Source organism: Schistocerca cancellata, chromosome 1, assembly GCF_023864275.1.
Source record: "Schistocerca cancellata isolate TAMUIC-IGC-003103 chromosome 1, iqSchCanc2.1, whole genome shotgun sequence".
Classification (NCBI taxonomy): Eukaryota; Metazoa; Arthropoda; class Insecta; order Orthoptera; family Acrididae; genus Schistocerca; species Schistocerca cancellata.
The window spans coordinates 336,742,038-336,814,126 of record NC_064626.1 but is presented as its reverse complement, the minus strand read 5'-3'; positions in this window follow the sequence as shown (position 1 = coordinate 336,814,126).

Below are 72,089 nucleotides of genomic sequence, written 5' to 3'. Positions count from 1 at the left end.
TACGTGGCTCTCAATCGGTTTCCAGGTGATTCACCACTTCTGATTTTTAGGAGACTCTAGTAAGACACTGATCGCCTACCTAAAGAAAGAGATAAATATGAGTGATCTACCAATAAAGATGCAACACATTTGTCATGCAGGTAATGTAGGTACTAGCGTAACTGACCAAAGCTACTAGGAAATCGACCATAGACTACGCTAATGATATTGTACGGTAATCTACGGTAGATTTACAGCTCTACATTTAATACAATAAAAACGATATCGAAAGCGACTTAGTCCCAGCAATCAGATTCGGGCCCCACGCCAGAGGCAGATAAACGACAGTACAATAAACTTCTGCAATTAACAGTAGAACAACATACTAGAAGACACTCTCTGATTTAGTTAAGACAATTTACATTAGCTCTCAATTAAATACAGACCTCCGACCACTCCTATTACCACAAAGCTATCAAAACAAATCTACTATCAACTATGTACAGGACTACACATGTAAATTTGTCAGCACAGTTTTCTGTACAATATGAATACAAAATAGACCCCTTCCCAAGGGTAATATGACAAAATAATATTCAGTACACTCACAGTGTAATAATATCAGTTTCACGTTCTGTATAATAGCACATGCAAAACCAACCATGTTCACAACGTATAAATAACAATTCCTGTATAACTATCGTTTACAGAAAACATCAGCACGCCCATCGTACCACCCCACAACAACCACAACACGCCTCACGTACCTGTGAACCTTCCGTGTATAAAATTACACTCAAAGAACAATCTGTACTTCCGAGCGAGGTAGCGCAGTGGTTATCACACTGGACTCGCATTCGAAGACGACGACGGTTCAAACCTACGTCCGCCCATCCTGCCATCCTGATTTAGGTTTTCCGTGATTTCCCCAAATTGCTTCACGTAAATGCCGGGATGCTTCCTGTAAAAGGGCACGGCCGACTTCTTTCTACGTCCTTCCCTAATCCGATGGCACCGATGACCTCGCTGTTTGGTCCACTCTTCCGAAATAACCAACCAACGAAGAACCTGTACTTTTCACTGTACTTAGATCCGCATAATTTGATCAACCAAACCGTGCGGTGTGGCTGCTCGGTTTGAGGCGCCATGTCACTGACTGCACAGCCCCTCCCGCCGGAGGTTCGAATCCTCCCTCGGGCATGGGTGTGTGTGTTGTTAGCGTAAGTTAGTTTAAGTAGTGTGTAAGTCTAGGGACCGGTGACCTCAGCAGTTTGGTCCCTTAGCAATTCACACACATTTTTGACCAACCAAAACGCTAATGTCAGCCAATAAACAACCCATTTATCGGTCTTCTTCTAATATGGAAGTACCTGTCTGCGTCGCCACGGGAATCGACGGCCTCTCGACCGAGAAATGATAACAACTAGGTTCTTTGAATTCCCGCAGCGGAGAGGGCTCACGGTGACCATTAGCGAAGTCCTGAAGACAACTAGCTGGAATATCAGCGTGGAGAAAACTTCCCGTTCTCTCACCCTTACCAAGTGATGGCGCTAGTCCCCCTCTTTTTCCGCTTCGCCCCCAGCGGCACTCGAACCAATCATGTGCACAGTCTTTCTGCCGTCTCGCTGCGCACCACAACAAGCCATCAACATAATTCTGGCTGAGGGGTAAACAAATGTGCTTCTTTACATGGAAAAACTGTACATCTATTTGCATCACTCGAGCAACCAAATTACTACTGTTGGTCACTAAATTATCCAGTAACAGCTCATCTGGTAAAATGGAAAAATCCAGTCTGTGTCTACACAGGAATCACCGTCATCTCGCCGGGGACAAACACCGACCGATCAAGTGGGTAGATTGTGTCCACAGCAGCTACGTACCGCGCTCACCGACAGTGAGGACACACACAGAGAAGGACTGTCAGTTCTGGTTCCACACCCACTGATGACCCCCGTCCACAGATCCTTCCTCGTGGGCCCCAAGAGAGCCTACGTCAGCCATTTTTGCAAGGTCCTGTCCTTCTCTTGCTCCATTGCATCAAGGTGTCAAGTAAATCTCGCGCTGCGAGGGAAACAAATGTTCCACTCAAAAAGGTACAATCTCCTCCATGAAATTACTGTCTGCTCTCCGCCAGCTGACAGAAGGAGGAACCACATCTGTACTACAATAAATCAAATAAATTAATTGCGGCAATATACGTCACTGCAATACAAGAATTTACTCTATGGCAGTTTTAATTTTAGTCATTAGTTTTCTGACTGTTTCAGTGCCCGCAACAAATTCCGCCCTGCACCAAACTTTTCATCTCAGAGTGGCACTTGCACTCAATTATTTGTGGAATGTATTCAGATCTCTGTCTTCCTCTGACATTTTTCCCCGCAGCAGCTTCCTCTTGTACCATCGAAGCTATTTCCCACTGTCTTAACGGATGTCCTGTCATGCTTCCCCTCTTCTTGCCAGTGTTTTCAAATGTTCCTTTCCTCGCCGATTCTACGGAGAACCACGTCTTTCCTTAACTTATCAGCATACTTAATTTTCAACATTCTTTTGTAGCATCACATCTCAGATGCTTCGATTCTCTTTTGTAATGGTTTTCCCACAGTCCGTGTTTCGCTACCGTACAATTTTGTGCTCCAAGCGTACAGTCTCAGATATTTATTGATATAAGTTATGGTCTATGTTTGATACTAGTTAACTTTTCTTGTGCAGGAGTGCCCTCCTTGCTAGTGCTAGTCTGTTTTTTAAGTCCTCTTTGCTCCATCCATCAAGACTTGTGTCACCGCCTAGGTAGCAGAACTCCTTAACTTATTCTACATCGTGATCCTCAGTTCTGATGTAAAGTTTCTCACTATTCCCATTCCTGCCATCTGCGAATCATATCATTGATACCCTTTCGCCCTGAATCTTAACCCCCTCTCGTACCCTAATTTTATTTCCATCATTGCTTCTATGATGTAGTTATTGAACAGTAGGGGCGAAAAACTACAACCTACGTGACTAATCCGAGCACTTCGTTGGTGACCTATACTTCTCGATACCTATTGGCTCTTGTACATGTTGTATATTAGCCGTCTTTCTTTATAGCTCACCCATATTTTTTTTCAGAATTTGGAACACTTTGCTGTTTTGAACATTGTCGAACGCTTCTTCCAGGTCGACAAACCCTATGAACGTGTCTTGAGTTTTGTTTAGCCTTGCTTCCATTATCAACAGCAACGTCAGAACTACCTCTCTGGTGCCTTTACCTTACCTAAAGCCAAACTAGCCGTCGTATAGCAAATTTTTCCGTTTCCTTTTCCGTGCTCCTGTACATTATTCTTGTTAGCAACTTGCTCGCATGAGTTTTAAGTTAATTATTCCATAAATCTCGCACTTGTCAGCCCTTGCAATCCTAGTTTAATATTTTTTTTGTGGGATCTGAGATTTAAAAACCTCTCTCACACCGGCCTGATTTAGCTTCACTGATCAGGATAGTAAAAAACATGCGTATATTAAGTGAATTTTCATTCACAAAGCAGGCTATCACATTCACACAGTTCAGTAATGTTCTATCCTGATTAAATTGAGCTTAACTTAAATTCAATAAAGCAGTGAAGCAATTTCGAAGTCTCTGTCGGACGAAAATTGTCAGTCGATCTCCTTAAATCATTTGTAATAATTATTAACTCTCGGTGATCACTTGGGGAAGACCGGAGATCTGCTGGTAAGACCGTGTTAGCCCATTTATTGAAAGTAATAAACTGGATATGTTGAGCGTACAAAACGGCAGGTTCGTCCAGTATAAATCAGACGTTCCCCACTGATCCCGTGCAACACAGCGTAGTAAGCAAACACTGTCAATAATAATCAGTTAAATAATACGCGAACACACTTACTTTAGTTTAGTTCATGTATAAATTCCTTCTCATCAAGATGGCGACTAGCTCAACAATACATACATATACATCTTCGTTCTTTCACGGCTAATCGGCAAGATCTGAATCATTCTTTTCATAAGAGAAAACATAGATAGCAGAGAAGCTATTCCATGGAGTAAATGCACGCTCCAAGGAATAATAGGGATTGAAACTACTTTGCATTGATAATCATCGTATATTAAAGTTTAGGAATCGGTAAGCTAAGAAGCGATGTTTCGAGATATGTACTGAGTTATATAATTTATAAAATTTCTGAAAATATCGCGGATAGACCGCTGCAAGAGACATTACACTAGGAATTGTATGGATGATGTTTTTCCGGACGTCTGATGGTATATGGGCAGACTCATACGTTCTGCACAGAACGTGAACGACAATTTTTTGCCCCCCCCTCTCCCGCCCCACCCAATACCCTACGATTTTAGAAATTCTAATGGAGTGTTACCTATCATTTCTCCCTTATTTGACCTTAAGCCTTCCAAAACTCTTTCAAATTCTGATTCTAATACTGGATCCAGTATCTCTTGTATGTCGACTCATGTCTCTTGTTGTGACACCAGACAAGTCTTCCCCCTCACAGAGGCGTTCTGTGTACTCCTAGCATATATCCGCTATCTCCCCTGCATTTAACAGTGGAATTTCCATTGGAATCTTAATGTTATCGCCTCTGCTTTTAAATTTACTGGAAGTTCTTTTTACTTTTCAATATGCTGAGTCAGTCTTTCTGGCAGTCATTTCTTTTTTCGACTTCTTTACATTTTTCATGCAGTTGGATTGATTTGGCGCGAGGAGACCAAACTGCAACGTCATCTACATCTACATCTACATTTATACTCCGCAAGCCATCCAACGGTGTGTGGTGGAGGGCACTTTACGTGCCACTGTCATTACCTCCCTTTTCTGTTCCAGTCGCATATGGTTCGTGGGAAGAACGACTGTCTGAAAGCCTCCGTGCGCGCTCTAATCTCTCTAATTTTACATTCGTGATCTCCTCGGGAGGTATAAGTAGGGGGAAGCAATATATTCGATACCTCATCCAGAAACGCACCGTCTAGAAACCTGGCGAGCAAGCTACACCGCGATGCAGAGCGCCTCTCTTGCAGAGTCTGTCACTTGAGTTTGCTAAACATCTCCGTAACGCCATCACGGTTACCAAATAACCCTGTGACGAAACGCGCCGCTTTTCTTTGGATCTTCTCTATCTCTTTCGTCAACCCGATCTGGTACGGATCCCACACTGATGAGCAATACTCAAGTATAGGTCGAACGAGTGTTTTGTAAGCCACTTCCTTTGTTGATGGACTACATTTTCTAAGGACTCTCGCAATGAATCTCAACCTGGTACCCGACTTACCAACAATTAATTTTATATGATCATTCCGCTTCAAATCGTTCCGCACGCATACTCCCAGATATTTTACAGAAGTAACTGCTACCAGTGTTTGTTCCGCTATCATGTAATCATACAATAAAGGATCCTTATTTCTATGTATTCGCAATACATTACAATTGTCATCGGTCTCATCGGATGGTTCTGAAGAGCATTCTTGATAGTTTGAGCGAATGATTGGCCATCCTGATCGCCGACATGAATCAAATGTTCAAATGTGTGTGATTTCCTAATGGACCAAACTGCTGAGGTCATCGGTCCCTAGACTTACACACCACTTAAACTAACTTATGCTAAGAACAACGCACACACCCATGCCCGAGGGCGGACTCGAAACTCCTGCGGGAGGGGCCTCGCAGTCCGTGATATAGTGCCTCTAACCGAGCGGCCACTCCGCGCGGCTGAAAAGCGAATGATGTAGGTGTTACAATACAGGATACTTCACAGAACACTTCCTTAGTATTTCAAGTTTCTTTATTTTCTATTTAATGCCCTCAAAGACTCCTCCTCCCCATGATGAATGGTGAGACCCATAACAGGACCGGAAAATTTTACAAATATGATTCAATCCGTGCATCTTATTATTCTGATCCGGCGCATTGCCCTCAGTTTCTTCAGAATTCTCTTGAAGCACGTTAGCCAATCCGTTTTCAGTAACACTGTCAGTTCCCCTGACATGTCTAGCCTAAAACACAAAAGCCGAAATTCGCGGAGCCCACGTCAAGATGCATCCCTTGTGCCTCAGCTGTGCCACCACACATCTCAGTGATTGATTGTTTGTCTCTAACTGAAAGTTCTTATGTTCGAGACAAAACATGAATTTTTCTAGGCTGAAGACGACAGACAATGCCTCGACTTAGTAAACAAATCACGTCCTCTCCGACAGCGTTAGTCCTCTACGAGCATGTACTGGCCTTCTCTTTTCTGAGTACTCTTGATGTAATACAGCTGTAACACTATCCCTTGAGGCATCAGTTTGCGTGATGAATTCTCTATTGAAATCTGATATTCCGAAATTGGGAGCGCCTACTAAGACCTTCTTAAGGCCCTCGAACACTGCTTGTTGGCATTCTCCCAAATCGAACGCTGAATCCTTTCTGCGGAATCCATTCACTGGCTTGTCCTACTGGGCGAAATTAGGTAAAAATTTCCTTAACAATCAACCATTCCTCCAAATGTTCACATTCACTTAGCATTTCTTGGCTAATGACATTCCATAATAGAAGAGTAAGTCAATTATAATCCGCAATTTAGTTATATCTCTGTTTATTTTGGTGGTACTGTCGTTTTACCTTGATGACGCGTGCTTTGTTTATTTGCTGTTATATCTTTGCAATTTTCAAGGTGCTAGGTTAGTTTCGTTTCGCTGCCTTTCTGTTAATCATTGCTGCTCCGCTGTCTATTTGCACCCAAGAAGAGCAAATTTCAGTGATCAGATTCTTGTGGTCGGAAAGCGTATCAGAGGCCGAAATTCATCGAAGGCTTTCGGTACAGTACGGGAACAGTGTTTTCCTAGTACGGAGTATCTACGATGGATTGAAAAATTCCGAAACGCTCGCACAAGTGTTCAAGTGTTACGTTTCGTCTCTGACCATCGGTCCCACCATCCTCAGGCGCATGAACAGTTCCCTGCAGTATTTCATATGTCCATGAAATTTTTACTAAAATCACCACATCGGCCAGATAAGGGTGTAATAATTAAACTTTATCTCCGAATACAACATACCCAAGAGCTGGGATAGCACTGCTGCGACAGTGCTGAACCAAATAGGCACCCCTTTAACCTCGAAAAAGTTCCATTTGGTGGTAAATGCCGTGCTGACCTTTGACTCCTCAGCCAATAAAATTTTGTAACGTGCATACTACAGGTTCTAGGCAGTAAAGAATCACAGACCTGCCAGCAAAAACAGGTAAGAAGTCTAGCAGTCAAGTCGAAAGGAGTACGACATTCTTATGAAGTTTTCTCTAATTTACATTTGACCCGGATTTACCAAATACTTTATGCACAAGAAACATGAGTGCAGAGTAAGGTGATTAGAAACGGTCAATAACGCCATGCTTGAACATCTCATCCATTAGACCCTTAAATTCTTTCATATGTCTTGCAATAGGTGATGCGGAAGTTTACGCACCAACACAGTACCCATTAACGAAAAACGGTAGTCGCGTACGTTAGTCAGCTTTAACCTATCTGTTAGTCCATCGACAAATTTACCGTACAGGTGCTACACTTATTCCATCTGACTTGATAATAGTTGATCTACTTGTTCCAAATTACCTCGCCTCTCCCTCTGCGGTATTGGCGTTAATGGCAGTTCAAAATACAGGTTAAACGAGAATACCCTATTTCTATAACACTGGAGGGTGAAGTAATCTTGCACACAATTCAGTATTATCCCACTTGTCCTAACTGTATCAGACCCCCAGAATCAGTTCAGTAGATAGCTTCTCCGCTACCTTTCACTGTATTTTACATGTAAACTCCTGATTATCAACTTAGCAGACACCCCTCCCACCAGCAACTGGCCGTCACATACCGGGTGTCATCCAGATTCAAATTCGACCACCCGCCCAGAGCTTGGTATTGTCACTGACTACTGTCTCGATGTCCGATAGACCACATAATGATTCACTATTAAGTACTAAGCAAGTCATTGTTGTACTATGCTACTAGTACGTAATCATAGCATTAGTTCTGATAGTGCCAATGATATATCTGACACCTTTCCTTTTAAGGAAGTTTCAGCTGCTAGTTTCTAACCCTTACTTCTGCTGTGGGGATTCCTCCCAGAAATGTCCCATCGCACCTCAGATAAAACAATCATTATGTTTTTAATGCCATTCTCGCGACTCATTTTCATCTATCATCTTTACAAGTTAAGAATTAGTAATTTTAAAACCACACTAGACATCTACAGCAGAAACCTCAGTGTGTGACCTGATTCGTATAGATGTACAGGATGGCAGTTAGTCAAGGAATATTTTAAGGAATTGGTTTAAGAAATTTATTTCAAAGGCCCAGTGGAATCGTTACAAGTTTTCTCCCAGAGTAATTCACGCCGTGCCTACGTGACACAAGTCGCTTGTCTTTCAAAACCGAGACATTTCCGTCCAAGTAAAGCTGCTGACAAGAGACGCCTTGAGCCCTCTGCTGAAACTGCTAGCGAATTCACGTCATTGATTTTAGCAAACAGCGTGCGTGGGATACCGATTATGTGTGTGGACGCCGGAGCGTCCTGCGGTGCAGAGCACACTTGCTTCTCTCTCTTGTAATCCAGACCTCGAGCAGAACAGACGTCTTTCCGGAAGGCAGAGCCTCTGACTCTGCTTTTCACGACCAGCCACCAACGTAACTTAACATGAACCGCTTCCCCTTCCGTTGCCCACTTCAATTAATTGTTCAACCTCCAAGACTGGCCTAAACCTGGTAACTTCCGAACCTAGGCGCGCCCCTTGTACACCATGCATTGAAATATATCCTTGTTATTGTACCTAATTTCCTGTTTAGTCATTTAACGGCAGCCCTTGATGCCCACTCTCTAATCCTGACCGCTCGACCTAAAAAAAATGTTCAAATGTGTGTGAAATCTTATGGGACTTAACTGCTAAGGTCATCAGTCCCTAAGCTTACACACTACTGAACCTAAATTATCCTAAGGACAAACACACACACCCATGCCCGAGGGAGGACTCGAACCTTCCCCGGGACCAGCCGCACAGTCCATGACTGCAGCGCCAGAGACCGCTCGGCTAATCCCGCGCGGCTGACCGCTCGACCTCCTGCAACCTCTCGTCACGAGGCATATGTAACAATCGCGTCCCTCCTTTCGCAAAACCTGTTCACATTTACAATTGGCGTCAGAAGTGTCCGTTTACTCTACACAGATAACGTGCGGTACCCAAGTGCAACGACCAACTATTCGGGCTTGGTATAAGTCATTTATGGAAAGAGGCAGTGTTCTCCATAAAGAGGGAGCGGGTCGCCCATGTTTCAGACGCAAACGTGGACAAGAAGTCCGACAAAATTGGTGCGTACGACGGCCGGAGAGTTGGAAATGAGACGATAAACACTGCACACTGTCTTTCATAAGAGGTTACAGCTATATCCCTATAAACTACACCTGCTTCAGTCACTGAAGCCTAAGGACAAATCACAGAGCGAACAGTTTACAGAGGATATACTAGAAAAGATTGGCGCAATGACTTTTTGGAAAAGACTTGTGTCTCTGATGAAGCAACGTTTCATGTATCCAGCAAAGTAAATCGTCATAACATTCGTACGTGAGGTTCACAGCATCCTCCAAGTTACACGTGAAGTGGAAAGACACAGTTCCAAGGTCAATGTTTGGTGCGAACTTTTGCACAACTACATCATTGGTCCATTCTTTTTCATAGAGTCACGTGTCAACGGTGGTGTTTACCTGCATGTGTTACAAGAGTTCGCTGTGCCACAACTGGAACACCTGCAGGCCACTCCCGGCGGAGGTTAGAGTCCTCCCTCGGGAATGGGTGTGTGTGTTGTTGTTAGCGTAAGTTAGTTTATCTTAGTTTAAGTAGTGTGTAAGTCTAGGGACCGATGACCTATGCAGTTTGGCCCCTTAGGAATTCACACACATTTGAACATTTTGAACACCTGCAACCTGATGTCAAATTCCACCAGGATGAAGCATCACGCCACTTGTCTCTAAATGTCCATCAATGTCTAGATGAAAAGTACCCGGGTAGCTGGACTGTACGAGATGGTCTAATTCGATGACCTAAACGGTCCACTGACATCACAATACTAGGCTTCTTTCTACGGGATTTTGTAAAGGATCTGGTCTACTAAACCAAGCTTAGAGGTCTACAGGACTTGAATGCACGCATTCATAATGCACCTTGAATCATACGAGGAGAGAAATTGAATTTAGATGAGACATTATCCGTGCCTCTAAGAGTGCACAGACTAATGCGTATGCATGGGAGAACAAAACTTTATGAGTTATTTCATCATATATCGAAAACCATTTGTTAATATCTAGTATAATTTTAAAGGCATTAAATTCTTAAGTTGTAAATATGATTTGTGGACATCCTATACATGTTTTAGTTCGCCATTCCGACCTTGATCCACATAGATCCACATACTTAAACCCTTCAATCTGATATCCTAGCTCTAGATTCTTGATTTTGTGATTGCTTTGAAGCGGCCCATCACGAATTCCCTGCCAACATCTTCACCTCAGAGTAGCGCTTTCACCCAACGTCCTCAATTATTTGTTGGATATTTTCTGTCTTCCCCACATCTTTCAATTTCTACAGCTCCGCCTGATGCCAGCCATGTAAGCTACTCTCTGATGCCACAACACATGCTCCTTCTTCATGTGAGTGTTTTCCATATATTGCATTCTCCTTCAGTTTTTCGGAGAATCTCCTAATTCGTTTTCTTATCAACTATTTAATTTCCAGCATCCTTCTATAATACCACATTTCAAATGCTTAGATTCTGTTTCGGTTCTCCAACAGTTCATGAATCACTACCACATAATGTTGTATTATAGAGGCACACTCTCAGAACTTCTTCTCTAATTGAGGCCTATATTTAATGCTAGTAGATTGCTCTTAGTATGACCTGGTATTTCTAGTCTTCTCTTGGGCCCAGTGAAGGACAAGGGGGAGCCTCTGAGACCCCGGCCAGAAAACATGGGGATGATATGCGATTACAAGAAGCCAACAGGAGAGCTGTCGTAACCTGTGTCATCTCATTATCCTAACTGCCTACTTATAAGTGATGCCCCATGTTAAGCCGAACAGATAAATGGAAGATTGGGTAACCAACCCCAGTCAGAAATTGAGTCGGTTAGTGGACAAGCTTTGAGATCAAAGGAAGGCAACAGAAAACCACCACTGAAGTTTAATCATCAGAACGCAGTTGCCTAGCTATGACCTTCTAGACGATCAAGTCCCGCAAGCGGACCCTTGGGGGTTGGGGGGAGGGTTGGGGGGGTGGGGGGTCGGGATAGAACCGTAAGAAATTAATCATTAGATCTGCTACATCAGAAAAATTTGCTGTAGTAGAGAGAGAAATGAGTGCGAATGACCTGGTTTTTCTCGGGCTTAGTGAGACTCATTGGAAAGTGAGTCACCATTTCGTCATTCAAGGAAGGAACACTGTGTACTGATCATGGAGTGGTGACCAAAGAAGGAATGGTGTGGCAATAGTTATTCCTAGAAATCTAAAAGATTGTGTTTCCAGCTACAGACTCATTAATTACAGGATCATGTGTATCAAATCGAATGCTTCTCCGTGTAAACATGTTTCAGATCTGTGCCCTTACAGCTGCAGCACCAGATGAAGAGTAAGAAGAGTTTTATGAACAATTGAAACAAGCCCTTGGTAAGATCCCTGCCAAAAAACGGGTAGTAATTTAAGCAGACTTCAACGCTAATATTGACGATACTATAGCACGCACTTACAATCTGTGATCCCAGTGAGAGAAATGACCGAAGTGGGTATTTACTAGAATTTTGTGTGAGTGAATTGACTGTCTGTAAAACTATGTTCCAATATCACCCAGGACAGCTGTTCACTTAGATACCACCTGGTGATAGACACGAGACCGACTTCATCTTAGTGTGAAGACGTTGGACTACTTCAGTGTTGGACTGTAAAAATTTCGCTGGAGATGGTTGTGGACGCCACCAAAATCTATCCTTAAAAATGTGGGTTAACCTCAAAGACAACTAAGACCCACAAACAAAGAAGCTCTTCTGGATTTTGGTGAACTTGTAATAACAACGCTCGACAACATCAGCCTTGATAAGGATGTACCAGCATCACAAACATGGGACCTAGTATAGGAGGTGTTTCCTCGTCACTTCCGACATAACAAAGACCAAAAAGCGTAAAACATCCTTTGACACCACAGACACATACAGATAATTTAAGAGAGAAGCAAGCTAACGAAAACTGATATCCACACCTAACACGCTTGAGATAGATACAAAAGTTTGTGCAGAGAAATACAACAGAATTGCAGAAACGAAGGTACCTGTGATGATATAGGGCAACATCATAATCACAGTTAAGCAAGTGATATCTTCAAGAAACTTAACAGCTTTATCGGTGAATTTAACGGTCTTATGTGAGTATAGATGATAATAATGGCAGTGCGATTGCAGACTAGGAAGACGCTGTTTCGACGTGGAAAGAGTACTGTGGTAAGCTGTATCCTGGGCTCAACTTCAATATGGAAAGTTCAGCAGTGGAACAACTCACATTGGATCCTACAGTCTTAGGCAGCGAAATAGAGAACGCAATTCCTCATCTGAAGAACTATTAATCCCTTGGTCTAGACAGTGTATCTAGTGAGATAATCAAGGAAATGGGGCAGGAGGTTTTTATTGTGTTGCATTCGGTGTATATGAATATGACAACCTGAGAAGTGACCAAAAGACTGGTAAAAGTCCCTCTTCATTTCCCCTAAACAAGAAAGCACCAGTCAGAAAATGCACTAATTGCCGAACTATTACTCTCATATCTCACGGAAGCAAAATTTTGCTGTACATTCTGAACGAGCATTTGAAGCCATACATTTAACTTCAAATATACGCAGGACGAGCAAGTTTTCTAGAAGGAAAAGAAACTCGCTCATTGATTCTCAACATAGAAATATAATCAATAAATCTCTTTAGTTCTCTGTTCATGACTTCATCTGCTCGCTTGACTATAGGAGAGCCTTTTACTGTGTTGTGTGGGAAAAGATATGGCAGGGGCTTGCAAAGTTTGGTGTCCCATAGACTTGACAGCATTGGTCAGATGTATATAGAATAATCACCTCGTGGATGCGAAGACAAGTGCTGACGCGTTTGATTTCCCCAGTGCATCGAAAGGTGTAAGACAGGTGTAAGAGAGGTGTAAGAGAGGTTTGTATTCTATCCCCCCCCCCCGCCCCCCCCCCCCCAACAGTACAACATCTGTACAGAATATGTCATTAGGAATGCTCTTGATGGGTGGACTAGAGGCATCTCTATTTCTGGGTGAGCTATTACCAAACTGCAATTTGCTGATGATACCGTGCTTTTAGCCAGCACCAACATTAAAGGACATAAGTCTGTCAAACTGAGTGAACCTCAGTCTCAGCTAGTCCAGACTCACGATAATTGACAAACCAGCACAGGTTCAACTCACAGGTTGAAGTTGTGAAAATGAGGATAGAAGACGGATCACGCTAGGGCGAGCGGCTGTGAAGAAGCTCGCCAAGATCTGGCACAACAAAGCACTGGGGAACACCACAAAGGTCCAGCTAGATGAAACGTGTTTTCAGTTTCCTTGTGGTTGCCAGGCACGGACATTTAAGACGAGAGACAAGTTTCTTATTGACGCATAAGAGTTTCGATGCTGGACCAGGATGCTGCTCATAAAAAGGACTGAAAGAAGAATAAAAGTGTCTCTTAATGAGCGACTCGACATCTCCAGTCACCCTTTACATCATGTCAACAAAAAATTCTCTATTCCTTTGGCCATAATGACAGAGGAAATGAAGAAATCCTAGAGAAAATACTCATGGAGGTAAAAATCGAGAGCAAGAGAACAAGGGGAAGAGAAGCGAGCATATGTATAACTAAAATAAAGAAGATGTCTGGTGTACCTCTTCAGCAGGTTCTAAGAGAAGCTGGAAACCGTCTAGGAGGGAAACGCTTTGTTTATGGAGTCATGACGCTGAGGAATGAGCAGAACGACTTGTGATGATATTTTTCATGATCAGGAATGCGTTTTTCAGCGCTAGTCCGTTTTTTCTTCCCTCCTTTCCAACCGTCTAAGGTTATTTTGCTTTAAAGGTCGTGCTAAATAGATACAGCATAATTTTCTCCAGAAGATTTTGGGACAGGGACTGAGTGTCATTGAGTCGACTAGAAGAGTCTTCAGTGATGAGTCGCATTTCGAACTGTGCCCCGATAACCAGCCAAACCCTACCTTGGCCAGCAAGATCGCCGAATCCGTCTCCAGTTGTGAATGTTTGGAGCATTATGAGCAGGGCCCTTCAACCAGTTCGGGATTCTGGAGATTTAAAGCGCCAGCTGGACATAGATACAGCATAATTTTCTCCAGAAGATTTTGGGACAGGGACTGAGTGTCATTGAGTCGACTAGAAGAGTCTTCAGTGATGAGTCGTATTTCGAACTGTGCCCCGATAACCAGCCAAACCCTACCTTGGCCAGCATCCCTCAGGAGGACATCCAAGATCTCTACCAATCAATACTGAGCCGAATAACTGTTTTCATAAGAGCTCTGTTTGTGAAGCTCATTCTCTACAGTAAATCATTCATTTTTTCTGAAATTGTAATGATATGTTTGCCTGTACATTTACATCACGTCTATCGATTTCCGTCCCATTCGGATAATTCCTTTGTGGTGGGTCTTTTTTGTTAACTTAAAATGCATATTTTCATGTTGCTCAAACCCTGTATGCCACTTTATGAACGAGATGTACATTCTAACATGAAAATGGTGAAATTTAATAGCCAAAGAAACATTTCTGCCTATCATGGAGTGATCAAGAGTCTGTTGTGTCATTACTTGCAACACTCAGAGCCTCTCCCAGTGATCTAGTGGTAAAGGGTTCCCTTCAATCGTTGGCAGCACATGTAAGGCAGTAGAATTTTGTGTAGTCGATAACACTTCATTGTTAAACCCTCTATTCCCACGCATGTGGATATTTTTGATGAGTTTTCATAGCTAGGTATTCCATTTATGGTTGACCTACATTGTGAATACGCGGTAGCTCCTCCCTCCTGATCTCCAGACGACCCCATTACGTTCGGCTTGTGTCAGCGCCATCAGCTTTCAAGTCAACTATAAGGACGAAACATCGCCCATAACTGTGGTTTTCAGTCCTGAGACTAGTTTGATGCAGCTATCCATGCTACTCTATCCTGTGCAAGCTTCTTCATCTCCCAGTACCTACTGCAACCTACGTCCTTCTGAATCTGTTTGTATAGACCATCTATATACTCCTTCCACTTTTCTGCTTTCCCTTCTTTGCTTAGAACTGGGTCTCCATCTGAGCTCCTGATATCCATGCAAGTGGTTCTCTTTTCTCCAAAGGTCTCTTTAATTTTCCTGTAGGCTGTATCTATCTTACCCCTAGTGAGATATGCCTCTACATCAATACATTTCTTCTCTAACCATCCCTGCTTAGCCATTTTGCGTTTCCTGTCGATCTCATTTTTGAGACGTTTGTATTCTTTTTTGCCTACTTCATTTACTGCATTTTTATATTTTCTCCTTTCATCAGTCACATTAAATATTTCTTCTGTTACCCAACGTTTTCTACTAGCCCTCAAGTCTTCTTGCCTACTTGATCCTCTGCTGCCATCACTACTTCAACCCCCAAAGCTACCCATTTTTCTTCTACTGTATTTCTTTCCCCCATTTCTCGCAATTGTTCCTTTATGATCTCCGTGAAACTCTGTACAACCTCTGCTTTAGTCAGTTTATTCAGTTCGCATCTCCTTAAATTCCTACCTCTTTGCAGTTTCTTCAGTTTTAATCTACAGTTCATAACCAATAAATTGTGGTCAGCGTCCACATCTGCCCCTGGAAATGTCTTACATTTTAAAACCTGGTTCCTAAATCTCTGTCCATTATATAATCAGTCTGATACGTTCTAGTATCTCCAGGCTTCTTCCACGTATACAACCTTCTTTCATGATTCTTGAACCAAGTGTTAGCAATGATTAAGTTATGCTCTGTGCAAAATTCTACCAGGCGGCTTCCTTTTTCATTTCTTACCCCCAATCCATATTCACCTGCTGCGTTTCCTTATCTTCCTTTTCCTACTATCGAGTTCCAGTCACCCATGACTATTAAATTTTCGTCTCCCTTCACTATCTGAATAATTTCTTTTGTCTCATCATACATTTCATCAGTTTCTTCGTCATCTGCAGAGCTAGTAGGCATATAAACTTGTACTACAGTAGTAGGACTGGGTTTCGTGTCTATCTTGGCTACAATAATGCGTTCACTATGCTGTTTGTAGTATCTTACCTGCACTCCTACTTTTTTATTCATTATTAAACACACTCCTGCATTACCAAAGTTTGATTTTGTATTTATAACACTGTTTTCACCTGACGAAAAGTCCTGTTCCTCCTGCCACCGAACTTCACTAATTCCCACTATATCTAACTTTAACCTATCCATTTCCCTTTTTAAATTTTCTAACCTACCTGCTCGATTAAGGGATCTGACATTTATGCTCCGACCCGTAGAACGCCAATTTTCTTTCTCCAGATAACAACGTCCTCCTGAGTAGTCCTCACCCGGAGGTCCGAATGGGGGACTATTTTACCTCCGGAATCTTTTGTCCAAGAGGACGCCATCATCATTTACCCATACAGTACAGCTACAACCCTCGGGAAAAATTATGGCTTTAGTTTCTCCTTGCTTTCAGCCGTTCGCAGTACCGGCACAGCAAGGCCGTTTTGGTTAGTGTTACAAGGCCAGTTCAGTCAATCATCTAGACTGTTGCCCCTGCAACTACTGGAAAGTCTACTGCCCCTCTTCAGGAACCAAACGTTTATCTGCCCTCTCAACAGATACACCTCCGTTGTGGTTGCACCTATCTGTATCGCTGAGGCACGCAAGCCTCCCTAGCAACGACAAGGTCCTAGGTTTTTTTTGGGGGGGAGGGGAGGGGCTGGTGGAACTATGCGTAATTAAATACGCAATTGCTTTTGACGTGTAATTCGCGGTCTGCTGTGTCACATGCTCCTCTAATGTCTTGAAATTGGTGAGTTTTTTATGCAAAACGGCGGACGTTAACATTGCCGCCATGTTCGTAACGTAGCCACACCCATTTCACTCTCCCCTGTCTCATACAACTTGACTAAATTATTGTTGAGCAAGCTGTTTTTGTTTTGCAAGGGTGGCTGCGCACTTGTGGGCCACTCTGTACCTCTTCTGTCATATTAGTTATACTGTCTTTGAAGGCGGGAATCGTCCAATCTCGGTATATTATCATATGTAACCTCTGTTACATAATATTTCAAAATATTATTAGATAACATCCATTCTTGCGTGCTCCTCTCTTCTTCGCTCCAATGAAATCACCAGCCTGCAAACTTCCAAATGCTCACCGGTAGCGGCTGATGTGCAATAGCGTGGAAAGATGACTGGGATTCCACTCGTGCTTACTGCCACCTAATTTACTTCTTTTTATATTTCCGTGCATTTGTCACGTCATACTGTTGGTACATCTTTTCATTCAGTTTTTAGGCCAACACCCTTCTTAGCTGACTTCATAATCTGTGGGCGGACGGCCCAGCCTGTTTCCTTTCAAATTCCGGTATCTGAGCTGGAATATTGCTGAGGTGACATGAAAGAAGACATGAGACCTGACCACTGACGCGCGGCTACCTCATGCTGCTCCATCTCGGCCCCTCTACGTGCCCAAAAGCGGCTCCTTGTCCTTTACTCGGATTAAAATTACTTTTAGATAGACAGACTTCAGTGGTGGGAGGCATCCTTGCCCATATGCTATCACCCATACTGCGCAAGTCGTTGTATTACCTACAACTGAGGCAACTCAGCGAGCACGTGGCACTCTAGGAAAAACTGCGTTTGAATGGCGGCAGGACCCTACGATTCGCCTCGCTGAAACGTAGAGTACAATAGAAGCGGGGTGAGCAAATATAAACACGAGGTGCTTCGGTCTACTCGGGTTTGTTGTCGAATTCTGGCTACGCCAGCCGTTGTCAAGATGTGAGTCACCTAACCTTGTGTTTAATTAGCTGCCGTCGCCGCCAGGTGTTGGTTTTATTTAATTACACGTTACGTTCCGCTGGACTAAATTGAGGAGCAAATCTCCAAGGTCAGGGAACGTGCCAGTACATGAAATTACAACATAAAAGTGATAACAGATAAAAATAAATCGTTTATGAACGCAAAAAAGTCAATCTATAAGTTTTAGTAAACGCAGTCAACAATATAAATAAGAATCAACTTAATTTTTCAAGTAACTCCTCAACAGAGTAGAAGGAATGACCAATGAGGAAACTCTTCAGTTCCGATTTGAAAGCGCTTGAATTACTGGTAAGATTTTTGAATTCTTGTGGTATGTTAATGAAAATGGATGCAGCAGTATACTGGACCCCTTTCTGCACAAGAGGTAAGGAAGTCCAACCCAATTGCAGGTTGGTATTTTGTCGAACATTAACTGAGTGAGAGCGCTTATTCTTGGTAATAAGCTTATGTTGTTATCAAGAAATGACAGTAAGGAATACATATATGGAGAGGCCAGTGACATAATACCCAGACTCGGGAACAGGGGTCGTCAAGAGGTTCGTGAATTTACACAATTTATTGCCCGAACCGCCGTTTCTCAAGCAAAAATATCTGTTTAGAATGGGAAGAATTACCCCAAAATATAATACCATATAACACAAGTGAATGAAAACAAGCAAAGTAGACTAATTTTCGTGTCGAACGATCACTTACTTCAGATACCGTTCTAATAGTAAAAATGGCAGCATTAAGTCTCTGAACAAGATCTTGAACGTGGGCTTTTGTATGACAGTTTTCTATCTATCTGAACACCTGAAAATTTGTACTGTTCTGTTTCAGTAATGATATTCCCATTCTGTGAAATTAAAAGGTCTGATTTTGTTGAATTTTTTGTTAGAAGCTGTGAAAACTGAGCCTTACTGTGATTTAGCGCTAGTTTATTTTCTACAAGCCATGGAGTTACGTCATGAACTGCACTATTTGAAATAGAGCCAATGTTGCACACAACATCCTTTCCTACCAAGGTAGTAGCGTCATCAGCAAACAAAAATAGTTTAGAGTTACCGGTAATAGCAGAGGGCATATCATTTATATAAATAAGGAACAGAAGTGGCCCCAACACTGATCCCTGGGACACTATTCAATTGTCCGTACCCCACTCAGACGCCACATCATAGCCATTCTCAACACAGTGAATAATGATCTTTTGCTGTTTGTTGCTTAAGTACGATTTGAGCCAGTTCCGTAATGGTCCAACTTCTGGAGCAATATTTTGTGATCAACACGATCAAACGCCTTAGTTATATCAAAAAATATGCCTAGCGTTCGAAACCTTGGGTTTAACCTCTCCAGTATCCCATAGAGAAAAGATAGTATAGCATTTTCAGATGTTAAACGACTTGTGCAGCCGAACTGTACATTTGACAGCAAATCCTTACATGCACAGCCTTTTCAAGAAATTTAGCAAACCTCTCCTAGGCTTGATGTTGCTGGTGGTGGTTGGATAGGTGGCATGCAGCTGAGATCTTCTCCCGACTGTCACCAGCCGACTCCCTGATGTCTCCGAGGCGTCTCTGGTACGGAGCCTGCATCATGGTGGTTATCGCACCTACTTCTGGGAGCTACGGCCTGTCCGTCACTCGGTAGCCTTGCTGTCGGCGGAACGCCTGACGTGGCGACACCCTCCTAAGGCTGAGATTCTTCTCAGGCCCCTACGCTGCCTCTAGCGTCCACGTGGTGCCAACACATCGCTGATGCGGGCTCTACCACCTGGAATCGACGCGTGTCGAGACGCTGCCCTCTGCTATTGTAAAGAAGTTCTTCTTAAATAAAATATGATGTCGATATCGCTAAATTTCTGACCGTCAGGAAACTGATGCTTCGCACCCATCGCCCTGTTCGCCATTTTGAGTCGTTATCTCTACATTGGAACGTAGGCAAACTGTTGGTCCTCGGTAATGATCGTTTCTAAAACAAAGGGTGGCCGAAGAGGCACCGAATAGAAAATCTCTACAGCGCGCAGGGAAAATGCAAAAACATCATCCGCTAAGTCACAAAGTGAACACAAATGTGTTTGTGTGTGAGTGATTGTGAGAGTCATGAAGAGGGCTATAGGGCAATGGAAAAATGTCATTTAGCCGAATGACTCTTTTTCACCTGTTTCGAGAATCTGGCCGAGTTTTCGTTTAAAGAGACAAAAGCGGCGGTGCTGCGTTGACGATTCCGGCGTCCTTTTCGCGATATTCCATGGTTCCGTGGTTACTCTACCAGGTCAAATTACTACCAACGATTATGTGATCATTTTGGCCTATCTGTTCCATCCCATGGTACAACGGTGACAAGGCAACAGGGCCACGGTTCACACAGTTCGGAGCGTCCAGGACTGGTTTTGTGAGCAAAAGGACGAACTGTCTGAAACCTGGTTGGTAGGTACTCAGAGAGCGGACAGGATAAGGTTACGGTTGCGGATGGGGCCGTAAACTGTTACTGTGAGTTGCAAAATCGAACACACAACTTTATTTTTCCAATAACCACTTATTTACACATTGCTTTAAAAGATCACATCTAGACCATACGGCTGAAGGCCTAGTCAAAGAAAACTTAAGATGTTTCCTGGGCTGAAGGCCCAAAACCACACCAAACACAAAAACAGCTGAAGGCATGGCTTACAAATCAAAAGCAATTAAAAATAGAAGGTAAATTTAAAAAAAAAACATACAATTGAAAACAATTTATGTCTGAAGGTCTACACTACACGTCCGAAGCACAACTATAATAAACACATTAATAAACAATTTTTTAACCAAGAAAATTTCTTTTGAAACTTACATCTGAACGGCCAAACGCCTAATTAAAGAAATATTAACTATTGCACGGCTTAAGGCCACAAATTTGAAACCACGGATGAAGGTCTGAAGAACAAGTCAGACAAATAATTTAAAATAAACCCCTTCTTTCTAATAAAATATTTTCCTTTAAAGAATACACACGGCTGAAGGCCTTATTAAAAAGGGCTCACGTAAACTCTCGGCTGAAGGCCACACATAACACATCGAACAACTACCGGCTTATGGTCTGGATTACAAACAATTTCAGATAGAACCAACTTTAGGGAAAAACTATTTCTTTTGATAAAATCAATCTTCAATATCTTTGTTTAAAATGGCTGAATGCCTTTATGTAAATCTAAATGAACTGAATTAATACACTGCCGAAGGCCTCGCACAATATTTCAAACTAAAATGAAATCACAATCTAAAACAAACAGAACAAGTGGCGCTCAGAAGTTTTCCAAGGATCGGCCTGAGAAGGTAGCCCAAACGTAAGGTGAGTTGAGACAGGCAACCAAGAATTGAAGTTACATAATCGGATGGCAACCCAAACTAGGGACAGCCCAAGGACTAACCAACAATTTAACCACTTCCCTTCCATCCGACCAACAGCACAACGATGGAAAATATCGGTCGAGGACGAGGATACGAACAGCACTACGTCTTTAGAAATTGGCGTCTAAAAACAGCCAAGGGAGCAATAACCACTCTAAGCAAAATATGAACCAAACAACTTAAAAGGCTGTCGAACTACACGCCGTGCCGGACAGCATTCACACAAGGAGGAAAGGCACACTGGCGGAAAACTACGATAACGACCAGGGCAGGTAACTTGCGTGTTAGTGGCCACAGGGCAGAAAATACCGCTGCTGCACTTCACTGGCCATTAACAGTCAATTTAATAATTAATGACAATATTGGAAGACGGCTGCAAGATTTAGCCAACTCCAACACATATATTGCTGCTAACCTGAATGGCCCAGGGAGCAACAACCAACAAATGAACGAAGAGATGTCACAACAGTTGAGGTTTCATAACAGGTTAACTGACCACTCAACTTCAGCGTCCAGGTTCGGTGGGAACGACCTTTGTTGCTCTCGCAGATAGCACCTCACGATCCGACAGCGCGTGCACGCTGCCAGTGGTCCCGGCCTGGCCTCACGAAGCGGAGACTTCCTCGTTGCTCCATCCCAACCGACTGACTACATGCGGCACGCAGACAATATTAAAATAGCTGCTCAGTCAAAACCACACAAGCTACACACAGTTCCACGAAAGCAGTTTCACAAACAACTCGAACAATACCAAAACCAATGACTGTGGAACAACAAGGACGAACCACAAGTCGACACACACAGAGAACCCTAAAGCGGTCGCAGACCGAATACACGTCGTCCAACGAGACGACCGACTAAACGACCAACCAAGTTCGTCCCCACTCAAGTTATGTGTGTCGGCAACACCCTGGCGAGTCGTGTCTGTCCGTACCTCACTGCTGCTCCGATCCGACTGACTACCGACACATGACAGCCTGGAAATAATACGGGTCCTGCAAAGATAGTACGACAGTGCTCTTATCGACAAGCGCTGCTGCTGCCACTAACGGGCAGGCAAGTCAGCAACTTATTGACGCCAGTAAATCGAATCTGAAATGGGACGGCAGTACCGCAAAGACAAGATGTCAAGCAATAAACGGCACGAACACTAGCCGCGAAAGGCTCACTGCCGAACGTCTCATGGCCGCCACAGTCACCATGTCTCAATGTTATTGACCCTTTATGTCCTCCCTTGGAGAGGAGGGTGCGTGTTCGCCAGCTATCTCCATCATCATTACCTGAACATGCCATTACGCTATAATATTCCCTTGACAACCGTACAGGACTTGTATGTATTCCGAGACGACTGGTAGCTGTTTCGAATGGCATTGGTTCCACTGTGGTAATGCGCTGTAGTCTTGGTGTTTCCACATTTTTGTCCACCCTTCTATTATCACGGATACAAATATTTTCATTACAATTGCAATAACTGTCATTATTATTCTCCTGCTTTTTTTTATTGTCTTATTATCTGTGTGGACAATATTTCTAGTGAAGGCACAGTGGATGAACATGAAAGTAGTTCAGGAGATATACTACATAATGAATCACTGCTATCAGAAAACTGAATACATCAGTTTGAACAGGAAGAAACGGAATTATGGTAAGTGCAGCACAATTGGTGACCACGCCCTCGTCCATTCGTCACATACCGTGCCACGAGGAACTAAAAATGTCGTAAACCCAATTACGCGCCTGACGTGGCCGTAAAGAGGATGACAAATCTGCCAACGTGGCGACGCACGCCAGATAAAGTCGTCAAGCGGGCAGCCTACCGGCCGGGGGCTGCCGGCAGGTGGCGGAGGTGGCGCTATCGGCTGCCCTCATCTCCCGGTCGCGGCAGCGCCGCGCCAGCCGTGCTAAGTGGTTTCCTGCACGACACACGCTGTGCGCCACCACTTCGGCATCTGGTCGTCCCACTGCCGGTTTGAACCAACATGAAACCCGTTTATTGACTCTATCTTTTATTCTATTGATTTTCTGATAGCGAGCAGAACGGGAGTGAGTGAACTGGAATTATTGGTATAATGTAATTTTCAAAATTAGCAACTTATTTATAAAACAGTAAACTCTGTAAATTATAACTGAATTATGTATTCAAACGAGCCTGGTTAGCTCCATACTGAAAATCCCATCCTTAAATTAATCAAAATACATAACCCCAAAGATATCGTACATTCTGTAACGACCTGTATAGGACTAGAACCACACATATCAAAAGAAGGTTTGCATCACCTCGGTTCCGAGAGTTCAGGAACCTGTACAGAAAATTGGAATAGAGATAAACATCATTTCTGCTCATGACAACCACACATTCTACGTTGTACCACCATACAGCGAAACTTTCAGAGGTAGTACTACAAATTGCTGTACACACCAGTACCTCTAATACCCAGTAGCACGTCCTCTTGCATTGATGCATGCCTGTATTCGTCGTGCCATACTATCCACAAGTTATCAAGGCGCTGTTGGTCTAGATTGACCCACTCCTCAACCGTGATTCGGGGTCGATCCCTCACAGTGGTTGGTGGATCAGGTCGTCAATAAACAGCCCTTTTCAGTCTATCCCAGGTATTTTCGATAGGGTTCATGTCTGGAGAATATGCGGCCACTCTAGTCGAGCGAAGTCATTATCCTGAAGGAAGTCATTCACAAGATGTGCACGATTGGGGCGCGAATTTTCGTCTATGAAGGCGATGCCTCGCCAATATACTGTTCATATGGTTGCACTATGTGTCGGAGAATGGCACTGACGTATCTTACAGCCATTACGGCGCCTTCCATGACCACCAGCGGCGTAAGTTGGCCCCATACAATGCCACCCCTAAACATCAGGGAACCTCCACCTTGCTGCAGTCGCTAGACAGGGTGTCTAAGGCATTCGGCCTGACCGGGTTCTCTCCAGACACTTCTCCGATGATTGCCTGGTTGAACGCATGTGTGACACTCATCGATGAAGAAAATGTGATGCCAGTTCTGCGTGGTCCATTAGGCATGTTGTTGGGCCCATCTGTACTGCACTGCATGGAGTCACGGTTGCAAAGATGGAACTCGCAATGAATGTCGTGAGTGAAGTTGCGCATCATGTAGCCTACTGGGGACAGTCTGAGTCCTAACACGACGTCCTGTGGCTGCATGAAAAGCATTATTTAACATGGTGGTAACGCTTTCAGGGTTCCTCCGAGCCATAATCCGTAGGGAACGGTCATCCACTGTAGTAGTAGCCCTTGGGCGGCCTGAGCGAAGCATGTAATCGACATCTCCTACATCTTGTGTAGAATAATAGGACGTCGCTTTTGGAACTACGGAAAATTTTGGTCATTGAAATACAGGGGACTGGTTTTGGTTTCACCCGATGAAGTGGTCTTGTCTAGGATCTCGTAGGTGTTGTGAAGCTGATCTAAGAGGGGCAGAAATATGGAAAGCACCGGTAATGAATAAGTGGAGTTGGATTGGTGGAAATAAGGCACGAATGTTAACGTGCTATATTGATAGAGAAGAAACTGTTATTCTGGTAGTCAGGATTGAGAAGTGTAGGACGATTAATACAAAGGCACTGCCGGCCCAATGGTGGATAGATGTTAAGTAATTTTAAATAAGTTAGTCTGTAAATGGTACTCTGAGAAAAGGTTGTCTGTTCTGTTATTGTAACAGCACACTGGAATTTTTCTTATTTGAGGACAGTGCGCTTCGGTAAAGTGTAGTACTTACCGGAAATTGTGGAGAGCTCTCAGGTTAACATTTTATTAACTGTTCCTGGTAATCTGAACTTTATAAATTACATTTCCTTTGCTTCATTAACTGTAAATAATTGCGTGAGTACTTAAGCTGATCATTTACTATGTGAACTTTGATTAAATTATTTGTTATCAAGAGCTCTCGCAAATGATTTTGGTAGACTGATTTAACTTTTGAAAATTTAATGCGCTCTGGAATTGTTAGTTTATAGATTGTTGCAATAAACTATCTTCACTAAAGTAACAGACGCCCTACAGCTATGGGGAGTAACTGATACTTACGTGACGTGATTCTTAATAGACTAAAGTAGTCAAGTGCACTCTACGCAGTGAGTTGTGTTTTCTTTTGGTACTGTCAAAGCCTTTTTAAATTACAACTTTAGGGGGTAGAAATGCAACTTTGTCAATGGAAGTTGTATTATCTTCGCATACACTCTTGCAAGTGATGTCAGTGTAAGCTGAAACTGATTAGCTAATGATTGTTGGATCTTAAATAAAGGAAGGATTAACACTTGTCTGTAACAAAATAAACGAAATGGCTGGGAACGGTTTTCGCTGTTCAGCTAATGTATTTTTTTTTAAAAAAAAGGATTTTGGGTACCGAAAATTAATAAACTTTTGTAGTAAGGAGCGTTTCCGCTCCATTTCCCAACAAAATCTGTGTCTCTGCCTTTCAGAACATAACAGAAGATATAAAGGAGGTCAGTTAAGAGATTTCCCTCCATTCATCCATTTAAGAATAAACAATAATTTTTTTGTTCTATAAAGATATTCACAAATTTATACACAGTGCTCATGTTACTAGACCTATAATAGACTATGTTATTGCAAATGAGAAAGCCATCCCGTCAATAGAAGGCACCCGAGTCTACATAAGTTACGATGTTAATACTGACCATTTTCTTGTTGCTTGGAAACTAAGAACCCCACTAGTTAACAATGAAAATGCGATCAAAAACAAACACGAGAAGAGGTCTACAAAATAAGTTTGCTTCAACATCCAAGTAATACATAGTTACAGACAAAACGTTTAGATGAAGCACTAAAACACGTTCGAGAAAAACAGAACATTAACGAAGAGTGGAAGGAAAAAATAAGAATAATACACACAACGGCTGGTGAATCGTTAGGGAGAAGGTGAAATATAAAAACAAAATGAGGCTCCCAGTCTGGAACCAAGAACAAGCAGAGATCGTAACATGTAAGACACAAATCTAAATAGAACACTTATAATCAAAGAAACAAGAAGACTACATCGAGTATAAGCAACACACAGCAGTGGTCAAGAGAGAAACAAATAAAATAAAACAACGTAGCTGGGTACATTTTCTGAGTGAAGTGAAGCAAGGTGAACATGAGAAACAAGTTAAAGTCTATAGGATGCTCGAATAACATAATAAAGATGAAATATATATGTGGTTCAAATCAACCCCGTTTCCGAAAGTGAGTGTTTTGTTTGTTTCTAAGATCTATGGTCAGGTGACGAATAAAATATGAAAACTGCAGTTAGCGACCAGCATGTTGATCTTATATGAATGGAAAAAGTACAGTTGTGTTAAAAACATGTAAGAACAGAAATTCCTCAGTGGAAGACAACCTCAATGTGGACTGATTTGAATGTGCTTCGGAATCATTACTCATAAAACTACTGAATTTTGTAAATAGTTATTGGAAGTGCAGCAACGTCCATGACGGCTGGTAAACAGCAGTTGAAATGAAATGAGCGTGTGCCATCGTTAGCCGGGGGGCACCATTCCGGGAAGTTCGGCCTCCCGGTGCAAGTCTTATTTCAGTCGACGCCAAATTGGACGACTGGCGCGCCGGTGATGAGGCTGAAATGATGATGAAAACAACACAACATCTAATCCACGAGCGGAGAATATCTTCAACTCGGCCGGGAATCGAAGCCGGACCCGCTGCAAGGGAGGCAAGTACATCGCCACCAAGCTAAGCAGGCGGACAACCGCAATTGATATATCTTTATTTAAAATCAAGCGATCACACAATATGTGACAATTCTCGATGTATTACCGTTCTGAAGTCTGGCAACAAGATATATGCAAAACTAACAAAAAAAAAAAAAAAACAGACTAAAGGTATAGTGTTTTCGGAAAATTTTCTTACTGAAGAAGAGATTGGGTCTCCGATGGGAAGTGCGCGCTTAGACAGAGTGTCGCCAGTCATGGGTTTCCGATGGGAAGAGCGTGCTTAGACAGTTTTCCCAGTCATGGGTTTCCAATGGGAAGAGCTTGTTTGGATAGAGTTTTCTCGGTCGGCCAAATTATCTAGAAACACGGGGGATGAACTCATCCAACGTACAAAGCCTTTGTTGACTAAGAGAAAAATAAAAGTAACAGAAATAAATTACGGGAAATTTTAGAAACGAATGCATAACCCTACCACTAATAATGTAATTTAGTATGCTTTTACCTAAATTACAGAAAACCGTGGCTCTATGTTGTCACGTATAACACTCATGCTCCATTTTAGTTTAGTTTCCAAATAAAGTACACTGTGGGAGGATAGTCCTGTTAATAGGAAAAGCTAGTCAATGGAGTTACCTTTTCTACAGGATTTGCCTAAGTGTTGTGTCTAACGGATAAGTAAATCAGACTATTCAAATGTTTTTCTGAGATTTTACCCAGCAGTTAGATAGAAACAGAGTGTGAATAATATTATACTGAAGCTAGGACAACTTAGTTCCAAATTCATTTAGTGGTTTACAACATGTACTGATGGTCGCCAGCCTATCCAGGCAATGAAACAGTGAAGTATTGGAAAAGCAGAAGTATGAATTTTGCCTACTTTCTTGCTACAATTTGGGCCTTCAAATAAATATTACTCCACTTCAACAATGTTGGACTGCACAATCATACATTACGGTTTTAAAAGACAAAGAGCCAATTAGATGACACCAAATAAGATAAAAAAAATTTGGCCAGGGAGGGGAGGGACTTTTAGGATAGCACTTTCCATAACCAAAAAAACTTAAATACTAAAATACTTAGATATTAAAGCACATACTTTTTACACTGAACATTTCACTTCAAGAAACGTCTTTCTACTTGAATTTACTTTCAAAAGCTATTACTCTTTGAACCAACTCTGTATAGTCATTTACTTGATTCTAGTAACTTGGATTCGCTCTGATTGCATTTTATGTAAGCAAACTTTTACTGGCCGCTCGGGATTAGCCGAGCGGTCTGTGACGCTGCATTCAAGGGCTGTGCGGCTGGTCCCGCGGAGGTTCGAGTCCTCCCTCGGGCATGGCTGTGTGTGTTTGTCCTCAGGATAATTTAGGTCAAGTAGTGTGTAAGCTTAGGGACTGATGACCTTAGCAGTTAAGTTCCATAAGATTTCACACACATTTGAACATTTTTTGAACATTTGAAACTTTTACTATAACACTTTGCAATAGTTAAGAAAATTTTCTCATTGTTTACACAAAAACAGTTTAAACTGCGCCTCTTAATATCAACTTGGCACTTCATAAGTCTGTAAAACAGGATACTCGGATTAGTCAAACATCAGGAAGGAACACTATATAGGTGCAGGATTAGGATGCAATAACAGGGTGAACCAGTTTCTTTAAACTTCAAGAATGATTATTAAAACACAGTTTGAACTGATGGTTCACGCTATAAAAAATTAAAATATAAATAGATCTTAACTGGTGGCTGTAGGCTTGGGTGTGGCGAACAACTACGACCGCTACACTATCTAAAGTACGGCCTGCCAGTATCTTGCTGTATGGGCTCAATTTCTTTTCTAGGTGTCCTCCAGTTTTACATACAGTAGCCCAACAACTCTCAGCTATGCAGTAAGCCGTTTGCTAGTCTCATCCGAGGCATTTTTGCCCAAATTTGCTGGTAAAGCTTCTCCTGCTCCACAAATGTGTTGCCTCAATCACTGCTGCCTACAGACCTTGTGACTCACTCGCCGAGCTTGCTTTAGGTAGCGCGCCAGTTCGCCCTTGCCACCTTTTCGACTCCCCAGAGCCACTTTCGTTTGACACAAAAGCGCACGGTCTTTCACTTAACACCTATTTCTTACAGTGTTCCTAAGCGTGACCATACAAAATTTCATTAGAAAATTATTTAACATAATAAACAACTTACACAGTATTTTACATACATTACACACATACAATGCAAAGAACTTCAGATTCCAGTATAGTAAAATTTACTTTGCATCTACAGAAAATATAGTACCAATACGCGAAAACTGTAAAGAAAAAAATTAAATGAACCATAAAGAAATAATGCTATAAATGGTATATCCCAGCATTTAATAAGTGTGATTTAAGTTATATGTATACATAACAAAATCAAAGCACAAAAAGGAAGTTTATTTGTGGGAAACATCTGTCAGGAAGTGAGACAAGTGTGTCCGTTATTACACACATTATTTTATATATACGTAGACGACATCATAAAGATGCGGTGAATAAAGAGTGCACCATTATATGCTTAACAAGACAGTTTTAAATAGACTCTTGTTTGTACATGATCAAATAACCTTAGCGGATTCAGAAGATAAATTACACAGATGAATTTGGTCCGTCCATGAGGTGGCAAATTATAAATATATGACAATAACTAAACGTAAAAAGAAGATAATGGCATACCATTGCAAGGAGAATTGAAGAGGAGAAACAATAATTGTTGGTAAACCGCTAGAATTCGTGAGGATTGAGGACTCATATGCGTAATACACACAGTGGTCAAGAATTCAAACTGCAAAATTTCCAGCAGTTGCCAGGTGCTATAAGTCGCACTCTTCTCAAAAAAGTTAGAAAAGAAACAATAAATTTTATAATGTCGTGGCAGTAGCACCTCCAATGTGATAAAAAATATCTTGACACACCCAAAAACACACGTTTTTCATATTAGGTGCATTGTGCTGCCACCTACTGCCAGATCATATCAGTGATCTCCGTAGTCATTACACATCGTGAGACGGCAGAACGGGGCGCTCAGCGGAACTTACGGACTTCGAACGTGGTCAGGTGACAGGGTGTCACTTTTGTCATACGTATGTACGTGAGGATTCCACACTCCTAAACATCACTCTGTCCACTGTTTCTGATGTGATAGTGAAGTGGAAACTAGAAGGTACACGTACAGCTCAAAAGCGTACAGACCGACGTCGTCTGTTGACTGAGACCGCCAATACATGAAGAGGGTCGTAATGTGCAGACATCTATCTAGACCGTCATACAAGAATTACAAACCGTATCAGGATCCGCTGCAACTACTACGACAGTTACGCGAGTTTTCTCACGTCGAGCGGGTTCTCGTAAGCCACAAGTCACGGCGGTAAATTTGAAACGATGCCTCGTTTGGTGTAAGGAGCGTAAAAATTGGGTAATTGAACAGTGGGAAAACGTTGTGTGGAGTGACGAATCACGGTATACACGGTGGCGATCCGATGGCACGGTGTGGGTACTGCGAATAACGGGCGAACGACATCTGCCAGTATGTGTAGTGCCAACAGTAAAATACGGAAGCGGTGGTACTATGGTGCGGTCGTGTTTTTCATGGAAGGGCTTGCACCCCTTGTTGTTATTTGTGTCACTATCAGAGCACAGTCCTACATTGATGTTTTAAGCCCTTTCTCGCATCCCACTGAAGAAGAACAATTCGGTGATGGCGATTGCATCTTTCAACACGATCGAGCACCCTTCATAATTCACGGCCTGTGGCGGAGTGTTTACACGACAATAACATCCCTGTAATGGACTGGCCAGCACAGAGTCCTGATCTGAACCCTATACAACACCTTTGGGATGTTTTGGAAAGCCGACTTCGTGTCAGGCCTCACCGACCGATATCGATACCTCTCCTCAGTGCAGAACTCCGTGAAGAATGGGTTGCCATTCCTCAAGAAACCTTCCAGCACCCGATTGAGCGTATGCCTGCGAGAGTGGAAGCTGCCATCAAGGTTAAAGGTGGGCCAGCACCATGTTGAACCCCAGCATTACTGACGGAGGGCACCACTAACTTTTAAATCATTTTCAGCGAGGTGTCCGCATAATTTTGATCAAATAGTGTATGTGTCGGAGACTGGGACAGGAAGAAAGAGTATTAAGTCAGCAGAGACGACATCCCTCTCTAGCTGCTTCCAAACTCCTGGATGGTATAAAATAATAGCAAATAAACTAGATGTCGAAAACGCGCATAGAAAATAGAGGAGCACAGAAGGAAATGGGATGAACACAGTCAAAGTATCAGAAGAACGAATATCTAAATGAATATACAAATGTACACGTCAACGGAAAAGAATTCTGGGCGTCTTAAGATGAGATGGGAAGATCAGGTGTATTTTACTTGAAAGTAGAACATTCAAGGTTGCCTAAACTGGGTATTACGATGACGATGATAATGTTAGGAGAGTTACTGTTTGTGACACAATTTGGCTACTGTTGTGTGTAAAACCTACTTACGTATGATGTGCCGCAGCAAAGTAGAGTATCTCGATGAAGTATGGACCATGCATAGTGACCAACAGATATTTACCAAACAAAAATCACCTAGCAGCCTATTTTCAAAAGTTATTTTTCCATTTACGTGACTAGTTTCGGCATGTCATTAACGCCGTCGTCAGGCGCCTATGAACTCCATATGTAGAGAATCAGATCGAACTCAAAGTTGTTGTCAAGTCTTTGGAGCATAGAATCCAAAAGAAATTGGTGGAATCCAGGTATTGACGACTCCAGTTATTCTTGTATCGATGTATCTCAGCCGGCCGGGGTGGCCAAGCGGTTCTAGGAGCTACAGTCTGGAATCACGCTACCGCTACGGTCGCAGGTTCGAATCCTGCCTCGGGCATGGATACGTGTGATGTCCTTAGGTTAGTTAGGTTTAAGTAGTTCTAAGTTCTAGGGGACTGATGTCCTCAGAAGTTAAGTCCCATAGAGCTCCGAGCCTTTTTTTTTTTTTTTTGAACTTATTATGTTACTTAAAGACAACAATTACTCTGAAGTCACCGCGATTCTTGATGGTCCCCTAGACATTAAAAACGGTGAGACTTGGTTGCTAATAAAGCACGTGATCAGCACCAACGGCAAGTACATTTTCTACAGCTGTCTCCTGCACTGGCTGCAACGTTGAAGGGAACTCTTGTGGTAGGGCTTTCCATTCCTCCACCAGTGCTGCTGAAAATGTTATACAGTCGTTGGTACTCATGGACTTGCTACAATACATCTCCGAACCGAAACCTCGTGCTCCATGAGACTGATGTCGGAGGAAAGAACGGGCCAATCTACTCGTCGAATAAAGTTTCGTTCTAAGAGTCCATCCATCTGCAATTGACAATGTGGTCACGCATTGTCATCCATAAAAATGTAATCAGGCTGAATGCAAGTTTTGACAACATTCCTGGGTGCATTACGTGTTCCCACCCTTCACCGTATAAGAATGTGACTAGAAATGCTCAACATGATCGTTGTGGTAGTCCAGATGTATGATATGAGGATGCCGAATGTAGCATTCACCACTGTACTTTATTGTAATACTGTAATCCTTTCCCGAGTACGTCCTTCCTGGAGTGCATTCGGCACTGACTTCATTTTTGTTGACGACAAAGTGTGACAATATTCAGAAGTGTAGGTGAAGGGACTCTTAGAACGAGAGGATATTCGGCAAATAGACTAGGCTGCCATTTGCCCCAACTTTAATAGCACCGATTACATGTGAGATGCATTCGGGAGACGTATTGTAGCACGTCTACAAGCACGAATGATAATCCAGCAGTTGTCAACAGCTCTGTTGGAAGAATGGAAGACACTATCACAGGAACTCCTACGATATCTGTGGAATGTCAGATCCCTCAATCGGGCAGGTAGGTTAGAATATTAAAAAGGGAAATGGATAGGTTAAAGTTAGATATAGTGGTAATTAGTGAAGTTCGGTGGCAGGAGGAACAAGACTTTTGGTCAGATAAATGCGAGGATATAAATACAAAATCAAGTATGGGTAATGCAGGAGTAGGTTTAATAATGAATAGGAAAATAGGAATGCAGGTTAAGATACTACAAACAGCATAGTGAACCCTGGAGATACTAAAAGGTTTCAGATAGATTATTTAATAGTAAGACAGAGATTTAGGAACCAGATTTTAAATTGTAAGACATTTCCAGGGGCAGATGTGGACTCTGGCCACAATCTATTGGTTATGAACTGTAGATTAAAACTGAAGAAACTGCAAAAAGGTGGGAACTTAAGGGGATGGGACCTAGATCAACTGAAAGAACCTGAGGTTGTACAGAGTTTCAGGGAGAGCATAAGGGAACAATTGACAGGAATGGGGGAAAGAAATACAGTAGAAGAAGAATGGGTAGCTTTGATGAATGAAATAGTGAAGGCAGCAGACGATCAAGTAGGTAATAGACGAGGGCTAGGAGAAATCCTTGGGTAACGGAAGAGTTACTGAATTTAACTGATGAAAGGAGAAAATACAAAAATGCAGCAAGTGAAGCAGGCAAAAAGGAATACAAACGTCTCAAAAATGAGATCGACAGGAAGTGCAAAATGGCGAAGCAGGGATGGCTAGAGGACAAATGTAAGGATGTAGAGGCTTATCTCATGAGGGGTAAGATAGATACTCAAAACTATACATAGTTGTCTCACTGGGAATTCCGCGATCGTTCATTAAGTAAAGTATGGAGTTTCAGTCTTCGATCGCTATTCTTTATTTTCAATTACCGGTTTCGGGCTAGCTGCCCATCTTCAGATCATGTTGTAGTTACAGAGTAACTTGTCCGTACAGAACACACAGTTCACTGTCATAAGTATGACAGTGAACTGTGTGTTCTGTACGGACAAGTTACTCTGTAACTACAACATATGTTCTGAAGATGGGCAGCTAGCCCGAAACCGGTAATTGAAAATAAAGAATAGCGATCGAAGACTGAAACTCCATATTTTACTTAAGATAGATACTGCCTACAGGAAAATTAAAGGGACCTTTGGAGAAAAGAGAACCACTTGCATTAATATAAAGAGCTCAGATGGAAACCCAGTTATAAGCAAAGAAGGGAGCGCAGAAAGGTGGAAGGGGTATATAGAGGGTCTATACAGGGTCGATGTTCTTGAGGATAATATTATGTATATGGAAGAGGAGGTAGATGAAGATGAAATAGGAGATATGATACTGCGTGAAGAGTTTGACAGAGCACTGAAAGACCTAAGTCAAAACAAGGCCCCAGGAGTAGACAACATTCCGTTAGAACTACTGACAGCCTTGGGAGAGCCAGTCCTGACAAAACTCTACCATCTGGTGAGCAAGAATTCAAGAAGAATTAATAATTCCAATCCCAAAGAAAGCAGGTGTTGACAGATGTGAAAATTACCGAACTATCAGTTTAGTAAGTCACAGCTGCAAAATACTAACGCGAATTCTTTACAGACGAATGGAAAAACTGGTAGAAGCCGACCTCGGGCAAGATCAGATTGGATTCCGTAGAAATGTTATATCACGTGAGGCAATACTGACCCTACGACTTGTCTTAGAAGAACGATTAAGGAAAGGCAAACCTACGTTTCTAGCATTTGTAGACTTAGAGAAAGCTTTTGACAATGTTGTCTGGAATACTCTCTTTCAAATTCTGGAAGTGGCAGGGGTAAAATACAGGGAGCGAAAGGCTATTTACAATTTGTACAGAAACCAGATGGCAGTTATAAGTGTCGAGGGACATGAAAGGGAAGCAGTGGTTGGGAAGGGAGTGAGACAGGGTTGTAGCCTCTCCCCGATGCTGTTCAATCTGTATATTGAGCAAGCAGTAAAGGAAACGTAAGAAAAGTTGGGAGTAGGTATTAAAATGTATGGAGAAGAAATAAAAACTTTGAGGTTCGCCAATGACATTGTAATTCTGTCAGAGACAGCAAAGTACTTGGAAGAGCAGTTGAACGGAATGGACAGTGTCTTGAAGAGAGGATATAAGATGAACATCAACAAAAGCAAAACGAGGATAATTGAATGTAGTCGAATTAAGTCGGGTGATGCTGCGGGAATTAGATTAGAAAATGAGTCACTTAAAGTAGTAAAGAAGTTTTGCAATTTGTGGAGCAAGATAACTGATGATGGTCGAAGTAGAGAGGATATAAAATGTAGACTGGCAATGGCAAGGAAAGTGTTTCTGAAGACGAGAAATTTGTTAACATCGAGTATTGATTTAAGTGTCAGGAAGTCGTTTCTGAAAGTATTTGTATGGAGTATAGCCATGTATGGAAGTGAAACATGGACGATGAATACTTTAGACAAGAAGAGAAAAGAAGATTTCGAAATGTGGTGCTACAGAAGAATGCTGAAGATTAGATGGGTAGATCACGTAACTAATGAGGAGGTATTGAATAGAATTGGGGAGAAGATTAGTTCGTGGCACAACTTGACTAGAAGAAGGGATTGGTTGGTAGGACATGTTCTGAGGCATCAATGGAACACATATTTAGTACTGGAGGGTGGCGTGGAGGGTAAGAATCGTAGAGGGAGACCAAGAGATGAAGACACTAAGCAGATTCAGAGGGATGTAGGCTGCAGTAGGTACTGGGAGATGAAGAGGCTTGCACAGGATAGAGTAACATGGAGAGCTGCATCAAACCCGTCTCAGGACTGAAGACCACAACAACAACAACATGGTTATATTCGGATACTTGGAGACCTTTACAGTCATTCTTGGACTTCATGTTCCCAAACCAAGCCGGAGTTTTTATGGATAACAATGCACCGTGTCACCGAGCTACAGCAGTTGATGATCGGTTTGAAGAGCATTCTGGACAATTATATCGAATTATTAGGCCACCGAAATCGCTCGATATGAATCCCACTGTAAATTCATGGGATTTATTCGACAAGTCAGTTCGAACACAAAATCCTGCAGTGTTAACACTTTCTCAGTTATGGACGACTATAGAGGCAACACGGCACAGTATTTTTTTAAATGATTTCCAATGACTTGGTGAGCTCACGTCACGTCGAACTGCTGCACTACGCCGGGCAAAAGAACATCCGACACGATAGTAGGAGGAGTCCCATGACTTTTTTCATCTCACTATTGTCTTTAAATAGAAGTGTCATGTCTGTTCCTCTCATTGATATGTCTTTCATTTGTCGTCTGCGCTATAGAGTAGCAGTGCCTTGTACGCATGGTGTAAGTTTCGTCGAGCTACGTTACTTGACCGTGTCACAAAATGCAAAAGTAACTTTCGTCATTGTGTTTTGCATATTTATATTTCTGATGGTTGGGCTGACATGCTCTTAATTTTCTGTGTAATTGGCACAGACAGTAGGACACGTTCAGCAATAAATGTCACCTGGTCACTTCTTACAGTCATCAGTTACTTCTTTATTTACAGCCACACTGTTGTTGGCTCCCCCCCACTCGGCAGTTGAGTTACCGCCTGCGACTGATAGAGCCGCATGCCGGAGCAGGGCGGGCACACGCGGCTGCGTGCCGCGCCGCCGCCTTTCGCCGGCGCTGATTGCTTCCGGGCTGTCGCGCGAGATGAGTGAGGGAGGTGTCCTTATCGCCGGCCGGCCCGGCCCTCCTCTTTAGGCCTGCGGTAAGCGCCCCGCGGCACGACACACGCCCTCCCACCTTCCTGCTATCTCTCCCCACATCGCAGGCGCCGCTGATGGAGTCATTTCTGGGCGGTTAGCGCTTAAGCACGATAGCTGCGACAAGAAGTAAACGGCCCTCAGCCCGAAGATAAGTTCCGTAACTGGTGGAACCGCCTCATCTCGCGGTTAGAGAATGTTCAGTGACCGCTGAGATACCTAAACCGATATAAGGTGTTATATTAACATAGGAACATTGTTCGTTGAGCAGATCCATAACGAGATTATCTTCGCAAATGTGAGTCATCAGACATAGACATACAAATCAAATTTAACATAAAACTGAGTATTCGTTGCCCATTAATACAACGTAAAACGATGGATCCACCCTCAGAAGTTCAAAGTCTATCACATGGTGTAGTGATGACAATAACGTGAGCAAGTACAGTGTCCAACACGTAAAGGACTCGGCAGGAAAGATACCTAGCGGCAATGTTTCAGTGTCTGCAATGTAAGTCCTCTGGCAGTACAGCAGGAAGAGACAACTAAGTTGCTCGTGAATCTTCCGGGTTGTATGGCCGTGGTCCATGAAACTTTTCCGCCGCGCGGAATGACCCCGCAGTTTGAGGCATCACGCCGCGGACTGCTCGGTCTCACCCGCCAGAGGTTCGAGTCCTGCCTCGGGCATGGGTGTGTGTGTTGTTCTTAGCATAGGTTAGTTTAAGGTAGCTTAAATAGTGTGTACGTCTAGGACCGATGACCTAAGAAGTTTGGTCCCTTAGAATTCACACACATTTGAACATTAGAAACCTTTCCGTTCCTAACGTTACGTCCAGAACTTCGCTGACAATATGTCAGGAAAGGAAAAGTTACTTGGATCACTAGCACTCAACCGAAAAAATTCACGAGCGGCTGAGACATGTGGTCGTAAAAGCTGTGTTTGTGTGATTAATGACGAAAATCCAGTGCTAGTGGTGGTGAGAAGACGGGTGCTTAACACAGCTGACCATGATACGCTTGAGATGGCTACTGGAAGATAAACTGACATCCAACTGCTCTTCAGCTTACAATATCGTCATTTACGTCATTCCTCAGGAGGCCGACTTGGTGGCTAACAGTCACGTGTCGTGTGGTAGTTACCGACGCTCGTGGTGGAGCTACTAAACCTCCGATGACCATGGACTCCATCATCGATCCGTCTTTGTCCGTCGATGGCAAAGATATAAATACCGAATTATCATTCCTGAGATTCTAAATAAAGTGGTCCTCAAGTGGATTACGTAAAATTAACACCCATTTCCATTATAAGATATAATAGTCGCCACAAACGTACAGGCCTCAACAGAAACATATGAATGCACAGAATAATTTTTTTTTATATTAAAGCGAAACATCGCTAAACGCAAAGAATTTATTAAATTAACTTGCGCTGATCATATTACCGAACTGAAGCAGTGCAGTAGCGGAATGTTATAACTAAGTAATGGTTCGTATTATTATTACGTATGGCAAACGTTTATTCTTCGATGCTATGAGTTATCTCTCTTCACTATAAGTAACAGTAAGCCCTGATGGTTTCCGGACAGTTACTTTATTTGTTTCTACCTGGGCAATGGTATTTTGTTTAGACCAAAATTAGTGGCTTCAACTCTTATTACCAACTGAAATTTCCTAGAAAGAGATAGTTGATACAAAATCTGATATTTTATATTTGGGAGATCTCATTAAGGGAACAAGTATACTCAGAATCTGTCATTAGCGTATTCAACTGAATTCATACATACAATAAACATGTATACATATTGCATATCCCCTATTAAAGTAAACGCTGATAAACTGTCTGGAAACAATCGCTGTGGGGACGTGAACCACCTACTTGATAAATTTGCAAGGCTAGGAGCAAATAAGCAGTTTAGTGTAGGCAGCGATGCGCGAATACCCGTACTCGCTTCAGCCAGTATTTGAGAATGAGAGCACATTGTGACTTGCAACAAACTTTACACATAATAACAAACTTTCATGAAACTTTTCCTCGCTGACAACCCACACAAAATGATGAAAGAAAAAAATTTTACTATTCATGGAGTCAAACCTCTCCACATGAAGCATGCCGTCTTAACTTATTATTTCTTTACAGCTAACTGCGTTCGCGACTCAATTTGCAGGCAGTATACACATTTCGGCTAGGAATCTCATTGACTGAGGTACAGCTGTCTTGAATGATGAGTCCTCTTTCGAACTGAATGACGATGAACAGCAAATACGTATCAGCAGACTCTCTGGCTATCTGTGTGATACGAACCTGAATGAAGCCCGCCACATGGGCTGACCAGCAGGAGTCGTGGTCTGGGGTGCCCTTTATTTTGATGGCAGACCCTTTGGTTGTCATCCGCAGCATCCTTACAGCAGAAAATTCTAGAGCACGATATATGATACTACGCCCCGGTTTGTTGCACTCCATGGCAAGGCATGCTGGCCTTACATTTCAGCACTATAATACCGGTCCAGGCAAGGCGAGAGTTTCTACTGCTTGTCTTCGTATCTTGCCAAACCCCATTGTGGCCAAAAAGGTCACCTAACCTGTCCCCAACTGAGAACGTTGGCAGTATTTTCGGCAAGACCGTCCACCCGGCTCGGGACTTTGACGATCTAACGAGCAAGTTGGACAGAATGTTGCACGACATCCCTCAGGGGGACATCGAACAATTCAGTCGATCCATTTGAAGCCGAATAACTGCTTTCATACTAGCCAGAGATGGTCCAACGCATTACTGACTTGTTCAGTTAGCAAAGCTCTTCCTCTTGCATAATCATCCCATATTTCTGTAACTGTAATTATTTGCTTGTCAGTACATGTAAATCACATCTACCGATTTCTTTCACAGATGATTTATTCGATGTTCATGGCTCGTATTGTAATGTATTTTAACCGGGGACCTAGAAACGTCAGAGACGCTCCGTCCCCGCCGCAGCCGCAGTGGTCCACAACCCCACGACGACTACCGCAGTCCACTTCACCCCTCCGCCGCCCCACACCTAACCAAGGGTTATTATGCGGTTCGGCCCCAGGTGGATCCCCCAGGGAACGTCTCACACCAGAAGAGTGTAACCCCTATGTTTGCGTGGTAGAGTAATGGTGGTGTACGCGTACGCGGAGAACTTGTTTTGCGCAGCAATCGCCGACATAGTGTAACTGAGGCGGAATAAGGGGAACCAGCCCACATTCGCCAAAGCAGATGGAAAACCGCCTAAAAACCATCCACAGACTGGCCGGTTCACCGGACCTCGACACAAATCCGCCGGGCGGATTCGTGCCGGGAAAGCCGTGAGTTAGACCGCACAACCAACCGGGGGGCATCTTCATGGCTTACTCTTTTGCTTTGTTCGTATTTTCAGTTCCACGAAGATACTCTATAATCGAAACTGGTTGTGAATAAACAGTTACAATCATCATTGTGTCTGTGTGCGTTTTCCTTTGTAATGCCGTCTACAATGTTCATTTGTTTGTCACCTTAATTGTCAGAGTGGGTCAATTATCATTAAAAATTAAATTTTATTTTCATGTTTCATCAATTCTGTGGCTTGTCACTCCTTACTGAATTTATTATTAAAGCTCTTATCTTAAGGTTATAGTGTTTCAACCCTTTCTCTCTGTAGGTGCCAACATTTTATGGATGCGGTATGAGTCATTCTTTTAAATCATTAATGGAAGTTAACTGACTACAATCCATTAATTAAAGTCCATCCGTATTTCATTACGGACCTTCCCCAATTTTCTGATTCTCGGCTCTGGTTACACAACATTACCTCTTCAAAACTTATACTGCTAATGTAATTCAAAAACAATAACTCCTTTATAATTTTTTAGTGTGGGCGTAAAGTATATACCACCACATTGGCAATGCGCATTATGGAAATTGGTTTGGTTTTGTAGGTTTAGAGGTGCGTCCCTGTCATTCTTCTTTTTATTACCGTTTTAAACACACATTAGTTTTCCTTTACGTAGTGTACAGTAGTTCCACGGGTACCGCTGTAGCAGTGCTGAAACTCCTTAGCAAAGACACATGTGCCAAACGGTATGTTTCTCTTTCCACAAATTTAAAAGTCTCAGTCCTAAGTAAAAGTACTTAATACACACTATTAATGCTAACATTAGCACAAACTACTAACGTGACCCATTAATACTAACTTTGTTCGCACTGTTAACCTTATTACACATTATCTTTAAATAGCATTCACTTTGTAAGTCCACTTAACGCGTTTCCTAAACACAAACTTCAAAAAAAGCAAAAACACATATCTATGCCGATTTAAAAGTCTCTTGAACCATTACATCGCCATAACGCATGTCACCACAGGCGCAACATTTACACACATGTCTCTGATGTTGTTGCTGTCGTGGTCTTCAGTCCAGAGACTGGTTTGACGCGCTCTCTATGCTATTCTATCCTGTGCAAGCTTCTTCATCTCCCAGTACCTTCTGCTACCTACATCCTTCTGAATCTGCGTAGTATATTCATCTCTTGGTCTTCCTCTACGATTTTTACCCTCCACGGTGCCACCCAATACTTAATTGGTGATCCCTTGATGCCTTAGAATGTGTCCTACCAACTGATCCCTTCTCCTATTCAAGTCGTGCCACAAATTCTTCTGTAGCACCACATTTCGAAAGCTTATATTCTCTTCTTGTCTAAACTATTTATCGTCCGTGTTTCACTTCCACACATGGCTACACTCCATACAAATACTTTCAGAAAATACTTCCTGACACTTAAATCTATACTCGATGTTAACAAACTTCTCTTCATCAGAAAGCTTTCCTTGCCATTGCTAGTCTACATTTAATATGCTCCCTACTTCGACCATCATCAGTTATGTTGCTCCCCAAATAGCAAAACTCATCCACTACTTTAAGTGTCTCATTTCGTAATCTAATTCCCTCACCATCACCCGATTATTTCTACTACATTCCATTAGACTCGTTTTGCTTTTGTTGATGTTTCACTTTTCCATCCTTTCAACACACTATCCATTCCGTTCAACTGCTCTTCCAAGTCCTTTGCTGTCTCTAACAGAATTACAATGTCTTCGGCAAACCTCAAAATTTTTATTTCTTCTCCATGCATTTTAATATCTACTCCGAACTTTTGTTTCGTTTCCTTTACTGCTTGCTCAATATACAGATTGAACAGCATCGGGGGTAGGCTTCAATTCTGTCTCACTCCCTTCCCAACCACTGCTTCCCTTTCATGCCCCTCGACTCTTGTAACTGCCATGTGGTTTCTATACAAATTGTAAATAGCCTTTCGCTCCTTCTATTTGACTCCTGCTGCTTTCAGAATTTGAATGACAGTATTCCAGTCAACATTGTCAAAAGTTATCTCTGAGCCTACAAATGCTAGAAACGTATGTTTGCCTTTCCTTAATCTATATTATAAGATAAATCGTAGGGTCAGTATTGCATCATCTGCCAGCGTGTGTAGTGCCAACAGTAATATTCGAAGGCGGTGGTGTAATGGTGCGGTCGCGTTTTTCATGGAGAGGGACTGCACCCCTTGTTGTTTTGCGCGGCACTCTCACAGCACATGCCTACATTTATGTTTAAGCACCTTTCGCTTCCCACTGTTGAAGAGCAATAAGGGGATGGCGACTGCATATTTCAACACGATCGGTCACCTGTTCTTAATGCACGGCCTGTGGCGGAGTGATTACATGACAATAACACCACTGTAATGGACTAGGCTGCACAGAGTCCTGATCTTAATCCTGTAGAACACTTTTGGGTTGTTTTGGAACGCCGAATTCATGCCAGGCCTCACCGACCGGCATCAATACGTCTCCTCAGAGCAGCACACCGTGAAGAATCTGTTTACATTCCCCAAGAAACCGTCTAGCATCAGACTGGCCGTATGCCTGCAAGCGTGGAAGCTGTCATCAAGGCCAAGGGTGGGCCAACACCATATTAAATTCCAACATTACCGATGATTGGCGCCACGCACTTGTAAGTCAGTTTCAGCAAGGTGTCCGGGTACTTATGATCACATAGTGTACATATGAAAAACTTATAGTTCTTATTTTCCAGAGAATTCCGTTTTTTTTCTTTTCATTCTTGTTTTTACTGCAGTGTCACTTACACAAATAGAATGAACAACACAAACAGCAGAGGAATTTTTGACAGTCACATTTCAAACAGTTCTAGATCTTACTTTCGAGGGATGGAGTGAAGCGAGTTCACAAAAACGCGCAACTAACAACAGTCAAAATTTCTGTAAGAATTTCAAAAGTGAATCAGTGTAGGTGTCGTTCGTATGTTCTATTCATATCAGTATTAAGAAGAAAGTAGATTTGAGTTTTCTGCTTTATGAGATAGATAACAATAATAATATTAACTGATAATATCACTACAAAATTTCGATGCTACCGTTATATTGGCTGGACGGACATCGATAAAATATTTCTTGTAATTGATTCTGCTATTTTAGTTGTTCAAAACATCGTTGTCTGCAATCCCAAAACTAAACAGCAGTTCTGAAAGAAATTAGTCTACTCCACTGTTCCAGTGTTCAGTCGAGTTCCCCTCACAGTATCATGTCTCTCACATTATCTTCAACTACATAATCTTCCCCTTCTACACTATTACTTTCAAGTTCATTTCATTTGCACAGCCGCTCTAAATATTCCTACCACTTTCCAGTTTTTCCTTCTTTGCTTAACACAGTTCTTGATAATCATTCAGCTTACTCTCTTCCACATTCCTTCGACCTGCTTCATTTGCTGCATATTAATATTTTCTCATTTTATCATTTCATCAGCTCAGTAAACATCTCCTGTGATATCAAAAGATTTCTACTATCCCTTCTCTTTTTACACATTTCATTTCCACTGCTTTCAAAATTTCATGTCTCCAAACTACCGATTCGTTTTTTACTATATTCGTTTTCCCTGTTACAGTTCATTGTTGTCCAATGCTGGCTTTGAAACTGTCAATCACCTCTGGTTCTTTCAATTTATTTTCTTTAGTTTTAATCTACAGTTAACAACGAGTAAGATATGGCCAGGGACAGCATCTGACCCTGGGAAGGTCTTACAGTTCAAAAAATATTTCTGAAATCTCTTTTTTACCGATGCATAATCAGTCTGAAATCATTCAGGATCCCCAGGTCTCTTCATCGTTTGGAGCCTACACCCTTCTTTGATGAATCTTAAATCAAGTGTTATCCGTGATTAAATTACACTCTTTGCAAAATTCTACCAGGCGGCTCCCTCTACCATTGCTTTCCCCCATTCCGTATTTTCATACCATTCTTCCCTCTCATTCTTTTCCTAGTGCTGTCAACCACCGCAGTTAAGTTTTCTGTTCTCCTTGTTATCTGAATAGCTTTATTTATCTTATCATACATTTGCTTCAGTCTTTTCGTCGACTTCGGAGATAGCTAGCAAATTAGCTTGTGCTTCTGTGGTGAGTGCTGGCTTCGTGTCTGTCTTGGTTACAACAATACTTTCACTATGCCTCTCATAGCAGCGTAATAGCATCCATATTTTCCTATTCATTTTTAGGCCTGCTCTTGCATGACCCCTATTTGATTTTCTATTTATAAGCCTTTGCTCACCTGGCCAGAAATCTCATTCACGCTGCCACAGACCATCAGTGATTCCAGCCACGTCTAACTTCATTCTATTCATCTGCGTTTTCCATTTTTCTAACCCGCCTATCCGATTAAGGGATCTAACGTTCCTCGCTTTGATCCGTAAAGCGTCAGTTTTGTTTTTATGATAAAGATTTCCTCCTGTGTAGTCCCCCAACCGGAGGTCCGAATGGGAGACTATTTAACTTCTGAAATATTGGCTCTCAATAAAATGTCTCCAGTAAACGACCGCTTCTACTGGATGTTTTTAAACGCTAAGCTACATAAGATGTGCTTATGTCACGCTCCACCAGAGGATGCTGATGAAGAAACAAATAATAATATCTTGAGACAGAGACTGTAACCGAAAGACTACCAAGGCATCCAGTTCAGCTGGTAATAGGTGACTTCGGCGCCCAAGTCCGAAGAGAAGACATTAATCCTAAAACTAGTCGTGGGGCAAGCAGTGAGAACATTGTCATGCGCATTAACTTTATCGAAACAAGGAGAATGACCTTTAGAAACATCCCACAAAGTAGTACATAAGGGTAACTCGATATCGTCAGATGGAAGTACGTTGAACTAGATCGACCACGTTCTAGTTGACCAAGGACATTATGTAAGTGGAGGATGTACAGCCTTCGGTAGGGCAGGTATGTTGTGGTTCCAGTAAAACAACGTCTGAAATTGACTAAAATGTGACAAGATAATGCTGGAACAAAAGTTCGTCTTTTGAAAGAGGGAAACTGAAAGATGTAAAAGTGGCGTAGCCCTATATAAATAAAACTGCAGAACAAGTCACAAGATCGGAGGATCTTAATAATGTGTAACATGCATGGCTGGCGTTACAGAATGCAGTATTAGTGAGGGCAAATGAAGAACTTGTTTACCATACAAAGTGGAGAAGTAAAGCTTGGTTGGTTGAAGAATGTTCGGAATCTCTGGAGACCAGACTAGCAGAGTCATTAAAATGGCTAGATCAACTCGCGGAAGATGCAGGGATATAGCTTATTAAGAGTAAAGCGTAACGCACATCAACTCGTAAGAAAGGAAAAAAAGCGGGAACACCATAAAATCTGTTGACAGCAGTCAAAATAACAGTCATCACTCTCTTTTTTTGGACCTCAAGATTTGACGGAGGTATCTATCGACAAAAGGAAGAGAAGGAAACGTAGTTGGAGAATATGGATTAGGGCTAAGAAATAAAAGAGGAAAAGTTTTGCACAGAGCATAACTTAACCATAGCTAACATTTGGTTCAATAATCATGAAAGAAGGTTGTATACATGGAAGAACCCTGGAGATACTAGAAGGTTTCACATAGATTATATAATATTAAGGCAGAGATTTAGGAACCAAGTTTTAAATTGTAAGACATTTCCAGGGGCAGATGTGGACTCTGACCACATATATTGGTTATGAACTGTAGATTAAAACTGAAGAAACTGCAAACAGGTGCGAATTTAAGGAGATGGGACCTCGTTAAACTGAAAGAACCAGAGATTGTACAGTGTTTCATGGAGAGCATAAGGGAACAATTAACAGGAATGGGGGAAAGAAATAAAGTAGAAGAAGAATGGGTAGCTTTGAGGGATGAAGTAGTGAAGGCAGCAGAGGATCAAGTAGGTAAAAGACGAGGGCTAGAAGAAATCCTTGGGTAACAGAAGAGATATTGAATTTAATTGACGAAAGGAGAAAATATAAAAATGCAGAAAATGAAACAGGCAAAAAGGAATACAAACGTCTCAAAAATGAGATCGATAGGAAGTGCAAAATGGCTAAGAAGGGATGGCTAGAGGACAAATGTAAGGATGTAGGGGCTTATCTCACTAGGGGTAAGATAGATACTGCATACAGGAAAATTAAAGAGATCTTTGGAGAAAAGAGAACCACTTGCATGATTATCAAGAGCTCAGATGGAAACCCATTTCCAAGCAAAGAAGAGAACGCAGAAAGGTGGAAGAAGTAAATAGGGGGTCTATACAGGGGCGATGTTCTTGAGTACAATATTATGGAAATGGAAGAGAAGGTAGATGAAGATGAAACGTGAGTTATGATACTGCGTGAATAGTTTGACAGAGCACTGAAAGTCCTAAGTCGAAACAAGGCCCCGGGAGTAGACAACATTCCATTAGAACTACTGACAGCCTTGGGAGAGCCAGTCCCGACAAAACTCTACCATCTGGTGAGCAAGATGTATCAGACAGGCGAAATTCCCTCAGACTTCAAGAAGATGATAATAATCCCAATCCCAAGGAAAGCAGGTGTCGACAGATGTGAAAATTACCGAACTATCAGTTTAATGAGTAACGGCTGCAAAATACTAACGCGAATTCTTTACAGACGAATGGAAAAACTGGTAGAAGCCGACCTCTGGGAAGATCAATTTGGATTCCGTAGAGATGTTGGAACACGTGGGGCATTACTGACCCTACGACTTATCTTAGAAGCTGGATTAAGGAAAGTCAAACCTACGTTAGTAGCATTTGTAGACTTACAGAAAGGTTTTGGCAATGTTGACTGGAATACTCTCTTTCAAATTCAGAAGGTGGCAGGGGTAAAATACAGGGAGCGAAAGGCTATTTACAATTTGTACAGAAAGCAGATGGCAGTTATAAGAGTAGAGGGACATGAAAGGGAAGCAGTGGTTGGGAAGGGAGTGAGACAGTGTTGTAGCCTCTCCCCCATTCTATTCAATCAGTATATTGAGGAAGAAGTAAAGGAAAAGAAAAGTTCGGAGGAGGCATTAAAATCCATGGAGAAGAAATAAAAACTTTGATGTTCGCCAATAACATTGTAATTCTGTCAGAGACAGCAAAGGACTGGGAAGAGCAGTTGAACGGAATGGACGGTGTCTTGAACGGAGGGTATAAGATGAACATCAACAAAAGCAAAACGAGGATAATGGAATGTAGTCGAATTAAGTCGGGCGATGCTGAGGGAATTGGATTAGTAAATGAGACACTTAGAGTACTAAAAGAGTTTTCTACTTGCGGATCAAAATAAACGATGATGGTCGAAATAGAGAGGATATAAAATGTAGACTGGCAATGGCAAGGAAAGTGTTTCTGAAGAAGAGAAATTTGTTTACATCGAGTACAGATTTAAGTGCCAGGAAGTAGTTTCTGAAAGTATTTGTATGGAGAGTATCCATGTATGGAAGTGAAATATGGACGATAAATAGTTTAGACAAGAAGAGAATAGAAGTTTTAGAAATGTGGTACTACAGAAGAATGCTGAAGATTAGATGGGTAGATCACATAACTAATGAGGAGGTATTGAATAGAATTGGAGAGAAGAGGAGTTTGTGGCACAACTTCACTAGAAGAATGGATCGGTTGGTAGGACATATTCTGAGGCATCAAGGTATCAGCAATTTAGTACTGGAGGGCAGCGTGGAGGGTAAAAATCATAGAGGGAGACCAAGAGATGAATACACAATGCAGATTCAGAAGGATGTAGGCTGCAGTAGGTACTGGGAGATGAAGAAGCTTGCACAGGATAGAGTAGCATGGAGAGCGGCATCAAACCAGTCTCAGGACTGAAGACTACAACAACAACATCAATCTATCGAAAACATACATTGGTTCTAATAATGACACTGGTGAAGCATCTGCTGATGATGTTGTCATTCTTGGAGACATCCTCGAGCAAGCATGCGCTGATACTTCCCGATTTATTTCCAATGCCAAGAAAATTGGGCTGGCGGTGAATTAGGGTAAAACGAAGTGTCTCGTCGGATCATGCCGTCAATCTTGTATTGTTGTTGACGAGTACGTCCTTGAACGTGTTCAAGAATTCAGTTGCCTGGGCTCCCTACAAACGAATAAAAGTTAGGTGAATAAAGAAGTGCGTCAACGAATAATGAACGTGAGTCGAATGTTCCTTACTGTCATGACTGATGTCACAAAAGTACGGCCGGTACTTCTGTATAGTTGTGAAACCAGGGCGACATCAGGAACCACGCAAGGACCACTATGTGCCTTCGGGAGATGTGTGGATCCGTCTACATTATTTACGAAGGACGATATTAATGTTTAATGTTCCGTTGGCAGCTACGTCATTACATACGGAATACAATCTCGGATTAGGGAAGGATGTGGAAGGAGTTCGGTCACGCCATTTCGAAGGAATCATCCCGGTATTTGCTTGAAGCGATTTAGGAAAATCACGGAAAACATAAATCAGGATGGCCGGATGGGATTTTGAACCTTCGTCCTCCCGAATGCGACTCCAGTGTGCTAACCACTGCGCCACCTCGCTCGATAAATGTGAAAAAGAGTGAAAGAAGACATGTACCGGGGGTCTGGAAAGGTACACATTACTCGAATGTTAGCGCGCGTACATGAGGCTACAGTGATTCGGTCACATCTTTCGAGCTGACTGGATTCCTACCGTACCGAGTGCGCCATTCTCAAAATGCTCTAAAACGCCCAAGAGGACGTCCAACGTCACGATACAAGGATCAACTAAATGCAATGCACTTTGCATCGTTGTGAATTTTGATGATCGGCTTTTACCACACGCGGAATAAGTATGTCGAGGCAAATTTAACTTCTGGCCATCACGGTTGGATTAAATTACAATATCAGAAAAATTAGTTTCTCGCTCATAATAAGTATTACTCACATGAAAATAATAAACAAAGTCGGTACCTTCTTCACTTGTTTGAGAAATGCTTCCATCTATGAGACAAGCGACCATTCATAATTGGTACACATTAAATTGTGAAAGATCTTCGTCGGAAATTAATTTATTGGGGCTTTTCGATATATCATCATCAAATATATCTGTGGTAAAAACCAGAAGAATACAATATTAAAAGATGCTTCAGGAAAATATATGCACTGTGGAAGCAATTTTCATCATTACTTACAATGCAGTACAAAGCAAGACACACGAAAGTGTGCATGTTAGATACTGAAAACATAGCTCACATATTTATACCGGATGTTAGCTCTTAAGCAATTTCATCATACACATTGCTAATGTAAAATTCTCAGATTCCATTGCTCTACCTTGTTAAACATATATATTTTTTTAACAAGAAAGCCCACGAAGTCTGTGTGTTTTGTGATATTCACTTGTTTTCAATGTATACGTTGCGTAATTTTATAGTTTTACGTTAACGTGATTCCTCTGTAGATTTCAAGTTCATGTAGTACACAACTGGTATTTTCTTTGTAAGCTGTCCTAGTGGTTACGCCCTTTGATACGTAAATATTGTCTGTGTGGTTGCTAATTTCTTCTTTTGATGTCGAGTTTTTTCATTACCCCTATATTCTTGATGTATGGTCAGTTTGAAACCACGCCACACGCTTGTTACAGCTGTATTTTCACTACCAGATGTGCTGTGTTTTATGTTTTTTTTTATTTGTACTTCATTAGAAGTATTGATGATGGTAAAGGGTGCCCATAGTACATATATTTTCCTGAGGCGTACTTTTTATACCGTATTTCTACGTTTTTATGAGAGTTGTGTATGATAATGATGTGTCGAAGCGCTTCTGTAAATCAGTTTGCGACCAAGGCCTTTCACAATTCACTGTCTGCCAAAGTCGTTGCCGAAATCAGATGAGAATCTTTTTATCGTGAATTTTGTCATTTTTATTTATTGCTCTCTGCTAACATGGAATACCCTCAATATCTGCTGCCTAATTTCGACAATGACCAGTTGACAACACAGCAGCTGAGAAGAGTGCTCCACCTACCATCTTCGAACGATGCCATGGGTCTGATGATGGCCATGTACTGGACCTAAGCCGGTCACCTATGTTCGTGTAACATACGTGGTGTGATCAAGACTGAATTTTAAAAAGAAAAATTTTAAGAAAAAAAATTTTAATTTCGACAAAGCCAAGTGTTGGCAATGTAGAGGTTAATAAATGGTTGCTTGTGTGTGTCGTATTAATCTAGTACTTACCGAAAGTTTGAGGGATTTGCGGTTGTTTGAAATTACTATTTACTTTAGACATTTTTGAATCGGTCAAGTAAAATTTAATTCTCATGACACCAACATTTCGTGAACCCTACGGGAAATGTTCGTGGCCTACTATGTCCTGCTGACAGAACTGTCCAACCACAGTTTGACTCCTGGAGGAAATAGTACACCATTCCAGCGAGACGCAAACTAGCCGTTAATCGACGGCAGAATGCCCCGTCTCGTCGTTACTCGGTAATATATTAACGTCCCGCAGAGGAGGGCACGTAGGGGGCAGAGAGGCCAACGGCGCGTCCGCAGGGACCGGCGGCATACCGCCGGGCGCCGCCCTACTCAGCCCTGCATTAGAGGCGCTGTTATCGGAGTTCGGCAGAGTTGCGAGCACTACGTCACAGCCCAGGGGAGCCCGCGTGGCGGCTATTCCGGATGGGAGCCCGGGTGGAACAATGTGCGGATTCTGGCTATAACCCGCAGCTGTTACCTGAAAAGCATTAGCGTCACGTTCGTGGAACAGTTCACCAGCATAAATTTAAATTTTTAGGCCCCGTACGAGGGCAATAATGGCCTAACATCATTACGAAGTGTGCCGCCGCTTTTTGTAAGCTCATGAGCAATATGTAGCCTTTCAGTGTAAGCGTGATTTCTCATGTAGTGTACAGGGCATAATGAATCACTGTAATAGCATATCGAATAAAACAATCGGTTAAAATGAAACAGAATTACCTCTATTTTTGTGTATCTTAATCGACTGTAGTGAAATCTACAGATAAACATTTTCACCTGGAGACCTAGTAAAAATGTCTCTACGTCCACAGAAGATCGATAGTAACCCCAAAAGGAAACTTACTAATTTATTTACACCTAAACAGAAAATGCCTTAAAAGAATTCCTACCGCTTACAAATTGATACCTCAAGGGGCTATGCCTAACTGCCAATTCACACGTATCAGTAAATCGCTGCTACAAGTTACGACTTTTATGTGAGCATGTAACCATATGACGGCAATCTGGGAGCTGCGCTATCTCTGGTTCACTGATTTCAGGCCGTTCTGGCTAGTACGCGGCTGGTGTTAGCAGAATCCATGCATCGACATTCTCCGCTTAAATCAGAATCCTTCTTCGCCGAAGTATCTGTTTCTTTTGTTCTTTCTCTATTAAACATTATTTTTTCGTAGAGTAAGTGCTCCTTCACATTTGTCGTCACATGTCACATTACGTACAAAGTAACATAGTGTCCTAATCCCATGATAATTTGATCTCCTTCGGGCAATTAACGCCTCGACCAGCCGCTACCACACTCAGCCTAAGGTGTTTCCATACCTGCGAAATGAAATTAACCGAAGTTTTAACCTTGCACGAGATCATTTGTAGTACGCAAAAACCATTCCTCCAGATGAAGAATGGTATGAGTGTATGGCAGCCACTGGTTGTGTCTAACGGTACTGGAACTCTGGAGATGGGAACACAGCATGCCCGATGAAGTGCACCTGCAACTTACAGCCATCTCTCAGATTTGGAGAAATGTGGAATCATTATCACAAGCCGCGTGTTACAGATCGCACTTGGCTATACCTCAACGACTTCAGAACGAGTAGTAACGAGATGGACTCCATACGTAGGTGTGGCAAGAGCTGCTATGGATCCTTCCAAAATGGTTATACCACGAGAATATCGTTGCCTTGCTCCACTATCACAATGTTCGAATGGGAAAAATGTGTAGATCTTCAGTCGTTATACGAGTTGTGTGCAGTAACTAAGGCAACACTTTTATCTTTTTCCAAAAGCAGGTTGGTTTTATTGAGGATACCAATACGTCACATTATTCCCCACTCTTTTGGTTATAAAATCGTAATTTTCAACATAATGTCCGGTCAGTGCGATGGCCTTACCACCTTACTGGAAGGGCCTGTATGGTCGACGTCGGAGCCATAGTCTTAGCACTGCCAACAGAGTCGCCCAGTTGAGCAGCGAGGAGTTTCATCGCGATCGGTCAGTCACCTCGAATGAGACTGTCCGCACGGTCAAGTGTTTGCGACCGGCCGACATGGGGGAGATCGGGCAGGTTTGCGCGACCTTGTTCCATCATTAAAGACTACTCACCATCAAATTGTTCACTGCCAAGTCTCCGGAGACACCCTGAAAGAGCCTCTGAATATGTGCAATGCTCAGGTTTTTGGCCTAAAGAGACTCAGTGACAGCTCTCTGCTTGGAACACACCTCCGTTACAGACGCCATTTTGAATGCTACGTACGATCTACATGAACTGATACATCTTAAGTTTCGGGCAAGACAAGCAATTTATGACTGGTGGACACAAAATGAAATACCTTTTTTGATGGACCCTGGCGTGGTTTTAAACATAGGCGGTCACTAGGGAAGTGATTTGAGACCGTTTCTGTTCATGTTGTGGACGAATGACCTGGTAGAAAATGTTACTAGTAACGTCAGACATTTTACTAGTGGGGCAGTTGTCTATAGGAAAGTATTACCTGAAAAAAAGTCTGCGCAGCTATTCAGATCTTGTTGAGATTTATAAGGGGTGAAAATACTGAGAACCTGCGTTAAATGTTCAAAAATGTGAAAGTGAACCTTTTCGAAGGATACATTATCAATGAGTAACAAAGGGAACAAGTCGACTCATAGAAATATCTGGGCATAAAAACCTTTTGAGAGGTGAAACGCTATAATCACGTGGGCTAAATCGTATGTTAAGCACGTGGCAGCTTTGGATCAGTAGTAGGATACTCGTAAAATGCGTTAGTTAACCTTGGTGATGTTGTTGTTGTGGTCTTCAGTCCTGAGACTGGTTTGATGCAGCTCTCCATGCTACTCTATCCTGTGCAAGTTTCTTCATCTCCCAGTACCTACTGCAACCTACATCCTTCTGAATCTGCTTAGTGTATTCATCTCTTGGTCTCCCCCTACAATTTTTGCCCTCCACGCTGCCCTCCAATACTAAATTGGTGATCCCTTGATGCCTCAGAACATGTCCTACCAACCGATCCCTTCTTCTGGTCAAGTTGTGTCACAAACTTCTCTTCTCCCCAATCCTATTCAATACTTCCTCATTAGTTATGTGATCTACCCATCTAATCTTCAGCTTTCTTCTGTAGCACCACATTTCGAAAGCTTCTATTCTCTTCTTGTCCAAACTATTTACCGTCCATGTTTCACTTCCATACAAGGCTACACTCCATACAAATACTTTCAGAAATGACTTCCTGACACTTAAATCTATACTCGATGTTAACAAATTTCTCTTCTTCAGAAACGCTTTCCTTGCCATTGCCAGTCTACATTTTATATCCTCTCTACTTCGACCATCATCAGTTATTTTGCTCCCCAAATAGCAAAACTCCTTTACTACTTTAAGTGTCTCATTTCCTAATCTAATTCCCTCAGCATCACCCGACTTAATTCGACTACATTCCATTATCCTCGTTTTGCCCTTGTTGATGCTCATCTTATATCCTCCATTCAAGACACTGTCCATTCCATTCAACTGTTCTTCCAAGTCCTTTGCTGTCTCTGACAGAATTACAATGTCATCGGCGAACCTCAAAGTTTTTATTTCTTCTCCATGTATTTTAATGCCTACTCCGAATTTTTCTTTTGTTTCCTTTACTGCTTGCTCAATATACAGATTGAATAGTATCCGGGAGAGGCTACAACCCTGTCTTACTCCCTTCCCTACCATTGCTTCCCTTTCATGCCCCTCGACTCTTATAACCGCCATCTGGTTTTTGTACAAATTGTAAATAGCTTTTCGCTCCCTGTATTTTACCCCTGCCACCTTTAGAATTTGAAAGAGAGTATTCCAGTCAACATTGTCAAAAGCTTTCTCTAAGTCTACAAATGCTAGAAACGTAGGTTTGCCTTTCCTTAATCTTTCTTCTAAGATAAGTCGTAAGGTCAGTATTGCCTCACGTGTTCCAGTATTTCTACGGAATCCAAACTGATCTTCCCCGAGGTTGGCTTCTACTAGTTTTTCCACTCGTCTGTAAAGAATTTGTGTTAGTATTTTGCAACTGTGGCTTATTAAACTAATTGTTCGGTAATTTTCACATCTGTCAACACCTGCTTTCTTTGGGATTGGAATTATTATATTCTTCTCCTCTTCTTGGTGATAGCATGCATAAAATACAAATTAGGTGTCTCGCGAGAGAGTGCTGTAACCACCAATAAATCAGTTTTTAATTCAGAATCTGGACTTATAAAACAGCCCGTTACATATCGCTCCTACAGCAGCACGATAAAAAGCACTAACTACGAAGTGCAAATAGGCAATGGAACGGAAAGAAGCCATAATACGAGCTAAAAGGTAAAACCATTCTTCCATCAATTCACTTCACTGGTTTCCAGAGTAGTGGTGATGCCGGGGAAGAGTATTCTGGAGGAACTGCTTGAAGCGAGAGAGATAGGGCTCACTTATTGAAAGTGGCGGAGAGCCATCGGACTGTAGTACTTACCTTGCTGGCTGCGACAAGGTGCACTGACGCTTTATACTCGCCGTGAATTGATGTAGTTCAGTTTCTCCTTCCTTGTGGAACATAATTCTTTTACATCTAATACACAGTTTCAAGTTAGCTATTAGGCATTAAAAAGCTCACATAGTCAACAAGCAGTAAACAAATAAGTCTACGACTTTCCCTGAAACATTGTGCCAATCTGTTGCGCAGGTGTTATAGTGATGAAAGTCAATATTGTACTCATCATCATAAGATGTTCGGCGTTCTGGCAGGTCCCTACCATTGTTTCGGGCTCCAAGTGATCCTGTTGCAAGCCGACTGTTCTTTCCACTTCATCCAGAATTCTTATTTTCTTCTTTTCTTCCATTGCAGATTCGATAACTTTTGTCAAAATTTATTTTCCTATTCCTAGCTGGCTGTCTCCCTCTCAGTTGTACAAGAGAATCACAATGGGCTGCGAACGATGAGACATCAAAAACCGATGGCGCCGAATTTATGCGGGTTTGACAGAAATAGCAGGTTCTCACAGGTACTCTTTCTCTTTCCTAACGTTAAACAGAAGCGCTTAGTCGTGGAGCTCAGTCAGTAAGTTCTTCGTACTTGGTTGCAATTGGAATACAATAAATAACTACCTGCAGGTCAAAAAATTCTTGTAGAACCTCTGTGAACAGGAAGTAACTTCATCCTGATGCGTAAGCGTCAATACCTTTGTCCGGCAAATTTGTGGGACAGTAATTCAGAAGCTTGCTGTGAAACGCAGTACATTTCCCCATCCAAAGCCGTGGCCAGAGCTTGTACTTCAGATGCCGTGTCTAGTAGAAATGGGAAAGCATAATAGCAAGGAAAGTTGTTGGTAATCATGCTGATGTAGTCCATTGGAATTATAGTGTCATCAGCGCCGACGGGAGGACGCAGAAAATTCCATATGAGTCCTTAATTTATGTACAACAAACAACACAGCTGTGTGTCTGCGCATCGTAGCCTTCCTGGGGCAGACGTTTTGCTGAAATAAGTGGTAGTACTGTAGGTCCCGGTGGTCCTAGTCGCCTACGGTGGACTGGATGGACGAGCGGTGACCTCTCCAGTTGTCAGGATGCTAGGAAATGGGTGTAGTAGCGTCAGAAACGCCAAAGAAACATTATTAATTCATAACAACTTTATTCCTGCCGAGTACAATGTTGCTTGGTGATATCAACGACCTTCCCCGAGTCCTCGCCGACTCGTAGCGATGACACCAGATCCGGGCCGCGCAGTCCTGCTAGCGCAGCGCCGCGTGTTGTGACGTAGCGGAGGAGTGCCCTTATATTACTTCGGCCGCGCGTGGCTGGCGGCGCCCGGCTGGGCGGCAGCTCGGCTGCGGACACCAAGCTGCTGCGCGTAGAGGCTCCGGGTTGGAGTCCCCGGCGCTGTCGGCACAGGAAGCGTTCTCGTAGTGCGGAGTGTATCCCACCCCGTCTTCTTCCCTGCTCCTCCTGGTGGCTCGTCCGCAGTGGACGGGCGGAACGGGCTGCAGTCCCCCAGCGTCTTCGCCTCACCCGGTTGCGACGGCGGAAGCACAGGGCCTAGGCCCCGCACGATCTCGACGACGGCTCACTGATGTGGTCAGCATTGGCGGCGAGCGAGTCTGCCGCTATGTCTGCTAATCCTGGGTTGACGATTGACAGTGCCAGCAGAGGGGACCAGAGCTGGTACTGTCCCCTCACGTCTGCTGCTGGATGGGCCGCCCTCACTGCAACACCTCCTTAATAAAGATTAACATGATCACACAGCTGAGCGCTATGCAGCGACCCAGTACACATCTAACTGCAAGTCTAACTGCGAGTGCGAGTGTCTTGTTGCTATCAAAGCTGGCGTATTTAAAGGAAGCACGAGCGACGTCCTGACGTCATGCTCGTTTGTAATGACCGCATTCGTTCCACTTATACTGCTCATTCATCTGTCGTACTCGTCCTTTAGGTGTTCTTGCGACAGAGTTACGTGTTGTTGCGGCAGACTTAGCGAAGTTGTGAAATGCAGTACAGCTGACGCTATATCTCTGTCTTGCACTCTACGAAAGTCTCCGTCTAACACAAACCCGCGTGCTAAGCAATTCTATCTCACCTGTTGTGCGTAACCAGGCCATTGCCCCTGCGTGACGACACATTCCGATACATGTGCAATTCCCTTAGCTCTTGGCTAACCTACTGGCTCTGGCTCTCAGCATAGGCAACGAAACTTTGACAATTTTCCACGTTTCCAACTCTATTACTATTCCGCGACACTACAGTACGAAATCTGTTTCACCTGAGTAGCCTAGCCAGTTTCGCTCTAGATTTAAATTTATGACAGCAGATCGTGATTTCACACCTATACATCTTTAATTGTGATTTTCCAATTTTCCCTCAAACGGTACTGGAGAAAAATGCGATAGTTCTGTAAAATTTTCAGTTCTGACAAAAACTGGTCATGCTCAGGAGATATCGAACCACTACTATGTTACACGGCTACTGGCAATGATAAAGGCACGAATAAGGGAGAGAGCGTGCGGTGTTCTTCAGGTATGCCGTAACCAGCTGAAACAACATCATTGATGGTCACATCTCACAGCAGCCTCTGTTGTAAACAATAGCTGATACTTTGTGATTGAGGGAACCTGTTCAGACATGGTAGGGTGGTTGAGTCTCGGTCAAAACAGAAACGTTGTATCGCCATGTCAACATTATTCAATTGGATGCCTAGCGCTTTGTTGCCGTTTCATCGATAATCCTCCAACACGGAAATGTACAAACAATAGGAATTCGTGAAACCGTACTGTATTCTTAAACACTTCGGCAATGACCAGTCTATCACATACTACCCTTCTTTAAAACTGCTGAATTCAGCAAGCCGGTTAACTGATGATTTTGCAGTATGATCCGATGCAACAGCAACAGTTGCCCCGCTAGATGGCGCTGCCAAAGATCAAACGGATATCAACTGCGTTCTTTTTAAATAGGAACCCCCATTTTTATTACATATTCGTGTAGAACGTAATGAAATATGAATTTCTCACCTATGGCAACACCATCTAGCGGGCCAACCATAGCGCCATCGGGCTTCCCCCTTCAAGCTAGACGAGTTTCGTTCTTTGTAGTTTATTTGTTTGATGCTTGTTTCACGAGATATTTGGCCCGGTCACGATCAATGGACAATCCTGTATAGCTTTATTAGGTCACTGCTGAAGTAGTTGTGTTCGTGGTCGCTAAGAGGGAATGACGATAACATCCAGATTAACCGTGTAACCTGTCCGGAGAAATTATGTTCTCGAGTTGATGAACAGTATTAATACGTCTATTCATTCATCCATTGAACATGGCCGTTTAATTGTCCCAGTGTGTATTTTTTTGTGTGCGCTACTTTTTTACCGTTTTTATCTCCATTTTACAGTCGCCACTTTTTTGTCTATTGTCTTCCTTGATGTTCTCCTTTTTTACATCTATGTTCACCATGTTTTCTCCTTTGTACATTTTTAAATGTCTTCTATTGTTTGTTCTATGTCTTTCAGCTGAACAGCAGCGCATATGCTGCTGCCAGCCCGCCCCGATGTGGAATTGAAATACAATAAAGGAAAAAAAAAGAAAAAAACAATGCCGTTAAATTCCATTTTCTAGGGGAAACTTCACCGTTACTGAATGAGTTGGGGTATAAACACCTGAGGTTGGTTGGTTGATTTGGGGGAAGGGACCAAACAGCGTGCCCATCGGTCCCATCTGATTAGGGAAGGATGGCGGAGGAAGTCAGCCGCGCCCTTTCAAAGGAACGATTCCGGTATTTGCCTGAAGCGACACAGGAAAATTACGGGAAACCTATATCAGGACTGCCGGACACGGGTTTGAACCGTCGTCCTCCCGAATACGAGTTCAGTGTGCTAACCACTGCGCCAACTCGCTCGGTACTGAGAGTGATGCAGTTGTTGCAAAATAGATGTTTACAATGTATATGTATTAGACTGTTAATGCACTGTTAAATTAGCTCGTGTCGGTTCTATTTTCAACAATAAAATTAACAGTAAAGCGGCTACTCTGAAACTAATTGTAGTATCCTCACTTATATGAAACAGCTGCTCTTTTTCTGTTGCTGCTAGTATAGCAACTACACGCTTACAGAAATTTTAATGAGATAATAGAATCAATATTATCGTAAATACTTATCTTGTATATAACAGGTATCTCAAGTCTTGAGTCCAGGAACTTATTTTGTTTATAGAAGGAATGGTTAATAAAGTAATTGGTAAAGATGCTCCAATCTTAGCTTTATGTCTGTTGCTTGCTGCTGATAGCTGATAGCTGACAATAGCTGACGATAGCTGACGATAGCTGACGATAGCTACACAAAAATATAGCCGCCCAGACAAATACAAAGAACTAGTTCAGTACAACAAGGTTAATTTATAAGAGGTACATAGAAGTCGTGTAGTAATTTAGCTTCATAGATGATACAACCCTGGTTGCATTTCCTCAACAAGTACGTTACTGACTTTAGCTATAATGCTGTATAATCCCATGAAACAATTATGAAATGACCAGACTTCCCGATATGGCCAGGACAGTTGCGATTCTTGAGGTCTAGTCCTGTTGTCCCCTTTGGGGTCTCCTGGGACGCCTAAATGCTGCAGTTTTTAGAAAAATCATTGTTGTATCCATCATGAAGCCTTAGTACACAAACAGATACTTAACGAAGTAGTTCAAATCATCAACTACATTTAAACTCGACATGTGCAATCAGAATTATTTTCTTTCTTGTTTAAAGAGATCGGCAATGAGCATGAGCAACTTCTTATTCATATGAAAGTAAGAAGGCTTTCTCGAGGTAGGATCATGTCAAGATTTTTTGAACTTAGAGACGAGGTTCGTGTCTTCCTTCTTGACACAAAGTACGCGGATTTTCTAACTAACTTCTCTTGGCTTTGCTCAGTTGCGTATTTAGTTGATGTGTTTGAACACTTGATTGCGTTAAACTTGAGTTTACGAGGAAAAAATGTAGACATGTTCAAAGCTGAGGACAAGATTAGTGCTGTGGTCAAAATGTTTTAGATCTGGGCACCAAGGATAGAAAACGAGTCACTCAGTAACTTTTTTACTTTAGAACAATTCTTGGAGTCATCAGAGGAGAGTTTGGATGACCAGATCTAGATCAATGCAGCTGAGCATCTACACAGCCTAGCCACCACTTTTAGAGAGTATTTCCCTGAACGTGACCCTGACGACGGATGGATTCGAAATCCCTTCAGCTGCGAAGAAACAGACAAAGTCCAAGGCCTGAATGAAGAAGGGAAAATCAACTTGTGGATCTGTCCAGCTGCGGTACGATGATAAACATTTTCATCGGTGATATAATTGCAAACGTCTGGGCATCAGAACGCAAGGACTACAAAAAACTTGGAGATAAGGCAGTGGAAAAGATCCTTCCATTTGCAGCCACATATCGGTGTGAGCAAGCATTTCCTTCCATGTGTTTCATGAAAAACAAATATGGGAATCGGCTCGACATGCGGTCGAATTTCAGAGTGAAAGTTTCAAGTTTGGAACCTAATATTTCTGAACTAATGGACTCAAAGGGCAAATTGAACTTATCTCATTAATAACTGAAAATTAAAACTAACTGTATACTGATGGAGTACTATGTTGTAACTGTATTTTTTCAAATAAATAATACCTTGTATGATACTAGTGTATTCTTATTTGTCACACATGTCTACTCATTGAAATCTCAAGTGTAGTGCAATTGAAAGACCAATACACTCGTCTTTAATTTTTTCCTGTCGTTTTCAGTTCATACTCAATTTCTATTTTTTTAAGGAATTTGATACACTAAACACCCAGATTTGAAGACAAATGTTTTGAGTAACAGTCAAAAATTTAACTATAACAATGATGGCTAAACTGAAAAAGTTTTAATCTCAATATTTTTCCAATAATGAATATGTCAATGTTTTTTTTCTTAGTACCAAAAGTAGAAAACGCGTAAAAAGACTCCTAATTTTGGTTTTTTAGGTCCTTGATACTGTGATATGACAAGGTGCCAATCATGCTCGATGAGGGGGTCCTCGAGAAAATCTTGTTGGCTACCCCTGCAGTAAACAATTGGAGGCCGCGAGATCTGGAATTGAAATATTAAAGGTTTCGTCATTGTATATACATAATTGTCTAACACAGTGCAAATAAACACTGCCTGCCAAACACAACAGTCGAACACTGAGACCCGCACACTACGGTCTTGCACGTGGGCTCACAGCTAGACCGACGTGAATACTTGAATTGGGTCGTGACGATCAAGTGCGGTAGACCGATAAGCCCAACCGCTGCCGCTGGCGCGGGGCACGTCGTCTGGTGACGTCACGTGTCGAACACTTTTTATCCGCTTTTGGTGTATTTCCGACGTTTATGGTCCAATGTGTCTCTTAAAATAATTACTGTCTCAGAGTCACCTATGTCGCTTCGGGAATTTTTAAACGTTAACAAGAATCACCCTTTGTAGTGGTATGTTTTCGATCTTATTTCATTCTAGCGTGTCAGATAAGACTGGAAACAATTATGTGTAGCTTAGGTTTATTACAGTGTGCTCATGTGTTGAAAAATAGAGTTAATATTATAATAATGCTACATACACTGTGATTAGTTTGAGGTTGTGACTAATACATACTGTTTAGTTGAACTGCTAATTTATCACTCTGTGACGCTGTCGTGAGGACGACTGAACCCTATGATCATTTACTTGTAATGAGCTAAAACTATCGCTGACAGCAATAGCACGTAGTGAGTAGTATCGACTCTATCTATGCTATACACATAGAGAAAGGTCAAAAAGTGGGTTTCTCTTGCAGAAATCACTTTTGAACGTTGATTGATTGTGACAAGATGGAGTTATGACTCATGAATCGACTAACATCCACCATCTCATTTCGTAGGCTTAATAAGTCTTGGAAGTCTCTCCGGGTTTGCTGCTGGATCTTAAAATCGACTCGATTGAATATATCAGCGAACAAATGTTCGCTATCGTTTGGAGAACGCTGCTTCTACTGCTGAGTCACAGTCAGCGGCAGAAGCAGCGTTCTCCTGACGATGGCGAACAGTTGGTCACCGAAATACTGAAACGAGTCGATTTTACGATCCGGCATCAAACCCGAAGAGGCTTTCAGCACCTACCAGTTCATGTCACAATATGACAGCGGAAGTCTCGCGGCCTGCCTACACTGCCGTTCATCATTCCGCCTTACGGTTGATCGCAGCTACGCCTCATCCCTTGGATTCTTTTGCAGGAAGGCAGGTATCCACAGGTACCGTGCCACATCTGAAGCACCATGCACTGCGACCGTCGTCGCGGCTTCCTTTGATAAAGTATCAGAAAGAGTCGAACAGACAAACGTACGCCCACCGACAAAAATGAACACAGGAACAGAACCAACTCGTTTTGTCAGATTTCTGGTTCTGCTTACAGCACTAAGATGAATTTATGCCTTGGTAGAGCGAAACACACCACATTGCATTCCTCGTCGAACGGTCCCATTACCTGTTGTGATTGTGCATGTTGCCGGCCGCCTTGGCCGAGTGGTTCTAGGCGCTTCAGTCTGGAACCGCGTGACCGCTACGGTCGCAGGTTCGAATCCTGCCTCGGGCATGGATGTGTGTGATGTCCTTAGGTTAGTTAGGTTTAAGTAGTTCTAAGTTCTAGGGGACTGATGACCTCAGATGTTAAGTCCCATAGTGCTCAGAGCCATTTGAACTATTTTGAACTAATTAATACATCGTTCTTTGATGTTCTTCCTGATGTTTCAGGTTTGTTGCCAGCACTACAAAAACCTTAATCAACAGTATTACCAATTATTCAAATTCTGAACATAGTCTCTTCAGCCATTTCTTTTATGCATCCTGTCCTAGATTCTCAACTAATATTGGTGTGAAGTAATCTGTTTTGTATGGCACATTTTAAAGTTAAATATGTGCCACTAAATTTCCTTAAGTGGCAGCTAAGACTTTGGTAAGTGTGCTGCTTTGTGAGAGTTACAAAGCGGAGACACATGTTGCCACCTGCCCACAGTTTTTCTACGTTGTTCATTGTGCATGTAGACGCCAACTACAGCTTTGGAGAATCAAGGAAATCTTTATTTCATCTGCAGTGCAACTTAATCACACAAAAGACGTTAATTTATGTAAATGTAGGCTTCCGCTGCCGTTGTCAGAGTCGATAATATTTTTCTGGGCTTGATGCAACCTTCCTCAGGGTGTTTTGCTAACTAAGGAAGACGTCTTGCAATAGTCGCCGAAACATCGGAATTTTATAGTCGACAATGCGGCCTCAAACCCAGAAGTATTTTATTGACTGTTAATTTATGTAATTTGTTAACGCATTTAAGAAGCACTCTGGCAAGTGTTACGTGACTCGTGATGCCTCAGTGATATTTCGGGTAATCATTGATATACGTTTTGGTTTCATCAGTGAATTTTCAACAATAACGTAGTTTATTGTTATTGTTCATTACGACTTTTGCAACATTTCGTTGTTCATAACGAAAACTTACTTGCCGTTGTTAAGACGATGCTTTCCAGCATTTTTATGAAGATAGGCTCCCATTATGTTAATTTCCGGTGGGAAACGCTGAGTGCGAAGCCACCCGACGCGTCGAAAGCAAATTAGTGTTGCTCTCAAGTGCATGTGGCGTATCGGCTACGAAGGCTTAATTTCCTGCAGGCGGAAATGAGACCACACATAACACAGAGAGGCGACCATGCTGACGGCTGCCTCACTGTCTCCTGGTCGCATTTGCGCCTCCAATACCAGTGGAACATACTCCCCGTATCTGTGCGTAGCATTGGCTGTGCAAAAGCACGTGTCACAGTCAGTGTTTTGTCTGGATAGATCTACATTATTCACCTGTCGTCTGCTTTTTCATTAGTCATTTCAAATGAAATGACAACCGAATCGAATGTGTTCCGAAATATACGTATTTACATTCGAAAGCCTTGCCGTCAGAGAATGTGATCTGAACACAGATTGATACAATTTTTGTAATTTAAGAGTGTTATATTTTCAAAAAACATTAACTATACTTCATCTGGTCCCATAGTGATAGGATAAGCCAATCACAGATCGTGAGTGATAACTTTCAGTCCAACGAAATTTGACCATTGGAGGAAAGTGGCATTAAACGAATTGATTAGATTTCTTACTGTAGCTTAAGATCCGAGCAATGCATGTGGATTTCCTATTTTTCGAAGAGTTTTAATCTCAAATATTAATTTTCATGACAGTTCTAATCTCCGACATTCTTCTGTAGCAACACATTTCGAAAGTTTCTCTTCTCTTTTTGTCTAAACTTTTTATCTTTCATGTTTAACTTCCATACATAGCTACGCTCCAAACAAATACATCCAGAAAATTCTTCCTAACACTTACATCTATATTCGATGTTAACAAATCACTCTTCCTCAGAAAAGCTTTTCTTGCCATTGCCAGTCTACACTTCAATCTTCTCTACTTCGACCATCATCAGTTATTTTGCTTCCAAAATAGCAAACTTCATCAACTCTTTAAGTGCCTCGTTTCCAAATCTAATTCCCTCAGCGTCACCTTATTTAATTGGACTACATGCTATTCCTTTGTTTCGCTTTTGTTCACGTTCATATTGTATCCTCATTTCAAGACACTATCCTTTCCATTCAACTTTTTATGCAAGTCCTTTGCTGTTTCTGACAGAATTACATTATTATCGGCCTAACCTCAAGGTTTCTTTTTCTTCTACCTGAGCTTTAATTCCTACTTCAGTTTCGTTTCTTCTTTACTGCTTGTTCAATGAACAGATTGAATAACATCGGTGATGGGTTACAACTCTGTCTCAGTCCCTTCTCAATTACTGCTTCCTTATCAGGCCCCTCGACTCTTACTATTGCCGTCTAATTTCTGTGCAAGTTGTAAATAGCCTTTCACTGCCTGTATTTTAGACCTGCAGGATTCAGAAGAGAATTCAGAAGACAGTATTCCGGACAATACCATTTAAAACTTTCTCTAAGCCTACGTCCTCTTTCCTTTCTATAATATTGCCTTCCAGTTTATCTCCCTTATGTAGACCTTCTATATACTCCTTCCACCTTTCAGCTTTTCCTAATTTGCTTATGACTGGTTTCCCATCCGAGCTCTTGATATTCATACAGCTGCTCCTCCTTCCCCAAAGGCGTCTTTAATTTTCCTGTAGGCTGTATCTGTCTTTCCCCTAATGAAATATGCTTCTAAATCCTTACATTTGTCCTCTATCCATATCCGATTAGCTATTTTACACTTCGCGTCCATCTAATTTCTTTAAACGTTTGTATCCCCTTTCGCATGCTTAATTTGCTCCACTTGTATATTTTCCCCTTTGATCAATTAAATTCAATATCTCGTGTGTTATCCTACGATTCCTACTAGGCCTTGTATTTTTTTACCTATATAATTCTCGGTTCCTCTCTTAACGCTATCCAATCTTTTTCTACTGTATTCCTTTTCCCCGTTCTGCTCAACCGTTGCCAGATGCTCCCTCTGACACCCACAGAGAGCTCTGGCCCTATCACTTTATTCATGTCGCATCTCCTTAATGTTCTACTTTTTTACAGTTTCTTCAGTTTTAATCTACTGTTTATGACCAATATTGTGGCCAGAGTCCACATCTGCCCCTGTAAATTTTTTGCAATTTTAAACCTGGTTTCTAAATATCTGTCTTACCATATGTAATCTATCTGAAACATTCCGATGTCTCCAAATCTCTTACACGTGTACAACCTTCTTTTATGATTCTTAAACTAAATGTTAACGATGGTTAAGTTATGATCTGTGCAAAACTCTACCAGGAGGCTTTCTCTTTCATTCTTTTCCCCAGTCGACATTCATCTACTATTTTTCCATCTCTTCCTTCCCCTACTATCGAATTCCAGTCTCCCGTCACTATCAAAGTTTCGTCTCCCTTAACTATGTGAATAATTCATTTTACCTCGTCATACATTTTTTCAATCTCTTCACCATCAGCGGAGCTAGTCGGCTTATAAACTTGTACTACTCTAGAGGTTGTTTATTTCATGTCTGTTTTGGCTAATATAATGCGTTCACTACGCAGGCCATAGTAGCTTACCCGCATTCATACTTCCTTATTCGTTATTAAACCTACTCCTGCATTACCCTTGTTAGATTTTGCATTTATAAACCTGTATTCACCCTCCTGAGCAGAAGTAGTGTTTCCCCTGCTAGTAAACTTAACTACACTACTGACCATTAAAATTGCTACACCACGAAGATGACGTGCTACAAACGCGAAATTTAACCGACATGAAGAAGATGCTGTGATATGCAAATGATTTGCTTTTCAGAGCATTCACACAACGATGGCGCCGGTGGCGACACCTACATCGTGCTGATATGAGGGAAGTTTCCAACCGATTTCTCATTCACAAACAGCAGTTGACCGGCGTTGCCTGGTGAAACGTTGTTGTGATGCCTTGTGTAAAGAAGACAAATGCGTACTATCACGTTTCCGACTTTGATAAAGGTCGGATTGTAACCTATCGCGATTGCACTTTATCGTATCGCAATATTGCTGCTCGCGTTGGTCAAGATCCAATGACTGTTAGCAGAATATGGAATCGGTGGGTTCAGAAGGGTAATACGGAACAGCCTCGTATCACTAGGAGTCCAGATGACAGGCATCTTATCCGAATGGCTGTAACGGATCGTGCAGCCACGTCTCGATCCCTGAGTCAACAGATGGGAACGTTTGTAACACAACAACCATCTGCACGAACATTTCGACGACGTTTGCAGCAGCATGGACTACCAGCTCTGAGACCAAGGCTGCGGTTACCCTTGACGCTGCATTACAGACAGGAGCGCCTGCGATGGTGTACTCAACGACGAACCTGGGTGCACGAATGGCAAAACGTCACTTTTCGGATGAATCCAGGTTCTGTGTACAGCATCATGATGGTCGCATCCGTGTTTGGCGACATCGCGGTGAACGCACATTGGAAGCGTATATTCGTCATCGCCTTACTGGCGTATCACCTGGCGTGATCGTAAGGGGTGCCATTGGTTACACGTCTCGGTCACCTCTTGTTCGCATTGACGGCACTTTGTTCAGTGGACGTTGCATTTCACATGTGTTACGACCCGTGGCTCTAGCCTTCATTCGATCCCTGCGAAACTCTACATTTCAGCAGGATAACGCACGACTGCATGTTGCAGGACCTGTACAGGCCTTTCTGGATACAGAAATTGTTTGACTGCTGCCCTGGCCAGCACATTCTCCTGATCTCTCACCAACTGAAAATGTCTGGTCAATGGTGGCCGAGCAAGTGGCTCATCACAATATGCCAGTCACTACTCTTGATGAAGTGAGGTATCGTGTTGAAGCTGCATGGGCAGCTGTACCTGTACCCGCAATCCAAGCTCTGTTTGACTCAATGCCCAGGCGTATAAAGCCGTTATTACGGCCAGAGTTGGTTGTCCTGGGTACTGATTTCTCAGGACCTATGCATCCAAATTTCCTGAAAATGTAATCACATGTCAGTTCTATTATAATATATCTGTCCAATGAATACCTGTTTATCATCTGCATTTCTTGTTGGTGTATCAATTTTAATAGGCAGTAGCGTAATTACCACTATATCTATCTTCGAACAGTCCATTTCCATTTTTAAAACTTCCAACGTACTTGCCTGATAAGCGATCTAACTTTCCACGCTCCGATCCCTAGAATGTCAGTTCTATTTGTCCTGATGACGACAGCTTCCTGAGTATTCCCCGCCCGGAGATCTGAATGGGGGACTACACTGGTGTCCAAAATTACAGCAACAAACAGAAATTTTGCCAAGCTGCCTTCAGTTTGTCACAAAACAATATAAACCGGTGATAGTTAACTAGAAATATATAAAGAATACAGAGAGTAAACAACTGCAACCTACATAACGATAGACTAACGTGTTCTTTGTCTTTTCCAGCTTAACGGATTAGCACACCCATTCCGACAACTGGCTAATGCACTGAGAACGGGGTGTGATCGTTTCTGGTTGCAAATAGGCCTCCCAAACGACGGGGCATGCTGTTAATGATGTCATCAACCGCATATTGAGACAACAACTCTAATTCTTCCTGCTGCGCTACTCGCAGGTCTTACAGTGTGGGTGGTGCACGCTGACGTGATACAACCCGAGTCCCTAGTGTATCCCAGACGTTCTCTATGGTATTCAAGTCGTGACCGCGAGCAGGCCACTCCATGCGTGCAATATCTTCCGTTTCCATCCAAAATCATCCAGCCGAGCTCTATGAGGTAGAGCATTATCTTCTACCAATACTAAGTCTGGGTCAACAGCACTTATCAACAACCGCACATCAGGTCCCAAGATCTCGCATCAAAAGTGAGAGCAGTAAAACCTCGCGATTGAACCTTACAGTTTCATGAAGAGGGGTTCAAGAGGTGAACTCAATCCCTACCCATACCATTAGGGATCATCCTCGATATCAGTCTCTTACCACAATGGCTGGGTCCCGAAATGGCGTTCCACGTTCCCTCCACATGCGAATCCGTCGAGAATCATTGTCCAAACCAAATCGGCACTCGTCTGTGAAAAGATCACTGGCCTGTTATTCGACCATCCATGTGGCATGTTGACGGCTCCACTCTGGATGTTCCCTTCTGTGAAGACGCGTCAGAGGTACACATACAGCAAGTCACCGACAGTAAAGGCCACTCTGACGAAGCATTCTGTACACCGTTTGCCTCGCTACAACACGTCCAGTGGATGCTGCGAGGTCAGGTGTAGTACTAAGACGGTACCGACGTGCCCTTACAGCTAAATGACGGTTCGTCTTCAGGATAGTTTCGATATCTGTAAGCAGTTGCCACATCCGAAAGACCACAGAACGATTCACAGTAAGCCATAAGGCCACATCAGTTTGCGACTGTCCAGCTTCCAATCTTCTAATGGCCATCCACCAAAGAGAGCCTGTGAGGCGTCTTCTGCGTGCAATACTGCACTGTCTGTGACTGTGTACACAGCGATTGTGGCTGTGGGACCACCCAACAAATACTATCTCGTTTCTAGGTGAACTGACGTCATCGTTGGCGTGGTTGTCCCTTGGCCAGAAAGCCATCGTCCGTGCAGGACACGATCGTACGGACATCTGTTAACATTATATCGAGAATTAGACACATGGCGGGGAAATAATGGTTTGTTGCTTTAATTTTGCCCACCATTGTATATTACCTCACGAATATTTTACCCAAGAGGACGCCATCATCAGTTAACCGCACAATAGCCCTGCATGCCCTCGGGAAAAATTACGACTTCAGATTCCCCTTGCTTTCAGTCGTTCGTAATAACAGCACAGCAAGGCCGTTTTGGTGGTGTTACAAGGGCAGATCAGTCACTCTTCTTGTCTGTTGCCCCTGCAGTTACTGAAAAGACTGCTGCCCTTGTTCAGGAACATCAAGTTTGTCTGGCCTCTCAACAGATACCCCTCCGTAGTACTTGCACATACGGAACGGCTATCTGTATCGTTGAGGCATTCAAGCCGCCATGCCGACTGCAAGATCCATGGTTCGTAGTAATTATCCAGTTATTATTACGGAAAACGGAGCTCTTTCTGGATCCAGAATGTGACCAACCACATTAGTATCGCACAGTCAGACTTCTGTGTGAAATAATGTTTACTCGAAGAACATGTAGATCTTGATAACGTACAACCTAAACGTGTAGTAAGTGGACAACTAGGAAAGAGAATAAAGAAAAGAAAATGACAGATAAAATAGCACTATCTAGAGTATTGAAATTTCTTCATAACATATCTAAGTAATTAGGATTGCGAGATCACAAGTTAGTGTCAGCGTGCAACAAGCCATTGAAAATGTGGAAGGCTGGTATACTAACAAGCAGTACAACCGTCAGAATGTTGAATGCAAGCAAGCAAGCGTATGGTCGCTTATCTCTCGGAAACGACTACATTTATCGTCTGGAAATCTACGTCGCTTGCTGAGGTATGCAGTCGCACCACTTTGTACAACATAGCAGCTTCTAAGTTGCTGCAATCGACAAGTAAGGAGTAGTGTAAGCGTACATGCACTGAGTTGTATACTTGCCGGATTTCAGTTTGTGGGATGGACTTCCATGCATGTTGCACTTTGGCTGTCAATACTGGACGGTTAATCCTGTTTGTAGATGACGCTGGAGTTGTCGCCTGACGATGACCCATAAGTGCTCCACTGGAGACAGATCTGGTGACCGAGCTGGCCAAGGCCACACGTCGACACTCTGCAGAGCATGTTAGGCGAGAAAATCGGTATGTGGGCTAGCGTTATCATGTTGGGAAATAACCCACGGAATGCTGTTCATCGCCGGCCGTGGTGGCCGTGCGATTCTGGCGCTGCAGTCCGGAACCGCGGGACTGCTACGGTCGCAGGTTCGAATCCTGCCTCGGGCATGGGTGTGTGTGATGTCCTTAGGTTAGTTAGGTTTAAGTAGTTCTAAGGTCTAGGGGACTTATGACCTAAGATGTTGAGTCCCATAGTGCTCAGAGCCATTTGCACCATTTGCAATGCTGTTTATGAGTGGCAGCACTGTAGGTCGAACCACCAGAGTGACGTACAAATTTGCACCCAGGGTGCGTTGGATAACAGTGACAGTGCTCCTGCTGTCATACGAAATCGCACCTCTGATCATAATTCCAGGTTTAGATCCAATGTGAGTAGCAAGCCGACAAGCTGGTGGCAGGTACTCAAATGAACTTCCTCTAACCAACACATGGACTCATTGGCACTGAGACAGAACCAACTGTCATCAGAAAAAACAGCAGGCCTCCACTTCGCTCTCCAGTAACCACTCTCTTGACAGCACTGAAGTCGAAAATGGTTGTGGTTTCGGTTCAGTGGAAAGCACGTTACATGGCGTCTTGGTCGCAACTGTCCTTGAAGTAACCGGTTTGCATCAGGTCGTTGTGTCACTGTAGTGCCGACTGCTGTTCAGATTGCTGCTGCAGGTGCAGTACCATGCGCCAGTGCCATACGCCGTGCACGATGATCTTCCCTCTCGGTATCGAAGGGACATCGCCTAATAGTAAACCATGTAGGTGATGAAATTGGCTTTGTTTCTAATGATCTTGTAATGGGAAGTCAAACCAAACAACGGTAGATTACCACAACCACATGAACCAACCAAATTTTCAAAATTGGTTGACGGGAAAGGTGACCGCCAATTGTAAACCTAAGTCTTTACTACTGTTTCTCAACAGTGCTCCACATCACAGTGTTAAAATAAACAAACCTCCATAGTGTCATTGTCCTAAAGATCATATCAGAAAGCAACTGACAAAGGAACGTATCCCATTATCGGATGACAGTCTTAAACTTGTTCTACATAAATGTGTTCCAACAACCAAGCCCAGGACGGCCGAGTTTCCATAGATAAGATTCTACAAAATGCTCATCATGTTGTTTTACGCCTTCCTTCTTGCCACCTGGAATTCAATAAAACACAGAATATGTGGCCTATTGTGAAAGATTTGGTGGCTTCTACGAACGTTCTGTGCAACTCAACATTTGTAAGACATTTGTGCGAGAAGAAATTTAATTCCGTGAAAGAAGATCGGATTCCGTTTTGCGAAAACGTCAAGAAAATTGAGCGAGAATACTTGCAGCAAGAAATCCCTTTCGACGACGAAATACATAAAATAACGTGTTTAGGTGGCATGGGTAGTGATAGCGGAAGTGATTATGGTGATGCTCGTTCTGAAGATGACGGATAACTAGAAGGAGTACTGACAAGGTAACCTCCCCATCGCACCCCCCTCAGATTTAGTTATAAGTTGGCACAGTGGATAGGCCTTGAAAAACTGAACACAGATCAATCGAGAAAACAGGAAGAAGTTGTGTGGAACTATGAAAAAAATAAGCAAAATATACAAATTGAGTAGTCCATGCTCAAGATAGGCAACATTAAGGAGAATAGTAGCTCAGAAGCGCGGTGGTCCTGTGGTTAGCGTGAGCAACTGCAGTAGGAGAAGTGCTTGGTTCAGGTCTTCCCTCTAGTGAAAATTTAAATTTTTTATTTTCAGATAATTATCAAAGTTCAGGCACACACCCACAATCAACTTGGCTCTCCAAAATTCCAGGACATGTCCAGATTTGCTTGGGCATATGCAGGATTTGACGGTCTACACAAGGAAAAAATTTGAAAACGTTAAAAACATATGTTTTAACAGAGCACAAGGAAAACTGTGCGACTGTGAAACTGTTGCATTCATTTGTT